Below are 71,535 nucleotides of genomic sequence, written 5' to 3'. Positions count from 1 at the left end.
TGATATTCATGTATCCGTACTCAGTCAACATGTATGCTTGTTAACGTAGGCTATTAAAAGTCTTATCAGCAAAGTGGTTTGTGTGTCGTTAATGTCCGTTCACTGCCGTTCGAGGGCCACCCTACACCGCACGGGGAGTGGGGATCACCTGCATCTCGCTGCACTGCCTTCTGCTTCTCACCACGCAGTCCCGCAGCCCGATGACCAGAACCCCCCCCCCTCCCCCAGGCTACGGCGAATCGGGGCGACTGCCCCGGACCCCGCGCTTTGGGGGAAGCCCCGCGCTTCGACGTCACGGTGTCAGATGCAATACTTCCCCCGTTTTAGGGGGCCCACACAGTTGGGCTTGTTTGTTTTTGTTGAACTTCTTTCGCACTGTACTTAGCTAACGGTGCCAATTATTGGTGCGGGGGGAAGGACAACAAACTAAACACAAACATCGGTTCTAAAGAAATTCGTTTTCAAGGTTGTTTTTGTTACGTATATAAGTACTGTAGATTTGCCCCAGGCTCCGCACCCCCCCCCCATGGACCACCCTGTCTACGACAACCTGCCTGTGGCTGGTGGCCACACTTTTCTCGCACTACCAATGATGAGGCATGCTGGGCTTTCTGAGATCGGATGACACCGGACACGTTGCGTGTGAGTCGTCCGTGCGCTATATTGTCATGGGTAGGGATAAAAGTGCAACATGAACATGTTCGCTTATGCCACTGCTGCCGGAAAGATTATTTTTAAGGACTATAGGTACTAAATCGTGACTGCAGGAATTCATATTCTTTGAGTCTTTCGGTAAAGCCACGTAGAAAGAAAAATAATAAAAAAATAATAACGATATTGTTATTTCTATTATATTTCAATCTACGTGGCTTTACCGAAAGACCCAAAGCATACTACAGGTACTGTTATTTGGTCTACTCTTCCACGCTGGTCAGACGAGATCTCGGAAGAGGTGGGAAGCACTCACACTTTACCCCACCACGAGCGAGATAACGGCAGCCTGAACCTAATTTAAACTGCCGGGTTAACAGCGGGGATTACTTTTTTAAACATGCCATTGTCCCAGCTGCCGCACAGGGAGATCGAACCGGCGACCTCTTATGAGTGCCGTGTCCTTGTCGGTATTCAAGTCCCTCCCACGCCGCCTCGGTCATTTGAGTTGTTGCGACCATAATTCACAACGCTGGTCATGTGTGTTGATGTTGGAAAGGAGACCGGGGTGGTGGTGGTGGGCGAAGTGGTGATGTAGAGGGGGGCTCGTGGGTGTGGTGGTTGGTGGTGGGGAGAGGTTGTGGTTTGTGGTGGGGAGGGTGAAGGTGGGGAGGGGTTTGGTGGTGGGGGGGAGGAGTTGGTGGTGGGGTGGTTATCGTGGTGGTCGAGGGGCCTCGCCCGTCCGCGCGATTCCCCTCACACTCCGCACGCGGCTCTGACGAACGCGCGTCTCGCCAAACGACACGACGCCATGGCCGTGACGGTAAGAGTGCATTAGTCCGTGGGTCACATTCCTCCACCGACTCAACGTGTGTTATGCCTCCACTATACACAATGTACGGGGGAGCCGTGGCGCGCTGTGGAGCTCAGTGCAAGTTCATTGTTTTGTTTAACCAGCCGATGATTCTCGAGTGCATGGTGCGCTGAGATAAACATCAGGACTAGGGAGACAAAGGCGGCCGGGCGCGGAAGCACACACAGACACGCACTCCTTTGGTAGATGTAACGTTATGAGCTGCCCCTACTGTTAGCGAGCACCTACGAAGGCCAGAACGGCACACGAGGGGGTGTGGGTGGCCAGCACTCAACCGCCCGCCTGTCTCCCGAGTGGCGATGTTTACACGACGCATTTAAAGCTGAGTCGACCTAGGGGAGGCCCAGGACAGCCGAAGATATTCGCCACTGTTATTGGTCGCGAGCGGGAATCGAAATCGGATTGCCGGGTTCTTTTTTTCACAGATGTCCCTACTGGGCACATGTGAAAAAAAAGCTTCATAGCTCATAGGACTCCTCCAACGTAAATACATATTCTGATTCTAAATTAAGATTTAAAGTTTTCGTGACTGCAGAGATTCATCTTCTTGGTTCTTTCGGTAAAGTTACATAGAAGGGAAATAATACAAATAAAACATAATAAAATACAATTCTCACGACGTTTCGGCCACAACGCAAACAGCCGTCCTCAGGTGAAGAACAGGTCTGTCGGAAAGACATTCAGACGCTGTCTTTCCGACAGACCTGTTCTTCACATGAGGACGGCTGCTTGCGTTGTGGCCGAAACGTCGTGAGAATTGTATTTTATTTTGTTTCATTTTTACTATTTTATTATTCTGATTCTGTACAGCGCGGTGCGCTAACCACTGTGCCACCGCTCCCCACATACGCTCACGCACGAACCCATACGCGCGCCCGCACACGCAGCGAGTCGCTCTTCACGCCTTGGTCGCGAGCGTCCTCGTGGCGTTCTCCAGCGGCGCTTGCTACCATCGACTTCCCAAGACTTACGTCGACACGCGTGGCCTGGGTGAGTTCACGGCACTGCCACGGACGGGCTGAGCACCTCTGACAGTTCATCGTCATCATTCCAGGCTCATCGTCGTCATCATCACTTCCACCGAATCCATTAACCAATAAATTGAAACTTGAGTCACTACCTATGAGATCTTCACTCAAAACTGCTCTAGAGGAGTTGTACACCCCTAGCTGCCAGTGCTATTCAGTGGCCTAAAATAAAAAGTGTCGCTCCGGATGATCGCTGCAAAGTATGACCTGTGTTTTGACTTAGTGTGCTGATCTTAAAGGTGCATTGAAAAATTATAATACTCCGATTGATGCTCCTGCTGTTGTGGAGTGACTCATGCAGCCAGCTATGGCTGCAGGGTTTTGGTAGTACATGTTGTTTATGTCATTTATTGTGAAAATTCCATCACAGTTCCTATGATCACTGTTTCATTGCTTTCATGGCTTTATTTTGGTGATTTTGAAAAGTGTCTTGGTTTAGCCATGTTTGTTTGTTGTAGTACAGAGTTAGACTGATGGCCTTAATCTAAGTTGTCTTGTGGTTGTTGTTGTTGTTGTTTGACTTGCATCCCACTGGGATTTTTGCACACAGCGTTGGTGTACGGTGCTTTTTTGCAATATTTTGCTGTCTTTCTTGGATTTTCTGTCTGCACTTAGTCACATATTCAATTTAAGATGGTTTTTTTTCATGTTTTTGTTTTTTGTTTGTTGCGGTTGCACCCGATTCAAGAGCCGAATGGCTCACAGGGCTATACCTAATAAATGAACTTGAACTTGAACACCACTGCCAGTAAATAGTCAATTTATCACCAATTTGATGACGACCATTATTATGAGTATTATTATCATCGTTCAATCTTGATTTGAAAACGGCAGTTTTTTTTCTGTCTGTGGTTGTTCCACCTGTTGACGGTTGCTTTGCGTTGCGATCGAAACGTCGTGATCTATTATTTTTCTATCTACGTGAATTCAGCGAAAGAACCAAGGAGTATTATCATCGTTCTTCTCACCACTTCTCAATATCGACCCTTCTCGACTTTAACGGGCATAATCCGGTCAATTTCGGGTCGCTTGCAATTCATGGACCTTTGGGAAGCTGCATTGACTTCTGATTACCGAACGAAAACATTACAAGGCCGCGCTCATTACACACAAAGTGCTTGCCACAAATGAACCACAAGACCTTGCTGATCTCGTCAAGGAAAATAAACCATCATCACGCAAACTCCGGTCATCCTCGCTGCGGCTTTTGGCTAAACGTCGAACAAAAATGGTCACCGCATCGCGCGCTTTCTGATGCGCTTCTGCAACCGTATGGAACGCTCTTGGCAGTCCCGGTACGCGTGTCGAGTGGCTGCTTGGACGAGTTTGACGCACTCCGCGAGGACGGCGAGAGGTGGAGAACCAGCGACTGCATGGATTGTTCCTGCTCTGGCGACGAGGTGCGCTGCTGCGACGCGTGAGTAAGGGGCTGAAGGGGGCAGCCCTGCATTTGCTCGATCGGCGATTTTGCGGAGTGTGCATTAGCACGTAACAAATAAGAGCGACGCCAAAGTGATGCCTACGGAAAGAACAGACAATGTCAGAACAACACGTTGGAGGCAGTGACGGATTATCCTCGTGGCAAAAGTAGCAAATGCTACGGGCCCCGCACTTTCAAGGGCCCTGCGCTAAATGCTTTCAAACTATCAATTTACGGTTGAGTGATTCTGCACTTGCTCTATTACTATAGTACTATACTGCCTTCAACTTTCTATGAACGACTGGGTGTTTAAGGTTAGCGATGTGTCGTATTATCTGGCTGTATAGCAAATTAAAAAATACAATTACTTGACGATGCAAGTAAAAAATGTGTGTTTTAATATTTACGTGTTTTCTTTTATTTATTTAGGGCCCCTTTATAACATATGCTACAGGCCCCGCACTAGCTTCATCCGGCACTGGTTGGAGGTACTGGCAAAAATTGTGCGCAATCTAAAATTTGTTTAGTTTTTTAGGGTCCTCACCGCCAGGGGTGCTTATTGGCGACCATAGCATCGGCGTGCGGTGGATGTTGGGTTTAACAAGGAAGGACAGGGGGGTGAGAAATGAAGAAGTGAGAGGAAGACTCAAGGTGGTAGAAATCACAGAGAAGATGGGAGAGAGAGAGAGAGACATAAGGTCGGTGTGGTTCGGTCATGTTGAGAGACGACAGGACAATGATGTGGGTCACAAGGTGCAAGTGATGCGATTAGAAGGACAGAGATGAAGAGGAAGGCAGAAGCAGAGGTGTGGGGTAGGGGGCGATGTGGTGCGATCGGTGGCCCGAGGGGCAGAACGAGAGATGGCGCAGGGCAGCGTGGAGAAGGTTGGCAAGCACAGCGGACACCCCCACGTGAGTGGAACAGACGCGTGGAAGAAGAAGAAGAAGAGTCGGAGTGCATCCCCCGTGTCATCGGCGTGTGTGTGTGTGTACCGAGGAACCATGTGACGGACAAACACTGTGATTCAGGCAGTTAACCCGAAACCATCCCCGTGCGTGTCCTGCGTACGGGGACGAGTGGCGAATTCCCAAATGTAACTCGGGAAACTTTTTGCAACGTCCCGACATCATCAAACACACCCCCCCCCCTCCTCTTGAGAAAGCCACGCTTGGCAGTGCGCACTCCTCGCCGTGTCTTTCCTGAAATGCGCGACTCTCCCCCTGGGCGGCTGTCACAGCCGGTGAAGCAGCAAACCGCGAGAGCACCCAGACCCCTTCCCACCACCCCGAAGAGGGTGCAACACTCAAAATCTCCGCACAGATAACATTCAGAAATCGATTTTTGTTATCCTTTTTCTTGATCACGCCGCACCTAACCTCCTGTGTGGATTTCTTCCCGCAGTGCGTTCCGGCCCTTAATGGGCTTCCCTTCGAGCTGTGAGCCGATCCTCGACAGGAAGGAATGCGTCTACAAGGTGGTGAGGAAGAAGAACCATGAAGTGAAATGTCCCCTCTCGGGGCCTCAGGCGGCAGTGGGGAAGTGAACACTGAGCCCGTCAGCCAGCCAGCCCTCCACAATCCTCACCACCACCAACACCCAATAACCACGCGCCATCACAACCACACACCCACCTGCCTCCCAACCACCAACACCCACATACCATACTCGACTACCATTGACTATTCACCATAACCATAGCACATCACACAACAATACCACACCATCAACACCACACACCATCGCCAGATACCACCAGCTTATCACATGTTGCCATCACCATCACAGTCACCCTACCAAGTGTTAGGCGGTGCCTCCCTTGGCGCCCACCTCGCCCGCAATCGCCGTGTCCTAGAATGACCACGGCGCCAGATCTGACGATAATATATTGAGGTCCTTAATTTGAATTCATGTTTCAGCCACCTGTAATTAAAGCTGGGTTCTGAAATGTAACCGGCAATGAGTTCCTCGTGACTGAAATATTTGATTTTTCCCCAACAAATTTGTATTACTTCAGCTCTAAAAAACTAAACATTTACATTTGTATAGCCTTGTGATGAACGCGCTTTGCAGAAAATTACAAGGGTGTACTGCCCAACAAACAGTCATCCATATCATTGAGGTCTGCCCTTTAGAAGGTGGAATTCAAAGAGGCCGAGTTTCATCTCGATGATGTGACGGTTGAGTGGCGAGGAGATGTTGCCTCCCTCGCCTGGCACACAGGAGGTTGTGCGTTCGATCCCGGATCCCTATTGTATATCTGGAGTCTGCATATTCTCGCTCCCCGTATTGGTCGCGAGGATTGTTCTCCGGGTTCCTCCGGTTGTGTCCCTCCTCGATGGTGGTGTCTGTACGGCAACCACCTCCTGCTTGTGTGGGTGGGAGCAGTCCCACAGATGATCAGTCGGTTACAAGTTCTATGTCGCCCCCAACCTCCTGAATTCGGAACGATTCATTAAGTGGAAGTTGGAAAGGGAGCATGAGGAGTAAGAGAGGTTCATGCTCGATTATATCTTAGGTTTATTCCGCTAGTTTTTATTGTTTTTGTTGTTGCTACTCGATCGCTTGTGTGTTTATCACGTGCCACGCTTCACAATCACATTGCATGTGCAGTACGTCCGGAGTTTCAGAAGTAGGCACCGCTCCAGGTGCTGTGGTCGAAATGTAGGGTTTTACTCTGGAAGTTTAGAATATCTGAAGTTGATTTAATATGTAATCGGATGTTCTTCAGCCACGATCGATCCACTGCTGGATGAAGGCCTTCCAAGCAGCCACCATCTCAGCATTTCAGTACTTTATATTACATCGTATTTGCTTTAGTGATCTTACATCGTACTAATTAGTAAAATACATACAACACCATTCATGTGTTTGGCTTTGTTTCTTCTTCTGAAAACTTGTTCCAGTTCTCATAATAAAGAATGTAGCTTCATAATCCAACGTTGTGCAGCCAGTCTCTGTCTCCACCGCCAAGAATACAGCAGAAAACCCCTTCCCAGCGCGGGTTTCCTCCCCCCACCCCCCCCCCCCAAAAAAAAAAATCGGCGGATTTGGATTCCGGTAAATTTCGCCGATCGTGCCCCTTGCGATTCGACCATCCACGTCTGAGCGCGAGATCCACGCCGCTCGCCGTCACGTGCACTGCCCGCGAGCTGCCACCGTCTCCCGCGCGGCTCATCGCGGGACCCAGTGTCGTTGCCGGCACCCAGCGACGTTTTTTCTCTTCTCACTTCACCAGTGCCCTCTTTGGTTGATTTTGCAATGGCCCCGCTCGAAACATAATCTCAAGTGGTCGTGAATGTAGTGAAGATAAGCAGAAGATCGAACCCACGAACCTCTTGTGTGCCGGGCGAGGTAGTTAACATCATTCCACCGCGACGTTTTAAAAAAGAAAAATCAGGATCTCCCACTTTCCAGTCCTCGGGACCCACCACGCCCCGTCTCTCTGTATTTACTCCTCCCCATTGAAATCAAACTTCATTCGTTCCACGCTGCACGCACCCGATGAGTATTATGAAACACGACCCACGCGATGCGCTAAGCAATTAATGCTGTCTGCGTAAAGAGTGACGATTCAAATGAAGATTGAGATCTCGGTATGGTCGCGCGTGTGTGCACGAGCCACAGACATCGACAATTGCTTGGCACGTCACGTGGGACGTGTTTAACAATCATCCGGTGCGTGTAGCTTGCGAACGAGTTAATGGGAGGAGTAAATTGGCAAAGGCAGAACGAACGGAGCCGTGGTGCGTCGCGAGGAGTGATGTTTGGGAAGCCCTGAGCCCGACGCCAATGCTTGTTTATGTATGTGCACACATGAGTGGGGAAATCATGTATAGACATGCCATGTGTAAGACATCGTGACGCACCACACGAGATCACGGGAGATACACGCGTGAGCGGACTAAATGTATGCACACAATTGAGGATGAGTGGTCACATTACGCAGCCCGCAGGCGACTCAATCCACGCTTAAGAGGCCCCTGCTGCAGTGCACTGACGCTGGCTAACACGGAATGTTCTCAGACGCAAAGCGTCCAATTAATCACATTTAAGTGTTTAACGACGTCAACCCAGCTCACATCTGAAAGCAGTTATGCAGCCTTTGTTTTTATACAATTCACGACCACCACCACCGCCGCCATCTCCGCCACCTCTAACTACTAACCGCTATTCCTTCACTAGCACCAATACCAACAATCCGCCACTAAGTGACGGCGACGTCACCACGGTGCCTGTGCCAGGCCAGGTGCACTTTGAGGCCACGTGATGTGTTGAAGGCTCGCTGACAGGAGGAGGTCTCGAGACAAACCCAGGTGACATGGGTTGGCTGACTGAGATGACCGGTAGATGCACCAGCTGTACCCGCTACTGTGCCAACTTGCTGCAGGTTTTCAAGCCTTTGTCAATCCACTGAACTGCGACCAGGGATCGAACATCTGATGAGCAGGGATCCTAATGCATGGCGCTACACCAGCGCGCCCACCGCTCGCCCCATTCAAGGTACATTGACCGTAAAATATTAAATCCGCTAATTTGCATGCATACATGTGTCAATGTTAAACTTCTTTCGGACCATGCGGAGACAACCGTGCTAATCGGAGATGCGAGGGAAGGACAACAAACTAAACACAAAAAATGAGTTTTCAAAAAAGTAGTTTTTAATTTAGATTTAAAAGTGCATAGCTTCGGTGGCTTCATAATACCGGAAGGGAGAGCGTTCCAGACGGCCGCAGAAGCGCATTTGAAAGCGCGCGAAGCGGTGACCGTTTTTGTTCAATGGCTAGTCAACAGCCGCCGCTGCTGCTGCGATGATGACCGGATGTCGCGTGATGGTTTCTGCTCCATAACGAGGTCAGCAAGGTATTTTGCTTCAATTGTGGCAAGCGCTTTGTGTATAATGAGCGCGACCTCTGTAGTAGCCTACAGAGGGTCTAGTTGCGTGGGCGATTACGGGAAAGCTGAATTGCTCATTTTTTTGAAAAAATTGTCCGGCCAAGAATATTAATAATATTATTTTAGATAAATATTTCATCACTTGGAATGCACAATAAGACCCAGAGGAAACGTAACGGGAAACGTGTCATAATTCTAAACACATGTTGTTGGTTGTAAGATTTGATCTTGACACTCAAGGGCCCATATATTTGGCCTCCACTGTTACCGTATTTTTTGGTTCATAAGATGCCCTTGCAAAGTAAGACGCACCCGAAATATGTGCTCAGTGTTAATTAAGTTAAACATATTTGTCACCCACGGATTCATTTCTAAGTCGATATTTTCTGGAACGCTGCTCGGCTGGCTTGGAGCATGGAGTATCGGTGTAATATTGGTTAATATTTTACTTTCATGAAAATTAAGTGTTTCAGGAAAATTGCACCTCACGGCTGCAAGCGAGAAGCCAACCAGGCGGTTAGCCGGCGCCAACAATTTTCCAAGCGCTGCATTCCTCTATCAAGATATTTTAAGCCAATTACTGAGCGTTTATATATGTATGTGGGAAGAAACCGGAACACCCAGCGAAAACCCACACGTGCGAGGGGGAAACACTCTATCCCACATAGAAGGGACAGAGATGACAGTCCGCACTTTGCTGTACCGCTTCTCCTTGGCAAGCAAATGTATGGCTCCTCATAAATGTCCACGGGAAGGGAGTTTCGCAACTTCTGTATGTGAGCCACTAACCCTCACCCCCTGGATTCGAGGTCACGTGCATAGCCGCCACCAACGTCAGAAATATGCCACTCGCGTTATCTATCCAGATGAGAAAAAGTTAATAATAAGTTACTTCTATCCATAACCAACAATATTGTAACCTACTTTCCTACTTTCCTATCATCGCATGAATATGCTTAGAAGCAATATTAATATTTTAAAATAATATTGATGTCACAATCATTCTCGGAAAGGCGTTCTGGCTGAATTTAAGCACTGAAAAGACACGCATCAGATATAAGATCAATCCTCAACTTTATCTTTAAAATAAATTTGGCCAGAATTATAAGAATACGGTATCGTCTATTGTATACTGCAGTTTTCCACGCCATTTGTCAATGTCCATGTTTCTGAACCATGTGTCAGAACAGGGGATGTGCAGCATTGGGGAGTAACGTTTTACAAAGTTTACCAGTACAGCTCCGTGAACAAAATCTAAACAAAGTCGTTAGTAATACTGCCCTAACAATACAAAAAAACATAATAACACGATAGACGACGTTTCAGGCAATGGCCCTTCTTTATAACAGAGAGATACCCAGTGAGCTTGCCCACGAGGAGTACGGAGCGCTGCAGGCGCTGTCTACGTGATGCTGCTTGGACAGCTGATAAACAACCTCTCTTGGACGTGTTTTCGGGTTGAACCACGTGGTATCGGAGCGAAACGTCGGGCATTATGACGAATAACACGCGACACAACCCGAGGACCTATCGGAGAGCTGCACAGCACAATCGCGAAAACCTGACAGCGCAGCTTATAAAGCAGCGGTCCTAAACGCGTGGAACGAAACCTCAAAAACCTTTCAGCGAGGGTTCAGGCTGCGGCATGGATACCGTGCAGGAGAAGTGTCGATGGGGGCGATGAGAACAGCGCCACGTGGCGGCGAAGACTAATACACAATGCAGACTAATACACAACGCAGACTAATACACAACGCAGACTAATACACAATAAAGATTAATACACAACGCAGACTAATACATAACGAAGACTAATACACAATAAAGACTAATACACAACGCAGACTAATACACAACGCAGACTAATACACAATAAAGATTAATACACAACGCAGACTAATACATAACGAAGCCTAATACACAATAAAGACTAATACACAACGCAGACTAATACATAACGAAGCCTAATACACAATAAAGACGAATACACAACGCAGACTAATACACAACGCAGACTAATACACAACGCAGACTAATACACAATAAAGATTAATACACAACGCAGACTAATACATAACGAAGCCTAATACACAATAAAGACTAATACACAACGCAGACTAATACACAACGCAGACTAATACACAACGCAGACTAATACACAACGCAGACTAATACACAATAAAGATTAATACACAACGCAGACTAATACATAACGAAGCCTAATACACAACGCAGACTAATACACAACGCAGACTAATACACAACGCAGACTAATACACAACGCAGACTAATACACAACGCAGACTAATACACAACGCAGACTAATATACAACGCAGACTAATACACAACGCAGACTAATACACAACGTAAGCATGCCTCTCTAGCATCGCGTTCAAAACACCCCCCCCCCATCATCATCGCCATCGTGCTGCCGTCAAACCCAACAATGGTTTCAAGGGCGTGGAGGCCCTCGCACTGATGATGTGTCATCATGGTCAAAAATTGGTGAAGAACACTGCTCTGGGTGATTGGCAGGTCTGTGTGGTGGGGTAGAGCGTGGGCATTCGCACCTCTTCCAAGATGTCTTTGCCAGCGTGGAAAAACAGGCAAAATTAACTGGATATCTCCCTCTTGTGGATGGCCCTTCCTTTGAGCGAACAATTACGAGGGATCTATTGGCAATTGTGTTCTTAATAGTTCATACTCTTAGTTCTTTCGGTAAAGTCACGTAGGTAAAAAATGAAATTAATAAAAAATAAACAATAAAAATCACGACGTTTCGGAGGCAACACAAGCTTCCGTCTTGAGGTGAAACTGAAGCTTGTGTTGCCCCCGAAACGTCGTGATTTTTATTGTTTTATTTATTTATTAATTTTAATTTCATTTTTTACCTACGTGACTTTACCGAAAGAACTAAGAGTATGAATCCTTGCAGTCACAAAAACTTCAAATCTAGAATTCTTAATAGTTGTCATAATTTTTATTCTTATTTTGTTTTCATTTCAGCAAAAAATACATTTTAGAACTGCTTTTTGTGTTTAGTTCGTCGTCCTTCCACAGCACCTCCGAATTGTACGGGTGGCTATGTACGGTGCGAAAGAACGTTCAACATACATGCGTACAGAGATGGTTAGCGAATTGACTACAGCCAGAGGATTTATTTTGCTATCGAACAATGATGGATTATTCTGCGTTTGGGTAAAACACATTTAAACAAATCTCCACACATAAATTCGCCAACTTTCCATCCATGTCATTAATAAAGAAATATCCGTTGACATTTTCACTCGTGCGTGTTGATACATTTGATGTCTATGCGATTATGATGTATTGTTAATGCAAACACAACGTAAATTGTAACATTGTTTGTCTATATCAGTAAACTAACTTATAGGCCATCTGATATCGGTTCATTAATTTACACGATTTCGTACGCCCGTTCCGTATACGTGACAACATTTAGAAAATAATCGTGGAATACACGAAGGCTGCTAATATGTGTATGTAAACATATGTTCTCGCAATCTGGGAGGTCACAATAATAGTTTATACAAACCTAAGATAAAAAAAACTGTAAAAATATGTTTTATAGAATCATATTATGTGTGTCTGCAGTATATGGGTAGGTTCAAAAAGATGATTCCCCCTTAAATCAGGCACATTTGTAAGCAAGGCTGTCTTGTGTGTATGCACTGGTAAGGATTCCCAATCTGTTTCACTAAATATTGTTTAGAGATTTGTAACAATGTTAAAATCAAGTTGATGTTCTGCATATGCGTGCAGATAATTCTACTGCTAGCCGGTGGACTGGCATACGAAATGGTAAATAATAATAATAATAAAAACGTCATTTCTAGAACACATTTGTCAAATAATAACAATGTCATTTCATATATGCAGGAAAGCTTGAGTCTCACGAGTTAATTATTTACAGACGGTTCTGCGACATTGTTATGAGTTTTTCCGCCAATTACTTAAATTATATTTTGCAAACGAAGACAAACCCCACCACGCATCCTAGAGGCTTACACCCTCGAGCTCTACACAGACAGATTTAATAATCCCCTGCTGTGCTCCCCTAATATGATACAATTATCGTTTATGCAGCATCTCAAGGCAACTACGGAAAGCGGGCGAAACAACAGCTGAGAATCATCCGCAAAAATGAAATCTGAACAGCGTCATCCATAAGCGCCGACCAAAGAGTGTACGTTGTAGATTTAATGGTCCAATTGCGACATTTTTAAAACAACAGCATCAGAGTTCATTCGGTCCACTCGACTATTTTGCAAGCTGTTTGTGTCAATGCTGAGCGCTTGCTTCCGCCAGCCACATGCATGGATGTTGTCTCACATCCATGCATGTGGCTGTCTCTTCTGAAAAAGAGCTACGTATAGCTCAGTGCGCCTTTGCTGGTCAAATTAAAATAAAAAGCTGAGTTTTAGTTTAGTAGCCACACTTCGCCACACGGGGTCTGCTGATCCAATGACTGTGCTGGACCCATATCCTGTGGGTCTTTCGGTAAAGTCACGTAGATACTACGTCAAGAATATGAATTACTGCAGCCACGAAAGCTTTAAGTCAAGATTGTGCTGTGCCCATTTAAACTTCTGGGCGGAAAGAGGCAGTGAGGGGTGGCGGGAGTGGTGTGGGGGGGTAAGTTTAGACACTGCATGGACTGCGGAGAGGGGAGCGACTCTTGCAGAGGTCGCAAACGGGTTTTGATTCCTTACCCGTACCCGGCCGCACCAGGGTCAAAAACGGGTACCCGTACCCTACCCGATACCCGGCTACCCGTACCCGGCCGGGTACGGGTAGGGGAAGGGTATCAGGTACCCGATTGCGACCTCTGGGATGAAGCCATGTTGCAGGCGCGGGTGGGTTGATTCTAGGAACTTGAATTGTGAGAAGAGACAAGACGTTGGGAAATGAGTGACAAACGGTTACTCACCAGTGACTCACGGTCTACCCGTACCCGGCCGCACCAGGATCGCAAACGGGTACCCGTACAACGTGCCACGGGTACGGGTAGCCGGGTATCGGGTAGGGTACGGGTATCAGGTACCCGGTTGCGACCTCTGCGCTCTTGCCACGATGGGCAGAGCGCCGGGCGGACAGAGCCACTGCGAGGACGCAACAGCTGTGACGCGTGTGCGTGGACTGCGAACCTCAACATTTGGCCGCGTGAGCAGATTTACGCCGCCCGCATGAGGCTTCTAAAGGGGCCCTCAGACGTAGTTCTGGGTGACATCAGGGCTCAGGCCCCCTCCGCCGGACCGGTTCCCGGAAATGTGATGAAGTTGAAACTGCTCTCTACAACGTGCCACGGGATAGCAGCCAGGTTGTAACCATTCAATGGATCTTCATAATATGTTTTTGTGGGTTAGATCGCGTAAATATAAATGTGTCGTTAAACCCGCCACCACCCGACACAGCCAATTGGTAAGGTTTGTCACCTAAACAGGACGTGGCCAATTCGTCACTAGTACAGCACACCGGTTGTGTGTTGGAGAGCAAACCCACAACATGTACAATCTGAGTACGACGTGTGGCCAATAATTACAGCTAGCTGCATCAGGCGGGCAGCCAGATTTGTGGATCTTTATCATGGATCTTGATTTTACGTTGCAATGTCGCCTTGGCCTGGTGCACATTTACAACGGAAAGGGATCGGTACAGGGGACACGGAGTAAACAGGGAATGTAAAACAGAAGCCCGTCACGACCTCTCAGCGACGAACACCAACTGAGAAGAGTCAATCGCAACAGCGCCCAACGGATAGCAAAATAAAGGTATTATGGTGCGTGTGAAATACATTCAATAATTGAAAAGCAAAGAGATAATTACACGACTCCAGGAAGTGACCCCGAAGCTTGCCATAACATAAGGGACCGTGGTGATTTACAGCCAACGTGAGTTGAGCGTGGACAATTAGACCCAAGCCGAAACATAACATGTAAAAAAGATTGTTTAAAAAAAAATGTTTGATAGAATATAGTATTGTCAGCAGTATGACATACGTATACCAAGTTTGCAGTCGATACCACATTGGGAAATGGGTTAAAATTGAGTTACAAGATTTGAGGATATGACAACAACAACAGACAGAGTGAGTTAAATAAAAGCGTGTAATAATAATAAAAAGCCACGTTTTGTTGTTATATTTCTCAGCGTACAAAATTGACCGCGTGCAAGTCCAGAACATACCAGGAGCGGTAAATCTAAATCACCGAACCGGGAGAATGATTTTTTTTTCGTCCAACGACAACACGATTGCAAGAGCATAAATGCAAAATAATTCACGGAAAAGACGAAAGGGAGAGCGCTGTCACATGTGTCGGCATCTATGAGTCACGTGCGCGGTGTCTGACTTAATCTACAGCAGCCAGTTGCTGTGTTCACTCGGACCCGACTCGTGTGTGTGCTCGGGGTTGTAAACAAGGCGCGCGGGGCAAAGATTGAAAAATTACGTTCGATGTTAGGAGGGCAACAACATCACAAGCCGTCAACTGGGGACCTCAAAAAACCCCGACATCTCTCTCTCTCGCTCCCTCCTCCTCCTCCCACACACACTCTCCATTTCCTTTGGCGCCCTACGCAAGGAGCGGAGGGGGAGGGGAGCGATGGGAGTGCCGAAGGAATTGGTCAGGGTGCCAGATCGGAAAGCCAGCCCGTCCAGGTGTGAGCGGCCAACCCCCCCCCCCACGTCTTTCCCGTATTTGTGTTTGAGAGAGAAAAGGGAATTGAATTGTAAACTTGGCTGTCTCCTATTTTGTAGAAAAAATAATAAAGTGCGGATATCCTTGGTCACCTCGATTGTGTGCGTGAAGATTCATCGGCGTTGTCACCCTCTCTCTCTCTCTGCTTGGGGTTTCGACTCTCGGGACGAGTTGGCGAGTGACGAAGAGTTTTGTTTTCCATCTTCGCTTTGGCTTGCGAAATAAATCAAATCAAAGGTGGCCGGGTGGCTCACAGGTTCAGATGCCAGATCGCCAGGCGGTGCCGGGTTTTCCTCGTAGCAAGAGTAGCTACACATGTAGTGGCTACACATGTAGTAGCTACACATGTAGTAGCTACACATGTAGTAGCTACTACTACTGTAGCATCTGGCATCTGTGTAGCTACTACACATGTAGTAGCTACACATGTTGTAGCTACTACACGTGTAGCTACTACACATGTAGTGGCTACACATGTAGTGTAGTTATTATCATTGCACTTGTTATAGAGCAAAGCCTCACTGAGTCTCAAGACACCTTTTCAGGAGGTTCCTGCCACGTTTTCGCAGGAGGGGGCGATATTGCTGCTGCTGCTGCTGTGATTCCGGTGGAGTTGTTTATAGGTAGAGTACTTTTCACCATTGGGATGCTATTTGGTCAATACCAGTTATACCACCGACGAGCACGCTAGGCTACCTCTTGTGCGAAAGAGGTTCAACAGAAAGACATACGTAGCGATGGGAGAAAACCCGAGAGCCCAGAGGGAACCAATGCAGAACAGGGGGAGAAAGTACAAACTCCGCACACAGATTGGCACTCGGGTCAGAAATCGAACTCTAAACTTCTTAACGCGAGGCACACGTGTTACCACTGTGCCACCCTGATACCCTCGAGTTGATGATATTAGCATCATCACCAATGACTGCACACGCAAAAAAAAACCCATCATATTACATTTTAGTTTTCGCTCACGTTGATGTGTTCCAGATCTGATAGTTAGAAATGTGAGTTTGATTGACAGGCGACAAACACTGTTCGCATGGCCTGTGAAAGGTGTGCTGCTAGCATGGATCAAGAGGATTAATTGAAGGGACTTTCAGTCGTACAGTAGTACTCAAACATCATTTATCCCGGACCTTTCTCCCTGCGAGAGTTCCGAGTGAAAATGTCTTCACGTCGTGGAACGCCGCTGATAATTTGGAACGCAACCTGCAAAACAGGAAACACGATTGCAACTGCCGTGTCCGGTACCTTCACCCCCTTCCGTGTCTGTCCATACCATGCAGCGGGAGCGCGTTGACAAGGCTTAAAGTCACAAGCCGTGTTGACAAATGTGACTTGTGACTGCTATCCTGACCCTTTATGCCTTGTTGTGGTGCTGGACTGTTGGTGTTTTGCTGCCTTGCCCAAGCTTGCATTTAACGTTCAAAAAAATCGGGAGGAATGCATTTACTTATGCAATCTGTGCTGAATTACTTTATCTATATTTACCTATTTTAGTGGCTTGCATACCTATTTCTTTATTTAGCAACTCCTCTCGGTTTTTTTGTCTTGTTTGTTTTTGTTGCTCGCTGACCCCATACCCCGACTGAACGTCTGTGAAAATGTGCTCCATAGCTCATCGGATTCCTCCAGGATTCATATAGATTCTTAAGCATTTGTGTTTATAGATGACTCCCAAACCACCGCTACAGGTCACGGCACAGGTCAAAAAAGGTCTCGGGTTCAGCGATGGGTGGCGCCACTGTTTGAGTCGGGGGGGGGGGGGGCGGGTGGTGGGTGAGGGGGGGGCTCACTTTGATGTCTTGTAGACTGGGATCTGACGTGAGATGGAGATGCGGCCCTGCAATTGCTTCCGCGAGCCACCGCAGGCTGGAGGGCCGGAGGGCCTGTGGTGGCTCGAGGTGATATCGGCCTGCCCTTCCATGCTGGCCAGACGCGTCTGAAGATGTTGGTGTACCCACCTCGCGTGCTATGCAGGTGGTGGCGAGATGGTAACTCCCTCGCCTGGTATACAGGAGGTCGTGGGTACGAACCCGACCCTGACGCCTGCTGTATATTTGGAGTTCGCGTGTTCTCTTTCTCTCTCTCTCTCCCCGTGGTCACGTGGATTTTTCTCCGGGTCCTCCTTCACATCCTTCACATTTAGAAACATGCACTTAGAGTATTTGGCTGCTATACATTTCCACATGATGAGCCACTTTGTTGAACTGTCATTTGCGGCCTGCTGGCTTCTGAAAAAGAGCTACGCAGCTCAGTGGGCCTTACCTGGTGAAATAAAAAAAAATGGTTTTGGCTTAGTACCCACACTTCACCACTCGGGACCTGCTGGTCTACTAACTCTGCTGTATCCATTTAAACTGCTGGGTGGAAAGAGGCAGTGAGGGGTGGGAGGTTTCACAAACTTGCCCTCCATTGTTTCAGCTGGCGCGCCAGGTGATGGATGCTTGCGTGGTGTGACGGACAGCACACTGGATTGACAATCCAGCCTCGGCCGAAGCTGAGAGAACTCTGAAAACAATCGTTGCCTGCTACGTGTAGGTGCTGTGGCCGACTGCCTTGTATGATAAGCGAGGGATGCACGTTTGATAACACGCCGGTTTTCAGATTACACAGAGGTTTTTGTTTAATCCACCACTCCTTGCCTACAGCGTTTTCGCTGAGCAATGCTGTTTTATTTACATGTGATAGATTACACTTTATCAGTAACCAGGAGGGGTTAGTGATAAACGTCATCAGCCATGATCTGTCTACTGCTGGATGAAGGCCCCCCTCGAGCCGTCACGATTTCTCACGATCCTTGGCAGACGTCTCCTTAGACGCGTTCCATTCATACTCTTGTAAACTTGTTACTGTTCCAGTTAGGGCAATTAGCTGTTACCCTATCCACAGTTTTTTTTTCACCGGTCTGCCAAGTTGGGGTTCAGATGAAATGTTTTGGAGCAATGACGCGTCGCCCATCACAGTTGTTTGCTTTTTTAACTAAAACAATTTCAAATCTCGCGTAACAAATCAAATGCTCGGCAATTGAGAATAATCTCAAAGGAGATCTTTTGTTTTCCCACCCAATGAAAACAGATTTGAAAAAAACACCCGTTTTCCCTTAATGTAAAAAAATAACAAATCTTATTCAGATTGTATTTTGTGTGACCACACTGCGCTTGCCAGCATTGCAACAAAAACATCTTATTATCTGGATTAAAATCATGTGCACATTTATTATCCTCCACACAGTAATGTTCCGAAACACAAAGCATAAACATAGTGCATTGGTGATAGACATTTGTTTGTTTACATTTACTGAGCCCAGGCCCAACGACCTAACACGCAAAGCGGCCAACAACAACAGCACCACCATGGATGTTGTCATTCATTCATTCACCAGGTATAGTCAGCAACAACAGCACCGTCAATGTTCCGATGGGCACGAGTTAAACACAGCTACCTCGCGCGCCATCCTCGAGGCTGCTGCCTCACGATCTTCCATTAACATGCTCATCTCTCACATTAACACGCTCATCTCTCGCATTAACACGCTCATCTCTCGCATTAACACGCTCATCTCTCGCATTAACACGCTCATCTCTCGCATTAACACGCTCATCTCTCGCATTAACACGCTCATCTCTCGCATTAACACGCTCATCTCTCGCATTAACACGCTCATCTCTCACATTAACACGCTCATCTCTCGCATTAACACGCTCATCTCTCGCATTAACACGCTCATCTCTCGCATTAACACGCTCATCTCTCGCATTAACACGCTCATCTCTCGCATTAACACGCTCATCTCTCGCATTAACACGCTCATCTCTCGCATTAACACGCTCATCTCTCGCATTAACACGCCCATCTCTCGCATTAACATGCTCATCTCTCGCATTAACACGCTCTTCACGCATTAACACGCTCATCTCTCACATTAAAACGCTCATCTCTCACATTAACACGCTCATCTCTCACATTAACACGCTCATCTCTCACATTAACACGCTCATCTCTCGCATTAACACGCTCATCTCTCGCATTAACACGCTCATCTCTCGCATTAACATGCTAATCTCTCACATTAACACGCTAATTTCTCACATTAACATGCTAATCTCTCACATTAACATGCTAATTTCTCACATTAACACGCTAATTTCTCACATTAACATGCTAATCTCTCACATTAACACGCTAATTTCTCACATTAACATGCTAATCTCTCACATTAACACGCAAATTTCTCACATTAACATGTTACTCTCTCACATTAACATAGCCACCTTGGCGCACTCGCCGTGGAGGATGCTCAGCGATCTTGCATTGACATGCTAATGTTTGCCTGCAGCCCTGTGATTGGTGGAAAGCCCAACACCGCCGCCGCGGTCGCTTCCCACCACCTGCATTGGCTGCTGACAGTTGGGCTCCGCCCATTTCAAACCTTGATAAGCAGTTGCCTTTAGAAGCTAGCGCCCCTTTTCCTGATGACGACCGCTTGTGTTGTGATCGAAACGTCGTAGTTTTTTTTTATATTCTTGGTTCTTTCGGTAAAGTCACGTAGAAGGGAAACAATCAAATAGTTTTTGGTTCATCTTCTTGGTTCTTTCGGTAAAGTCACGTAGAAGGGAAGTAATAAAATAATAAAAATAAAACATAATAAAACAATTTTCACGACGTTTCGGCCACAACGCAAGCAGCCGTCCTCAGGCTGCTTGCGTTGTGGCCGAAACGTCGTGAAAATTGTTTTAAAATTGTTTTATTATGTTTAATTTTTATTATTTTATTACTTCCCTTCTACGTGACTTTACCGAAAGAACCAAGAAGATGAATCCCTGCAGTCACGAAAGCTTTAAATCGAAATCTAGTTTTTGGTTATTTTCTTTGAACCAATTTACGTGACTTTACCGAAAGACCCAGAGAAAATGAATTCCTGCAGTCACGAAAGCTTTAAGTCAAGAGTTAAACACGTTCATTGAATTGAGCAAGGTTATTATTGTAGGCGCGTGGGGTTTAAAGGAAGCGTTTGTAGGGAATTCCGAAGTGCAGGAGTGCGAGGGAAGACGCAGACAGAGACGTGGTGGGTGACGACTTGCAGCGTGTGGAAGAATCAATGTCCAACGTCCGTGGGAGCAGTAACCGTGGCAGTAGCGACAGAAGAGTGCCAGGGAGGCGACTGACTGCACGTGAACGACAGACTGGAGTGTCTTCTTGGTTCTTTCGGTAAAGTCACGTAGAATAGAAATAATAAAAATAAAACATAATAAAATAAAATAATAAAATAATAACATAAAATAATAAAATAATATTATATAATAAAATAATATAATAATAAAATAAAATACTAATATAATATACTAATATAATATAATTCTCACGCTGGAGTGATGTGAGAATGTTGGAGAAGTGCACAATGCACTGTGACCCCGCGACCCGAGATCGATTCACAGCCACAAAAGTATCGCCCTGGAATGGTGAAGTATGGTCAAACAACCCCCCATGACCAACACAGTGTGCGGAGGCTTTCATTCAGCGTTGAATTGACAAATGGCTGCACATTATTATTTGTATTTACGTACGCATAGTGTGTGTTTATATAGCGATGGTCTGTGTTTACAAAGAGATGCATGTCTTGTTGAAAGCCTGTAATCGTGTTGTCAAATCACAACCATATGTGACTTGCGAACGCACAATGTATCGCGAAGAGGCTGGGCAATCGGTGCCTTCTTGTTCGATCTACGTGACTTTACCGAAAGACCCGTAGAACACGGAGAGGTCACCGTTTAATATTCGCGATCGCAGCCTGAATAGTTCTAGTTCAAGTTCATTTATTAGGTATAGCCCTGTGAGCCATTCGGCTCTTGAATCGGGTGCAACCGCAACAAACAAAAAACAAAAACATAAACAAAAAAACATCTTTAAGTGAATATGTGACTAAGTGCAAACAGCAAATCCAAGAAAAGACAGCAAAATATTGCAGAAAAAAACACCGTACACCAACGCTGTGCAAAAATCCCATTACAGTGATCTCCACATTGCGAGTATAAAACAGCCGACGCGCGGCATCTGCGTTCGCTCTGCGGCTGTGCGACACGTCGCCGTCGTAGAGAACGCCATCGATCGCACCGACGGGTCGAGAATGAACGAGAGCGAGTGAGTGAATGAAATGAAGACCTCGTGAGTCACCTGCTCTGATCGCCGACTCACCTTCGAGCTGCCACGCCGAAGGGGGGGGGGGGGGGCAGGGGGGGGCCCTGCCCGGCGAGTTTCCGTAGCGCGCGCCTGGTCTCCGTGTGGGGGGCAACCCCCCCCCCTCTCCACAACTGGGGGGCCAGGGGTCGCGATCACAGCAGGCTGTGTGTGGTCACGGCTCCTCCTGGCCGGGTTGGACGCTGCTGATGGAGCGGATGTCGCCTGGCTGTGCAAGACGAGCACACGCGATACTCGTGACCACAATAACGATCGTAAATGAGTCAATAATAATCATAATAATGGAATATATTTATCCTGCAAAGTCTTTCAGTCAGCAGTCGATTCATCATGGCTGATGATGATCAATCTTACTGAGGCTCAAGACTATTTTTCATTCCAGAAGGATCCAACATTCGGATCGTTTTGTCCAGCTTCATCAGAAATTAAAGTTTGGCTTCATACTGGGAGGAAACCGAAGATCCTAGAGAAACCCCAGCCGCAAAATTCGAGGGGAATGCCACTCAGAGGTTCGCGCGAAGACATCCAAAGCACGACGCAAACTCTGTGGTTGAAACATATATGTGGACTAAGCACAAACACTTTATCGAAGTGATTGCACGAAAGAATGAAACACAATAATTGATAAAAAAAAAGTATGACGTCGTCGAAACTTATGGCCACCTTTGATTCCCGCTCACGGCCAACACCAGTGACGATCGTTTGATCCGGTCCCGCGCCTCCCCTATGTCTACTCAGCCTCAAATGAATACTTGGTGTGGTGTGTAAACATCGCCAATAGAGAGACAACGGCGGCCGAGCGTAGTGTTGGCCACCCACCCTCTGGTGTCCCGTGGCGGCCTTCATAGGTGCTCGTGAACGCACTTGCCCCAACAGTCTGCCGAGGCTATACGGGAGATCTTTGTCTTTGTTTTTTTGCGTGTTTTTATTTCATGCCAACACTGGTGTCGCGTGGCCATCACGTTGCGTTCTCACACGATGTGAATGATGGAAACATCTAAACGTCTGAATGTTTAAATATAAAATCTGAAATTGGCCTTACAGATCCTGAAACCCGAAATGTTTTAAGACCAAAGTTCACTCCGAGGACGCGGATAAGCGTCTGATTCTGATGCTAACAATGCATGTGCATGCATTTTGTATTTCGTGATCATTTGCTAATTTGTTCGACGGGGTGTGTGTGTGTTAGTCTGCCGTGGGAATTAACATGTCTGCAGAGCTGAGATAGAAATAGTTTTAGCCCGTATCGTGTTGTTAACGCCTTAGAGCTAAGGTGGAGAGCGTTTATGTATTCGCTGTGTCCATGCGTTCCACGGTCTACCCATTACAAGAGGAGGCACGATAAATCATGGGAAGATGTTCCAAATGTGAACGAAACTTTCGCGTGAACTTTTGTTGCCATTAAAAACCTACGATCTTAAAACTGCTATCAAATTGATCAAACTGTTGCGAAAAAGCTCGGCTGGCTTAAACAGAGCTATACAATTCTATACGATTTGCAATCATGCAAATTAAAAACGCGTGTTGCAAAAGAATTCGTGATTTTTTTGTTTAAATCGGAATACATTCAGGCCGGATTGGGATTGCACGGCGAGGTGTGAGTGCCACGTGACCCCAACCTTTGCGTTCATTGCCTCGTGTGAGTATATGGGCTTCTATGCGCAAGACCACAACACTCATGAAGTGTATTATCTTGTTCGTAATGACATTAAATTAAAATCAGGTTTTTCCCCCGTATTAACGCGACTGCGAATATGTACGCGACGTTCAATGGTGAAAGTATAAGAAACAAATGTGTCCATTATGTAACAACAAACACATGTCCATGCTTGTGTCGTGAAAATTAACGATTTAAGAAGACATGAAAGATAAAATTATCGTGAAATGTGCACACCCAGCCTTCCTACTGTGGCGCACGTGTTAACAATTAACGTCCCAGTGTGGTTTCATTTCACATTTTCGCTGTGGTAGTGGGAATGTGTAAGATTTTGGAAGCCAAGGTGTGTGTGTTCTGTGTGCGTTTCGTGAGTGTGTGTGTGTGGGGAGCGGTGGCGCAGTGGTTAGCGCTGCGCTACAAATCTGGAGACAAGAGTTCAATTCCCGATCGCGGCCAACACCAGTGACGATTATCTGAATCGGTCTTGGGTTTCCCCTAGGTCGATTCAGTCGCAAAGAAGCACCTGGTGGGGTGTGTAGACATTGCCACTAGGGAGACAAAGGCGGCCACGCGTGTGGCTGGCCACTCTCCCCGTGTGCCGTGCCGGCCTTCACAGCCGCTCGCTAACAGCACTTGCCCCAACAGTCTGTAAAGGCTCTCCGGGGGATATTTGTCTTTGGGTGTTTATCGTCCATTTCCGGACGATGATGTATTGCTGTCGATGCCGAACTACGCAGACAGCGTCCTGCGGATCCCAGAGCGCGACTCGCACACTCGCCCTGGTGTGTGTGGACGAGGGAGCCGATGCCTTGCATTCACAACCACAGCTATTTCACGCACAAGACAAAGGTCCCCCGTGTAGCCTGTTGGAGCGTTAAGTCACAGAACCTGACAGCTTTGTGAGGCCTTCATCGAGCAGTGGATTAACCATGGAGGATGAAGCTTTTACATTGTTTTCAAGCTGGTTCTGCATTGCTATCTATTTTTTTCTGAAGCAGATGTGTTTACTACGTTGAACTTTTTTCGCACCGTACGTTGCCAACCGTGATAAATAATCGGAGGTGTGGGGGAAGGACAAATAAATTAAACACCAAAAGCAACGCTAAAGAAATGCGTTTTCAATCTAGATTTAAACAACAAGAAAAACAACTCGCATGACGGGCACACTGTGAGAGAGAGGGGAGGTGGGCGGGGGCTTCAATCCAGCAGTGGTATGACAGGGGGCTTGCGACCGTGTTCGACGTTTAAAAATCAAGCCGACACGAGCACGGGGCTGTGTTTCCCGCGTTCGCGAGCGTTACGGGTTTTCGTGCCCGTCGGGTGACACCGGGAACTTTGGCAAAGGGATACATCTCAGAAAGTTGGGAGAGGGTTGGAAATTTTCGTTAAATAAATATCTGAAATAAATAAAGAAACCCTCTTTCCCGTAAACCGAGAGAAATGTGAACGACTGTGCAGATTTTGAGATTCGCAGGAAGGAGTGAGTAACAGCAGACTCTCTGCAGTCGTCGCCTTTGTCTTGTTTTCATGCCGTGAAGTTGGACCGAGGCCATGCGAACGCGCGGGACACGCTAGAGTTATTGTTGTTGTTGTGCTGCTGCTGCTGCTGCTGCTAGAGTTATTATTATTATTGCTGTGCTGCTGCTGCTTCTAACAGAACAATCGCCAGTCCGAGGTCCCTGTGCATCGCGAAAACCTCCCCGATGGTACGCACGCCTTCAATATTTGTCCCATTGCGGAGAGGAATATGAGTAGCAATATAAATCAGCAGACGATAGCTCGCCTTTATATATCAGTCCCTCCAGATAAAAAATGATATGTAAATATGTATTTACACTTCATCATTGCTCCTTTGAGAGGATGGATCCATTCAAAATATTTACCGTCAATAAATATGAACAAAGCCTTAAGTTATGCAGAGATTGCTGGAATTGTACTGAATTATGCTTATCTTACGCATTCCGAGAAGGTCGAACGGTTATTGAGAAATCATCTCAACACAGCTCAAATGAATGACAGATTAGCAACTTGTCCAAATGTTTGCGAGAGTCGGTGGCGGAGTGACTCAGGCGTCAGAAACAGAATTGTGGTTGCGACCTTAAGTTTCAGCCGCCTCTGATTTACGCTGGATGCTCTACTGCAGTGAGCTGATGGACTCGGCCCGGATACGAATGACTGCACAAAAAAAACAAACGTAACGTTAAATACATTTTAATTCGATTTGTCTCCATTTATAAATTGATCGCTATGCATTGAGCATTTATCTGTAGTCCGGTTTGTTAAAACTTACCTCCCAACCACCCCCCCCCCCCCCCCCTGCTAATGTGTGGGGAAAAGGCCACCCAAACATATCTCAGAAAGCTGTTCTGTCATGTCTGCTTCTGCGGGCCGTTCTGCAACAGGCAAGCGCCGTTCTGCGAGGATTCAGAAAGAAAAATGTCTCACCCCGGTTTCCAACAGGAGACTTGGATGACGTCCGTTTGGAAACAACATCGAGATGTCGACGCACAGCAACAACGTAAATCTCACGTGGAGGTGATCAAGCCGAATAGCCGCGTCAGGAACAGCAGGGTCGTGCATCGCCGTGATGTCCCCTTCTTATTATTTGTGGATCGGACATTGCGTCGTTATACGTTACACGGCCTGTTCTGGATGACCACAGTCGCGCACGGGAGAGTTTTCGTTATCTATTTGTGTATCAGGTATCCGCATCTGCCACGGTTTGTGCGCATGCGGATTAGGGCGGACCATGCGCTTCGTGGAAGATCAAACCCAGAGATCTTCTGCGTTGGGTCTTTCACAATGTTGGCGTGGCAGTGCGTACGTAGGTATGTGGAACTTTTTTCACGCCGTACGTAGCGAACCGCGCTAATCGGAGGTGCGGGCAGCTCGAAGCCGGCAAGACGATCGGTAGAGGTTCGGCGACGGGCAACTGGTTCTCGATGTCTGGGCTCGAGACCGTTCCTCACTCACACGCTGGTACCGCTGTCGAGTCCGAGTTGTGGCAAGTTGCTCCACACGCAACACGCGCGGTGATGTCTCGATGACGAGCGGGCTCGTGGAGGGTCGAGCGTGTCACAGGTGGCTACGCCTGTGCGTCACAGTGTGCGTCACAGTGTGCGTCACAGTGTGCGTCACAGTGTGTGTCACAGTGTGTGTGTCACAGTGTGTGTGAGAGTGTGTGGGAGAGTGTGTGTGAGAGTGTGTGTCACAGTGTGAGTCACATTGTGTGTGAGAGTGTGTGTCACAGTGTGTGTCACAGTGTGTGTCACAGTGTGTGTCACAGTGTGTGAGAGAGTGTGTGTGAGAGTGTGTGTCACAGTGTGAGTCACAGTGTGTGTGAGAGTGTGTGTGAGAGTGTGTGTCACAGTATGTGTGAGAGTGTGTGTGAGAGTGTGTGTCACGGTGTGTGTGAGAGTGTGTGTCACAGTGTGTGTCACATTGTGTGTCACTGTGTGTGTCACAGTGTGTGTCACAGTGTGTGTCACAGGTAGCTACACCTGTGCGTCACAGTGTGCGTCATAGTGTGTGTCACAGTGTGTCACAGGTGGATACACGTGTGACAACCTGACACGCGCGGTTGTTGCCCATCCGAACAACATCCAGGCTCGCCCCCTGCTTAGCCTTTGAGGTCTGACAAGATCATGCTCGTTCCGGCTGGTTTGGTCACGGGTGCACGCAGACCATGTGCAGTTTGCCAGTGCTTAGTTTCTGAACCTGTTTTCAATTGCACATAAGTGCGCACGATAAAATATTCACACGCAATAAATAAATTGATTAATTTGATTAAAAATGCTGAGTGTTATTGCTCCGTTCTCATGTTTGAAGTTGGAACCAAACTTCTGGGCTTTATTATGTTGGCTTAGAAGTACGTGTCCCAGTGCCAGTTACTTTGGCTGTATTATTCATCCCGCTGGGATTGCTGAACCCCAGGGGATGGGAGGCTAAATCTGTCTCAGCGTGGGGGCGAGGTGTGGGGGGGCAGTGGGAGGTGGTCTGGGGTTGGGGGATGGATGGGGGTGATCTAGAACCAACCGAGGCGTTTGAACGCCAGGCAAATAATTTACTGCCTCCCGTCTCTCCTGCCAGAGAAGTGGACATTTCCGCACTCAACCGTTTGGTTATAAAAGCCAGCAAGGAGGCAGCGTTCTTCACACAGCAGACACCGCGCGACCGTGAATCGAAGCGCCCTCTCCTGCAGACAACCACCACTTTTCACCGTGAGCTAAGTCCGTGCTGCCCGAGGATTTGGAATCAAGATGAGAGCGCTACTTTTCATCGGCTTCCTTGTCTGCTGCCTGGCAGCATTTGACCTTTCCCAAGGTACCCATACAGACTCGAGCGTTTAATAATTTATTCATGTGAAAATGTTACGAAGTCTTCTGTTCGGAGCGGTGGTGCAGAAGTTTAGCGCACTGCACTGTGAACCTGGCTACCCGAGTTCGATTTCTGGCCACGGTCAGCATCAAGGGGCATATGACATATGATACATGTGAGACATGTGTTATATGGGACACGTGATACATGTATAGCATAAGGGAGGCATTCATCCAGAGGTGAATTGATCAAAGTATTTGAATAATTAAAAATGTGATCCAAATACTTTCCCGTTAGAAACCGGATTGTTGTAAAATTTGAATGCAATCATTCATCTCTGTTCCTCACATGACTCACTGATTTTGCGATGTTTGTATTTAGTAAATAATTACAAGGATTATTTGACATATTTAAAAAACAAACATTCGTGATATGTACATTTGATGTGTGCACTTTATTGTTTTTTTACAATGCCTATATTTCATTGCCATATTTTCTTTGTATGCATGTACGAATGGTGAACGTCTTTCGCATCGTACGTAGCTAACCGTGATAATCGCAGGTGTATGGCATGGGCCCTGGTGCAAGACATGACATGGGGGCCCTTTGTCCAACCGTCTTAGTAAGATGCCTGGGCCCCTCCAGTCCGTGGGGCTCACGCAGTTGCACCGCCTGCACACTCGACATCGACGCCACTGCTCTGCGTGTCTGCCTCTGTAACTCAAGTCCCCTTTGAGAAATAGTCTCTGTCTCATTGAGTTCTCAACTCGTTAACTAATCCATCAAATGATGACGATGATGCGCGTGGTGATGTGCTGAGTCTAGCGGCACTGGTTTGTGTATTCCTGGCTTTGTGGTGTTGTTGGTGAAGGTTCTACTGCCGCCCTTGGCGTGGTGTGGATTTAATCGGTACGCAGGATGATCCGATTACCACCACCAAACCAGAATAAGTGGGACAGATTCTACGCTCTTAGATTACGTTTGACGACTGTTAAACAGGACCTCGTGTAGTCGCAACCACACTCCGTTCTCACAGTTATTGCATCTGCAATCGAACCCGGGGCACAGCATTTGCGATACTGTTTGTAAATCGTGTCTTTTTTCTTCCCGTTGCTGTGGTGCACGCTCATGTCTAATATCATTGGAATAGGCGCGGTGTGTATGTGTGTTTGCGTGGGGAGCGGTAGCGTAGCTGTTGGCGTGCTGCGCTATGAACCCAGAGACCCGAGTTCGATTCACGCTCACGGCCAGAAACACCAGTGACGATGATTTGAACCGGTCCTGGACCTCCCCTAGGCTGACTCAGCATAAAATGAGTACCTGGTGCAGTGTGTAAACATCGCCACGGAAGGGATAAAGCCGGTCTGGCGTGGTGCTGACAACAGCACTTGCCCCAAAAGTCTGTTGAGGCTGTGCGAAGAACCTTTGTCTTTTGTCACAGTGAATCTACCACCTTCATTCTCTGGTCCTCTGTAAAATATGGGGCCATTGCTTTCACAAGATTCAATCGCATTTTGAAAATAAAGTGAGTGAGGCATTAGCAATCAGTTGTGCATCTATAGATGGAGCTCCTGGTACTGTACTTACCCAAGTAACCCCCCCCTCCACACCGCAAGAGACAATCGTATCAGTGAGATCCCGCACGAGTATAGATTAAGGTTGATAGTTGACCGACCCATCAACATTTAGCCCGGTTTCAATTTGAGCTCAGAAAAGAGACTCTCAGTGCGAAGTGGGGGTCAAGATTGCAGACTCTCAGCTCACAGCGGCGAATACATCCTACCTCTCTGTCTCTAAGTGAAAGACCTAAGTTTAAAATCACTTGAGAGCCCTCTGAGACAAATGGATATTTCTCAGGAGGCTGCTGTAGTGCCGTTAGCTGTGCATCTTGCACGTGAGTGAGTTGCAGCTGTGGTGGTGGTGGTGGTGTTGGAGGAGGAGGAGTGATTAATGATGAATATGATGAACAGCAGGATAAATATATTGATGATAAAGAGGAGGAATTGTTGATGATGTCGATAATGACGACGACAACGGTGATGAACGCTACGTTGAAGAGGGAGTACTCGGTCTAAGTCAGCAGACTCTCGTTCTGTTTAGAGACATTGTCCTAGTTGTGGGGTCATACAGGTCAGTCCGTGTGCAGCATCACGATCCTTCCACGAAGCTGATGGTCCACCCGAAGCCGCATCCACTGCACAAACCGTGGCAGATGCGGATACCTGATGCACACATGAAAAATAAAAAATTATCCAGCAGTGTGCGACTGTGGTCATCCAAAACAGACGTTACAACGTGTAACGACGCAATGCCCCGATCCACAAATACGAAGGAGACATCGTCAGAGCGATAGTACACTCCACTACTGCCCCTAACCCGGTCGTCTGGCTTGACCACTTGAATGTGAAATTGTAGCTGTCGCTCTGCATCAACATCATCAGCCGTACGAAAGAACATCACGATCCATGGGTAAATATCAGAGATGGCGCTCTCAGACATTGATGTGTGGTGGCATCTGGATGATTTCGGTGGTCCGCAATCGTTGCGTTTACAACCAAAACCCTGACCGTAAATCTACACTGGACTCTTTTTTATTTTCTTTCTGAACAAAAATAGATAACAATACAGAACCAACTTGAAACAATGTAAAAACTTAATCGGCCATGGTTGATCCATTGCTGGATGAAGGCCTCCTATGGCCGTCAGGTTCTGTGACTTTACGATCAATCTCGCTCCTGCACGTGAGCGGACTAATTCGTTCCATCTCGTCCATGGTAGACATTTCCCTCCGATTAGCACGGTTTCGCTACATAAGGTGGCGAGATGTTAGCTACTACGCCTGGTATACAGGAGGTCGTGGGTTAGATCCCAACCCTGACATCTTCATAGTTGGAGTTTGTGTGGCTCTCTGCCCGCGGTCGCGTGGATTTTTCCCCGTGTCCTCCGCTTTTAGAATGATGTGTTTAGAGCATTTGGCTGCTTTAAATTTCCACACGATAAGCCACTTCGTTGAGCCATCATTTGTGGCCAGGTCGCGTCTGAAAAGAGCTATATAACTCCGTGGGCCTTACCTGGTAAAATAAAAAAAAGTCTGCAGTTTCACATTCCCTGCGTGTCTTCTTGCCTCGATCTGTCACTCGGCCGATCATCTCGGCCACTCGGTCATCGTCCCGTCCAGCGACGCGTCCTGCCCAGGCTCGCTTACCGTTCTTCACGGTCACAATGATGTGTGTCCGACTTGCGTACATTCTATAGTCCACGTGTCCCTCATTCTTAGCTTGGAATGAGGACACTTGCTCATTATGAGCCCAGGGAGGAATGTTGGTATATCGTAGGAATAGTGATCGTGAGATTCTACCCACGACCCTGTCTCGTTTTTCTGACCGTTTCTCCTCCCTGCATGCACCACTCTCTCTCTCGCTCTCTCCTGCAGGAATCACCATCGCCATGCAGTCACGCTGCCCGTGTCGCCACTCGCGCAACGTGCAGCCCAGCACCATCAAGAAGCTTGACATCTTCAAGCAGGTCAACTGCCCCATCCAAGTCATGTAAGCGACGACGATCCTCTTCTACGCATGCGCACGATGGCAGCAGCTACACGTTGCCTAAACGCCAGTGTCGAGGTCTGCTGGTCACGAACGAGAGGGCTTCAGGAGTGATCTCGTGTAGTTTTGCTGTGGCTCCGCCATCGCAGGAGCGCAGACTGCAGTCGGTTTGCTGCGTGGTCCATCGTTCGGGTTGCAGCCCCAGAGCCGCACGGTCTGTGCCTCGTGCCTTCACGTTTCCACTCGTGAGGTGACGACTCGGTCGGTTTGGTGCAAACGAGGCGACACGTCGCAGTTGACGGGCAACTCCGGGTTCTCCGGGGCAATGTTGTGAGAGAGAGACAAACTCACAATCGCCGTGCTTAAGTGGTAACTGATTCATCTTCTTGGTTCTTTCGGTAAAGTCACGTAGAAGGGAAATAATAAAATCATAAAAATAAAACCTAATAAAATCATTCTCACGACGTTTCGGCCACAACGCAAGCAGCCGTCCTCAGGTGACTTTACCGAAAGAACCAAGAAGATGAATCCCTGCAGTCACGAAAGCTTTAAATCGAAATGGTAACTGATTGTCACGCGACCGTGCTGATTGGCTGTGTCGGGTAGAGGTAGGTTTTATCACACATTTACGCGATTTAATGCAAAAAAGAATACGTTACCATGAATATTGGTCGCGAAATCATACGTGTTTAATACAGGAAGACTTTAATTTGAGTATATTGCATTGTCTCCCAACTCCGAATGGAAATCCAATGTGTGCTCGTGTGTAGAGTTAACGGTGTTCAACTCTTGACATTCCCAATATTCCTCTGTGTAGTCACAATTAAAATAATTTCAGGAAAAGCCACGGACGTGCGTGGACTCCGTGAGGAGCCTTTGGAGGTTAACAGCTGATGGGCAGCTATGAGAGCAAAACCATTGACATGTTTGCAAGTAATCGTGTTTTTTTCTCTAGTTCGTGTCTGAATTGATCCTTTGATCCTTTGATCAATTCAGCCAATTTCTGCATTGCAGGTTCATCATGGTTCCATTCGCATTGTATTCTGTTTATGAGCTATCGTACCATTACAGACAGACAGACGGGCACCGCTAATGTATAAACACTTGCAACCTTATATACACGTGACTCTTTTGCCAGTATCAAGATATTAAGATGTAACTACTCTTAGTTTTTTTCGGTAAAGTCACGTAGGTAAAAAAAATAAAATGTAAATTAATAAAAGTAATAATAGAAATAAAATAATAAAATAAAACATTTACTTTATTTTATTTCTATTATTACTTTTATTAATTTAAATTTTATTTTTTTACCTACGTCACTTTACCGAAAAAACCTAGGAGTATGAATCCTTGCAGTCACGAAAGCTTCAAATCTAGAATTAAGATGTAACTATTTAACCAGAGCTATTAATTAGTTGGTGTTTGCATTGCCCTTGTACTGTTTGCCTTTTGGAAGCCTTTGATCTCGCACTGGTGGGGGTGAGACAAAGCAATGAAAGAGGCTGTCTCTGGTGCAGGCTAATCAGCTTCAAGGACAATGCTTACACGGCCAAAGCATATTTGTCTGCATGTTTTACCACAAATCTGTGTGGTTAATGCAGACTTGATGCCTTGTAATACTGTAGGTGTCTATTTGGTGTTTGTACACCGTAACACCTCCTGTATTCACGGCAGAAACGGTAAAAATTATTTCTTTAATTATTCACTTTCAACCTCAGGAGGAAAGTGTCCCCCCCCCCCCTTATCCCCCTAAATAAATAAACACTTCCTTAAAGCTGTAGAGCAGACAGACAGGATAAATATCTCACGAACAAATGTGTAACCCCCGGTGCAGTTTCACGCTGACCCTTGCCACAAAAGGAACGGTCGGGTCGCTTGCTCTCGAGGTCATAGGTCACGGGGTCACGCCGAGCCGCCCGTGAGTTCGTGGCAGGGCACCGCAGCTCAAGGCCCTCCCGCCTCCTCACTCTGACCCGGTCGGCCGCTTGGCTGCTTCCACGTCATCCTGTGCCAGTGAAACTCCAGCCCAAGCACACACCGGCCACTCATTGCAGATTTACTGCTGTTAACGTGTAAATGACACGAAACTAAAGCGTCCGCTCGTGACGGGCCCCAGGACATTCAGAATCAGAATCAGTATTCATACTGGAGGAATCCGATGAGCTATAAAGCTCATTTGTCACAGACGTCCACTGCTTGGATGTTCGACCACCGTGCATACAGGGTGTCATAGATAGAGGCTGTTGCGGGGCCACGTGGCAGGCCTGTGCAGAACGACGCACTGTTGTTGTGCTCCCCCCGTCCATGCCGCAAGCGTTCACCAACGCGCACCGACCATCCGTTGTCCAGACGACGCCTCTCATGCAGTGCACGTCGAGGGCGCCAGGGCGGTGAAGGACGCGGTCCAAGCTGCCAACGCGCTGCGCGTGCGCTACGTGTGACGACGTCGCGTTCACTCACTCCCTGCTGCCTCCTTGTTTTGTTCCCCCCGCCCGCCCCCCCCCACCAACTTCACCCTGCTGCTCTCCTCCCCCGACCGACCGCCCGCCCGCCCGCCTGCAGCGCCGTGCTGAAGAAGACGGGGGAGCGCGTGTGCGTGAACCCCAAGATGCGCTGGCTGCGACAAGTCACTCAACAGATGCGACGCTAGGGGCGGGCAGAGGCGGGATCTCGCTCCTGAGTCTGAACCCGTCGGAGTACCCCCCAACCCCCCGCCCACCCCCTCCTCCCCCCACCTCTCTGAGCTTTCAAAACTTCCCGGATTGCTTCTCCCCAACCACTTGCGTCCGCTTACCCTCGGGCTCGCCACAAAAAAATGTCCGCGTGCTCTCTCGTACGCGGTGGCGCGGCTACGGAGTGTGCAGGTGGAGCAACTGAGCCGGGTGGGGCCCAGGCACCGGGTTACAAAGGGGGGCTGTGTGGGGGGGGGGGGGGTACTTTAGAAGGGGCCCCCATTTCATCCCCTTGACCGGGGCCCATGCCCACGGTGCTACTACACGACCGCCCTTGCAGCCACTAAACCGGGGTCCTCTTGCACCTCGCGTTCTTCCGTGCTCCCAGACATTCTCCGCCTCGTGCCTGTGAACCGGCGGGGTCAGAGGCAAGGGCTGGAGGATCGCACAGATTCGTGAAACCCCCAAACCCATTGGGCTGTCAGTTGGTCAGGAGGTGGCAGTACAACGAGCGGGTTTGTCAATCCACTTCCTGTTGCAGAGCTGTGAGTGTTAACCCTTTCATATACAAGGTGGGCCTTTCTCGCAGAACTCCAGTTCCCTCCCACACAAAGCCAAAACAGCTGTCCATGGAAATGGCCAACCATTCCAGTGTAGGACCCTCTTAAAAACGGAGCCTTGAAACTCGGTGATACTTTCGTTGATAGGTAAATAAATAGCATTGTTATTATCATCATCATTGTATATGTAATGATCTCTCTCTCTCTCTCTCGATGCTAAGAGCAATCTTTCCCTCTCCACCGCACGGCAAGCAACGACAGATATCCCCCAATAGCCGTGCAGGCTGTGTTCTTTGCCACAATAGCTCAACGCACAATCGCTTCTCCCGTAACACCCACGTGTGTACGGCGAACGTCTTTCGAAACGTCCGTAGCCAACCGCACAAATCGAAGGCGCTCAGAGGCTGCCTGAACGACGACCCCCCCTCCATCCTTCAGCTCGCCTCTGCGCGCCGTTGAAAGGCTCCACATAGCGCGTGGCGGCCCAGACTGCTGCAGGGGTGGCCTTTGATGGCGTTTGCCTCGTTCGATCACCCCCCCCCCCTACACACGATCCCCCGATTATATCGGCGCTGCGTGGTTGTTGCCGCGTGATTTCTTTCACGAGAGGCGAGCTCTGTGTCTGACATGAGCCAATGGAATTAAATTCTGACAGATTCCTCGAAGGTCTTCGCGGATTCCCCGTGGCTTCACTCACCCGCGTGGCACACTCGGTGCCGCACTCGTGTACATTTCTCCCAACTCCTCCACGTCTTGCGTGCTTATTTTTTAGTTGCTAATTCCTTCCCCTTGTCAGTGCCGCGGCAGGGAGTATCTGTTGGGGACTCTCACGGGGAGCAGTGCATATCACCCCGTGCGTGTCAAGAGAACGTCCCGTTCAAGGAGATAACGCAGAACTCCTCCTGCGATCCGTTCAAGTGGCTTCTTCTCCACCCACGGGGTGATTCGCCTTGCCGCACTCACCACTGCAGTGGAATGTTGGTTTCTTGACAGTTAGACCCCGTCTTTGTGTTAATTGCTAGAGGTGGAATTTAGCTGAAGTAAGTGGACAAAACACACGGATAAAATATAGTAGGGCTTTTTTGTTTGTGCGGTTATTAGGAACCGCGATGATCCTTGCTAACTTGGTTTAAACACGGGCAGCCGAAATCTGTATTCGAACCCAGGGTCTCAACAGTGCCGACTCAGCGCTTCGTGCTCTGAGCCGGCACTGCTGAGAACCTGGGTTCGACACCCGACCACCTCGACGCTTTCTATTTGTGTCACTATCCTGCGCGGTGTTCAGCGCAAATTAACATCACTTGCAGCGAGCTTAGCCGCGTATCACCTAGGAGTAAAGCCGATCAGCTTCATCATCCAGGTTCGCATTTTGCCGAACGTTCTCGTGACGTCCGTGGGAAGGTTTTCGCCGCTGTGCCGTACGGCTGCCCGATCGCGCTGTGCCGCGTGCTGTTCGGTCGGCACCGCGTCCTGAAATGGGCTCCCGGCGCGTGCAGCGTGGCGTCGGCCAACACGCGGGCGCAACCCAGCACGAACGCGAAACCGATGTTCGGTGCGGTTCATGCGGTTCATCGAGATCAGGACGTGGCTCTGTTGTCGTCGGTTCCCGTCGGTTGGCTTTGACAGATGGACACCGCGTCCGCTCTGCAGTGCCTCAACTTCCCCATCCATCCTCGTTGTTTTCATTGGGGATGAAAGTAAAAGATGCATCTTGGCGTGTGGCAGGGGGCAGGGCATTGGGGGGGGGGGGGGGCGTGTGGTGGGGTGGCGGCGGGGGGTTCAGAGAGGGGTGGTGGGTGGGTGGGGTGGGCGGATGCAGAACGTGGACCTCTTGTCAGAAAAACAACATGAAGATTTACGAAGGCGGCGAAAAGAAGAGGCGGACGATGTTTGTGTTTGCAACCGCCGCGGGGTGCGACCTGCACACGCCGGCGGTGGCCAAGCGGAGCTGCTGGCGTTCGTCACGTCCAGCGAGGCTGCACGGCGCTTCCCCTCGTAACGATTCCAACTCCCAGCGCGGCAGCGGAACTGTTGGGGAAATCTTCTTCTTGGTTCTTTCGGTAAAGTCACGTAGAAGAACAGGTCTATCCAGAAGACAGAGTCATTCAGACTCTGTCTTCTCGATAGACCTGTTCTTCACCTGAGGACGGCTGCTTGCGTTGTGGCCGAAACGTCGTGAGAATTATTTTATTATGTTTTATTTTTATTATTTTATTATTTCCATTCTACGTGACTTTACCGAAAGAACCAAGAAGATGAATCCCTGCAGTCACGAAAACTTTACATCGAAATGTTGGGGAAGGTTTCTTACCGCTACTGTCCACCCAGCAGCAATCAATGGCCGAATCACAGTTAATAATTATATTTTTTATATGTAGTTTCATTTATGCCAATTGCATTCCAAAACGCTGTACTTTCATTTGAGATTTATATGGGCCAATTGTATATTCGTTAGTCCACGATGATAGGCATATCATCACGTGTGGCGGGGTAAAGTTGTGGGGTGCTCCCGACCTCGGCCGAGACGTCTCGCCGGCGTTCGGGGAGTATAGGCTACACAAAACCCATCCAGCATTGGCGAGCAATTCCAGGGCTGCAACCTTTGACCTTTACAACATCAGCGCAGCCCAACGGGAAAATGGATTATGAAGGATACGTCTAAGTAAAAATAAAGGCTGATGCACTTTTCCGGTCATTATAAAAGTCACAATAACGTTGTTATTTTCGGTTGCTTATTAACCATATGCCATACATCACGATGGGGGCAATCAATAAGGTCAAACGAAGCTGAAGCAGCAGCATTCGTGTGTATTTAACTTTTCTAACTTCTCCGCCACTGGCAATAAATTAAATCACGTAAATTCCTCAATCAATCTACTGATAAATTAAGCCCCCCCTACCATGCTGTGCTGGTTATGAAGATGTTTCTGGCCAGACATCACCACTCTGGCCAGTCCGGGTTGGTGAAGGAGCGGTTCACTCACGACTGAGGTTAGCCACGGCCGGGAGTTGAACTCTGCATGCCGGTTTTAGATCGCAGTACGCGAACCATTGCACCAGCGCTTCACATATATACACACGCACGTGTATTCGTATGTGTGTTGAATTTCTTTCGCACCGTATGTAGCCAACCGTGCTAATCGGTGGTGTGGCGGAGAGACAACAAACTAAACACAACAAAGTGACTTTACCGAAAAAACTTGCAGTCACGAAAGCTTCAAATCTAGAAATAAACACAACATGCAGTTGTCAACAAATTAGTTTTCAATGTAGATGGTTTAAAAGTGCATTGCTCCAGTGGCTTCCGAATATCAGAAGGAAAGACAAAAAACATTCTCGGGTTCCCATACCGGCCACGACGCAGTCATCGGCGAAAATAAAATGTCAGCAGAAATGGCCAGATATATTTTAAGACATTGTTGCCTTCGGGCAAAATGTGCAAGCCCCAACCTCTGGCGATCTGCTCCGTGCCGTGTGAACGTCCCTATAGTTGAATGTACTTGCAGCTGACCAATATCATTCGTAAATATGATTCCACTGAACTGGTGATGCTGGTGCTGCTGCTCATGGTGTGATTATAAAAAAATACTAGCTTTTGCAATGGAACAGATACGGAGTGAACATGGAACGCTGAGTCAACGCTGGGCCGAATGGTTCCAATCACATGCCAACGTCGACCCAACGTTGGAATGTTTGCTGGATAATGTCTTTAGCAATGTGCTTATATCAAATCACTCTTTTAACACGTTCCTCAAATATATATTTTTGTCACCTATATATATTGGAAAATATATATTTCATATTTTAAAATGAAAATTTAAATACTCTACGATACACACTAAGCTACGATTCACTGACACTTTGTCAACAATGTACGGACAAAATAAAGTACAGTTAACCAAAGCAACTTGAACACATCATTACATTGACACATTTTAATTGTTCTTGGAAGGAAGTTTTCAAGCTCGTTTAGAGAAATGTGTGTTTGTGTGTCGATATATACTCAAAGTCGTTGTCGACAGTACTGGTCTACTACGCTACGACACATTTGCCATTGCGTCGCTATGCAAAAACAAACTCATGAAATTAGCTATGAAAGGCGCGACTTAAACCGTAATGAAAATCCACACGTGTCAAATTTGGAATGATTCTTCGCTGAAGAAATCGACCGCGATTTGAAGGCATTCTCACGTACCATTAAAGAGAGCGTCGTCAACTGCAAATCGGCATCAAACCTTCTCCTCCACTTTCGTGGGGTACCGCAGAGATACATCCACTGAATTTTCGAAAGGCAACAAAATGTATCAATCCACGGCCTGTGAATGCCTTTGGTGGAGCGTCCTTCATTGCCAGGGCCCCTGGGCGACTGAAGGCCACTGGTGGCCTTTCGTGCGGCCCCTGACGTGCGGCCCCCCGACAAATACACAACACGTGACAACGCCCCCCCCCTCCTCCCAATATCACCGTGCTGCTGTCAAACCCCCCAATGGGTTCACACCGGCGATGTCTTATTGGCAAACGTGGCCCTCGTCTGCAAATGTGTAAAGAACACTGACCTGGTGTCACCACTCAATGGCCTCGATGGGCGATCAGAAGGGTGACCTTGCGATCCACGGTTCGGTTTGCTCCACAGTCGCAGGTGAAACTGTCCCTTTATCCTCCTGGCTGAGCTACGTTCATATGAGCAAGGCTGAGACAGTTATTTTTTAAATAACAAAAAACGCACACATTTTTCCGATGTTGACAAAGCGTTGATTTTGAGATGCAAACACTTTCACAAGTTCCGCATGTACGTCCGGTTGCAAGCCTTTTATTTAATTGAATTCGGAGCTAAGCAGTCGATGGGCTGGAGCAGAAATCGGTACCTCCTAAGGTCGCAATCACATCGTTAGTCACACCGATTCATGACTACGGCCGATACAGAGTGAATTACTCGATAACCCCATGCACTCGTTTTAAATAGTTATCGCGCAATTCACCGTGTCATGCCACCTCACCCAGATGGTACCGACAAAGTAAAGCATCTGGTCTGGGGCTCATGGCCCGAAGCTGTTTTTACACTGTTACTAAAAAAGAAAAACTCTGGCAGATCCCCTGTGCATATTCGGATGTAGATTACCGCATCCATCACAGTCATAATTGTAATTGTCGACACAGTTATACTTCTAAACACGTCACTGTTTTGTATTATCTGAGCCATATGAATATATTCCGAATGAATGTATTGGTAAGTTATATTAAGGTCATTATCTTTGAAATGCAGTATACATGTAAACACGGTATCATTTCTGTATGAAAAATAATAAAGGTAATTTTTAATGTTTGCGTTAGACGTCACCATTGATGATGAAAAGCACCTGGGTGCTCCGATGGGTTTAGGGTTGTTACCGTGTCGTGTTGTTCGGCGTGATGTCTGACGTTTTGTTCCACGTGCTGGGAGCTTCTTCAGGAACTGCATTAGTTCCGTTCCTGAATAAGCTCCCAGCACGTGCAGCAAAACGTCGGATATCGTTCCGAAAAACAACATGCGGTAACAACCCGAAACCCCATCAGAGAGCTACACAGCGCAACCGCGAACATGTGCACCGTGTAATCTGGGTGCTGTAATTCTTGCATGTCGCTGATTAATCTGGGTGCGGTGGGCCACACGTGTGATCCAGCATGTTGAAGACAAGGGTTGGTGGCTCACACTGAAATGTGTTCATGAAGATGGCAGCACAGAAATTGCATCCGTGCACCTACCCTTCCAGAGTTATCTCCTCGTGTGTGTGGTGGGGTTTGTCCAAGCCCTCTGGCTGCCTACCACAAGAAGCGAGACACTCCGCAAAATGAAATTGGCCAATCATCACAACGCAGGACCCTCCTGAATAACAGTGCAGAGACTCACTGAGACTCTCCTGGATAAATACAACGGCAATTGTATTATTTGTCGTCATCATTATTGTTGCAATATCACTGTAAAGTTTAATGAAATTGCAAAGGGAAGTTCCACGAGCCATATTCACTGGATGGTATCGGCACTGGACCGTACACAATCGTTAGACAAGAACTGCATTCAAACTTAAAGTAATTTTTGTTGGTTAGATCGCGTAAATATAAATGCGTCGTTAAACCCACCTCCACCCGACATCAGCCAACCAGTAAGGTTTTTAACGTAAACAAAACATGCCAATTCGTTACAGGTACAGCAGTGTGGTGGAGAGTAAACCCACTACAACATTTACAATTCGAGTACTAGGAGTTTACTTTCCAACACTCCGGTGTTGGACTCATTAATTGGCACGTTTGGTTAACGTGACAAACCTTACTAATTGGCTGTGTCAGGTGGAGGCAGGTTTAACGACACATTTATATTTATCCGCTCTAACCCAAAACAACTTTAGAATGGATAATATTGGTCGCGAAAGCCTACCCGTTAAACTGCATTCATTGCAACATTTAGCTTTTCGTCGGCGTTAATGTCGGGGTTACCACGTGTCTGGGTTTGGCCCAGACAACCTGTGAAATTGACGCCTGTGATCGGGTCATAGTAACTGATTCGTGCCGAGATGTGGTGGCATTTTGCTGAACTTTATCACAATTTTCTGCACAGTTTCGACAGATCTAGGCTTATTGAGACGTATATGTGGGTTTGGTCTACGGCGGAAAATTTGGCAAACCCAAGGTTTGCGTTTCATGGCAAGGATGAGGATTAAAGGGGCGAGTCTGGGTTAGAGTTAGGACTGGGACTTGGGGTAGGACTGGGGGTTAGGCACTGGTGTAGTGTGAATGTAATGGACCCTGGTACAATGAATTAATTGGGGCCCAATTCAGACCTGTGGTATTCGGTGCATTTGTACGGCCTGTCCACTTGATGGCTACGCCACTGGACCTGGGGTTCTGGGTAGGGTGACAGTTATTGTTAGGGGTAAGGATATCGTGGTGTTAGAGTTGGGGGAGGGGGAGGTTGATTCTTACGCTTGTGATTAGTGGTTGAGTGGGGTTGAAAGTTAGGTCTAGGGTTGTGTGAAACTAAAGGTTGTGATTAGGGTTCTGTAAGGAAAAAGGTTAATATTAGGGCGTATTATTGGTGGTAGTGTGGTGTTGAAGGTTAGAGTTAGGATTAGGTGAGGTTAAAGGTTAGGGTTTGAGTTATAATTAGTGGTAAAGTGAGATTTCCATTCAGGTTATTATAATGAGTGCTCGTGTGAGGGTTCTGGTTAATGTAGAGTTTGAATCAGTGGCAGGGTTGAGTCAACAGTGAGGGTTAGGGTGATGTATGTACTGTATGTTAAACTTCTTTCGCACCGTACGTAGCAAACCACTCTAATCGTAGGTGTGACGTGGTAGGTTCGGGTTCGTGTCGGTTGCACCTCCTAGGAGCTGCGCATGTGGTGAGTGTCGGTGCCAGAGCCGCCGCAAGCCGGAGCGAGTTTAAACATTCTTACACAAACAACGCGCGCAATACACACAACCCATTCGTCTCGACAGTTAGTTAAGTGACAGCACGAAAGGTGATGTGTATAACAAACAAAATAAATTATCGCCTTCCCGCCCACGACACAATTCAGGACATTTACTGCTTGTGCGCTTTTGGGCTGAGTGGTCAAATTTCCTGATCTCGTCCAAGAACATAAAGCACGCAAACTCCGATCATCCTCGCAGCGGATTTTGGCTCGCCATCTAAGATGACCACTGCATCGGGAGCTTTCAGCAGAGCTTCTGTGGCCGTCTGGAACGCTCTTCCTTCTAATATATTCGGAAGCCACTGGAGCTATGCACTTTCAAATTACCTCAATTAAAACGAATTTCTTTAGAACTGCTTTTTGTGTTTAATTTGTTGTCCTTCTCTCCGCAACTCCAATTAGCACGGTTGGTTACGTACGGTGCGAAAGAAGGTCAACTTACATACAACAGGCGATTTTTTTTCATGTTTCGTTTCGTGACGGAATTGTATTACCTTTTTTGGGAGAGCGGTGGCGTGGTGGTTAGCGACGTGTGTTAGGAATACAGCGACCGGAGTACGATTCCAACCCACGTCTAATGTCAGTGGTGAGGGATACGTGAACCAGTCCTACGCCAATCCACAGTGACCAGCGTGGTGAAGTATGGTTCAACAACTCCCCATAACCAAACTACATGGAAAGGCCTTCATGTGGCAGTGGATTTGACAAATGGCTGCGCATTATTAAATACTTTAATCCCTCTGACGCTACACCCTGGGTTTTTCCAGGTCTTGTAGGGCTGCCTATTTACTTTGGCACTTGCTGGGTTTATGAAAATGTCATAAATCACAGGAAAACAATACAGGAATATGAAACTATTTTGTTGAGAAAGAAGTTCAACATACACACGTACCACGCCCGGACTCATTTGTATCCCTCGTGGCAAAGTTTACACACCGCACCAGGTACTCATTTGACACTGAGTCGACCGAGGGGAGGGCCCACGACCGATTTAGATAATCGTTATGACTTGTGTTGGCCGTGAGCGGTTAATCGGAACTCGGGTCGCCAGATTCGCAGCACAGCATGCTAACCACTGCGCCACCGCTCCCCACGCAAAATAACAAACACGCTCACAAAACACACACTGACATCATAAAGCATGGTCGTTGCGTTTCACTACGAATGCTCACAGCGCCACCAAGCCAGCTTCCTGCTCAAGTGGCCTGCCTACAGCTTGCATACACACAGCCCTTTTGTCAATCCACTTGTGGAAGATATTTGTCGATACTTCTCCACGCTGATCTGTACATGTTGGCGAAGGCGGGCAGCATAGATAGGAAGAGGGTCCTCTCGATTTTCAAATGAAATGAAAAATCTAAAAGTCGGGCCGAGATATGACAATTTGGACGTCACTGTGGCAATGGTCTCGCAGTGACACGTGGCATCAGCAGCAGCGTTAAGACATTGATGTGAATTTCCTACTCATTTGGATACGAGCCAGAAATCCTAAAAACACTTGACTTTGTCCTTATAAATTCCAATGAATGTTGACATCTGAAATGCATCCCTACCCCGCCATTGTACTGGGAGGATTCAGGCCTCTTCTTGCAAGAGCCAGAATTGAAAAAAAAATATCCTCGTTGGCAGTTTGGCGTCGGTGAAATATTCCTCAATAACAACTCAACAACAACTCAGGACCGATTCGACAGAGACACCGCAGCCCGTACCCAGACCCCTCCATCCCACGCTGCTCCCAAGTCGACGGAATTTAGTTTTCGTTCATCATTTTGCAACAAAAAAACCGAACAAAAAAGTCAACACATTCGTCAATAATTAGTTGATAGTTTGACCAATTGCCTTCTCTGCAGCTTGGAGAGAAGCCAGACTGAGACTGGTTGAATAATCGTTAGAGACCGCACTATATCCACGATGGGGCTTGTTCTGAAGTCTGCATCGTTTCGATGAAACAGCCATCGTGCAATGCAGTATACTCTTAATACGTGTAAATAGTATATCACTCCATGGCGCTCTAAAGGCCACATTGAGAGACAGTTGGAAATACCACGCCTGCAGTTTAGACATCAACGCAGAGGGAAGGCAGTTTTCACAAGGGCCCCTCTTGAAAGCCAGCAACCACCACCATCTCACCTCCTCCTCCACCGCATCTTTGCCGGGTTCACTAGGAGTCAATGCCTGGCAAAAAAAGCAGCTGCTGATGTCCTCTGCGTGCGAATAAACACCGCTCCTGCCATCCGGGTTATGGCACCAGGCCCCGTGTTTGCCTGGCACACCCGGGGGGGGGGGGGGGCAGGGCTCACAATCCTCGCTTCTGTCGCTCGCGTGGACCGGATGGGGCCAAATTTGTCCACCGAGTCTCATGCGAAGAGGACAATGCCACTCGCATGCCATCGCCACAGCCTGTGCTGAACTCTTTGCTGAAGAGATTAACAATTGTGTTTTCAGGCTCCGGTGATAAGCCACGCCGTCTTTTTTTTTGTCGTTGTAATGCGCTTCAACTCGGGTTAAATGGCAAGGAGCAGCGTCACCTCTGTCCCTCCGCGTCTTTTTTTTTGGTCTGTCCTGAACATGGGGGGTCACGGAAATTTTCGTGAAGATGAACCGATATAAATCACGTGCGTAGTTTTAAGGACTCCACCCTATTGGAAATCAGGCAACGTGATCAAAGTGTTGCTCGAAAGACGGCGATAAAAGGAAAAGTGTTGAAAGGGGAGAGTCTTTTCCGCCGAGGCGATGACGTCACACCACACCCCCGTGCTCGACTTACAATGTGACGTCATCGCGACGTCACACATCTCGCCCCTTGTGACGCCATCTTATTTTGTGAAGGCGAGTGAGTGGTGGTGTCGTGCGTATGTATGTTTGTTGAACTTCTTTCGCACTGAACGTAGCCACCTCTCCCCTGCATCCCCTCAACAACCCACAATGGTGAAGTATGGTCAAAACAACCCCCAGACCCCATTTGGCAAAGGACTGTGAATTGCATAATACACGTAATAAAGCCAGAAAACGTCAATTACATTTTCATAATTAATTACTTTTGTGTTGGATCGTGTAGGTATAATGCCAATGTGCATCGATAAACCCGCCAACGGCCAGCAGAGCCAATCAAATCAAGATGCCACGTCACGTGCAAATGCGCCAATTGAGTTGTTTTGGAGGAACTCGTAGGATTGTTCAAAAGCAAGCAAGAATTTTGACAATTTTAAACTCGACGTTTCGCTGGAGATTACATCCAGCATCGACCACTGTTCACAGAAGCTCTGCTTTCGTGTCAACGCCCGGTGACGCTCGATGTGATCTCCAGTGAATCGTCGAGTCAAACGTTGTGAAAAGTGTGCTCGATTTTCAACTTTCATCCTTCTCCTTCGGTTTGCTGAACAACCAAAACACATTGGGTTGCTCGGTCAATGGCCAGGGTCAACGGCGGCGTGGTGTATTCCGCAAATATGGCAGACTGTGAGGGCGGGCACAAGCCGGCGTGAGTAGGTTAAACGTTGAGTTTTATAAGGGCACCACGGAGTGACCAGCCCCTCCCCACCCAGCCCCACCCCTCCCACCCCTCCCACCCCCACCCAGCCCCACCCTCCCCACCCAGCCCCTCCCCACCCTCCCCTCTCCATCCAGCCCGACCCCTCCCATTTTTGGTTGCACGACGGACGGACGGACACAATAACCCCCTGTGGGCTGGTGGAACCAGGTGGTTCCTACCAGTATAAGGTGTGCATGCTGAACATTATAAGTCACGTATCTAATCGAATTCTGTAAGCTTTGCCCGTATGAATTACATTACAAATGGCTCGAGGTATAATGTTTATTCGTGACATATTATAGACACACACACACACAACAACAATAATAATAATACTACCGTATCGATGGGCACACAAAGACAAGTGAAACGTTACACCCTACTGCTGTTTCCAATTTCGAAACAGAATTTAACGCATCTCCCAGTCCTGCCAAGCAAACAGTCCGGTCTTCGGCATTCAATACGCAGAAACTTTATTATTTCGCAACAACTTCTAAATTACACAAATTGTATTATTGATAAAATTCATATTGCCAGTTGATTGTGAGAGCATGAGAGGCAGAATCGCACCATGAGCGCAAATAGCCCGTTGTGAATCCAATTGTTGCACCACTGCTAATGCAGCATCACCCAATTATAAATATTATATATTCGAAGACAGCAATGCTCGCATCATTGCTTTAGACAGCCTTTTAGCGCACCATCTCCCCATGGAGGACCGCACAATGAACTGAATCATTCCCCTTTTTAAATCACTTAATCTGCAAACTTTCATCAACGGTCTGCTGCTCACTAGACACTGAGCCTTGAGTGGCTTGCCAATTTTTCACCGAACACTCCTCAACTGCTGCTGGAAATTACACTGGTCAACAAAAAAACTTTTTTTTTTGACCTGGACTTTTGCAGCTGTTTTAGACTAATTTCAGGGTGCTGATTCCAAATTTGATCTCAGATTTGCTCTATCACATCTCATTTTTATGCTATCGGCATATCCCATTTTCATTGATTTTACCAGAAATTAACTCTGTCACTTAAGTTGTTGCGAGTCAGTGACTGCTTTAGTGTTAAAATATGGTGCTGTATTTTTAGGAAAGTGTGTTTATAATATCATTTTATGTAGATATCCACATTTATTTACAATTTTTCTTCTCCAGTTTCTATTGAAAATGCAATATTTATTATCTCAAAAACCTGACATGATAGACAAAAACTGATGGCAGATTTGGAATCAGCATCCCAAAATTACTTCAAGGACAGTGCACATTATCAGAGTTATGTTCTTTTGTTTGTATTATGACTGCAGGTATTGCGGTCTATGCAAACATGACTCCTTGTAAAAAGGTGTCAGTTTTGTTGCCAGATAGAAGGGTAAAGAACCAATTATCATATTTTTACTGGCAAATGAGGTTCCCATAGTGTAGATGCTTGCCCCGAGCTCTCATACTCTGATGGTGCATTGTCTTTGAGTTGTGCGCCTTTTGGTGTCATCTGGTCCAACCCATGTGAGACTAGGCTCAAGGAAAGCTGTCTCGGGTGTGGACCAATCAACTTCAAGGACAGTGCACATTATCAGAGTTATGTTCTTTTGTTTGTATTATGACTGCAGGTATTGCGGTCTATGCAAACATGACTCCTTGTAAAAAGGTGTCAGTTTTGTTGCCAGATAGAAGGGTAAAAAAAACTATTATCATATTTTTACTGGCAAATGAGGTTCCCATAGTACATTAAAACCGTTGGAATACCTTATGCCAGAAAAAGTGTGTTGACCAGTGTTATTCACTCAGCGGGCATCTGGGACTGCTGGATCGAAAGTGTCACATCATTATGATTTTAATATTTTTTTTATTAGTAATGCACCGGATCCTCGTATGCCTGTTCATTCGTTAAGTTACTCATCCATGTCTTCATCGCATGAGGCTACCCGCTGCCCCTCGCTACACCTTTGTGCTGGCGAGAGAAGATCTGACAGCGGCGCGAGACAACGCGAAAGAGCCCTGCGCTGAGGATCTGGCTGTCTGCTGCTGTTGCTGCGGCTGCTGTGGCTGCTGCTGCTGCTGCATCTCAGGCTGAGCGTGGTCCGTAGCGTCGTCCGTGGCGCCGGGCCGGGCTCGCGATGCGCACATCGCGGAGAAGCCCACAAAGGTGGGACACACGGGGAGGTAGCGCAGCGCGCGCACGCGGCGCACTGCGGCCATGCCCACGGGGAAGTCGTAGGCGTCGATCTCGGCGCTGGAGCCGCTCGCCGCGTGAGCCCCGGCCTTCCACTGCAACAGGCCACGCTCCTCCTGCGTGCCTTGGGAGGGGCGGCAGGAGAGATTCATTCATTTCCGAGGTTACCGTCCCATTCGTCGTGTTCGTTCGCTGGCTCGCTCGTTCGCTCGTTCGTTCGCATAAGCCGTCACGTGATCTCCGGTCATCCTCGCAGCTGCAGTGGTGGCTTTTGGCTGGCCTTTGAACGAAGACGGTCACCGCGTCACGCGCTTTCAGATGCACTAACTACGGCCGTCTGGAACACTCTTCCGTCTGATATTAGGAAACCACTGGAGATATGCACCGCTAAATCATCTAGATTGAGAACTCATTTCTCTAGAACTGCGTTTTATGTTTCGTTTGTTGTCCTTCCCCGCACCTCCAATTAGCATGCAAACGTTGTTCATTCATTGATTACTTTTGTTCACGTATTATTTGATTCGTTTGTATATTCACACAACAAATGAGTGAATGCTAGACGGGGGATCGTTGACCTTTGCCGTTGTATACGCACACGGATAGACGCACGCCACGGAGAATGCACGCGCGCGTGCATCCAACACACCTGACCGCGCACCTGGGATCGTGTTGTCCAGAACGAATGCGACGCAGCCGCCCACGAACATCTCCGTGGTGAGCAGCACCGTGAGCACCTGGTCCAGCTCCACCACACCTGTGCGGGTGGGGTAGGGGGTAGGGTAGGGGCCCCACGTAGGTAAACATCGGCGTTCGTCTTTGCTGCACGCGTGTTCTCGCCGTCTCGAGCAGGTGGGTGGGTGGCCAGGTTCGGACGAATGGGTCGTGACTTCAGTGTAACCGTAGCGTGTTTAAAGGAAGGTGGTCCTCGGCCTGGTTTCAATTTCACTGAGGCTCATCGGTGAGGCGCGGTCTCATAGTTAAATGCCACGGGATGCCGCATGTGTCCAACAACATCTGGCCACGCACGCACACAAAGACAAAGATCCCCCGTAAAGCCTTAACAGACTGTTGGCGCAAGCAACACACACCCGCTCACGGCCAATACCATTGACGATTATCTGAAGCGGTCCTGGGTCTCCCCGAGGTCGACTCATGCCCAAACGAGTACCTAGTGTGGTGTGTATATATCGCCACTGGGGAGACAAAGGCGGTCGGGAGTGGTGTTGGCCACCCACCCCCCCCCCCCCTCGTGTGCCGTGCCGACCTTCACAGGTGCTACCCGCTAACAGCACTTGCCCCAACAGTCTGCTAAGGCTTTACGGGGAGTCTTTGTCTTTGTGGGCGAGCGTGCGTCACGGCTGGGATGTGGACTCACCGCTCTGCACCGGGTGCTGCTCCACGTAGCTGGGCAGCGTGAGCCCGAAGAACATGGAGAAGCCCAGCACGAAGAGATTGCGCGAAGAGTTCATGTCCACGAACTGCAGGTTGGACAGCCCCACGGCTGTGATCATGCCTGGTGGGGGGGGGGGGCACGGGGTCACGGGGTCACGTGAGGTGTGTGACTTTATCACCAATGTCATTACGATAGTGCATGGGGCAGAATCATCTGAAGGTGTCCACTGCACATTTCGTTATTTATCTCCACTTTGCCCTGTCTTGTGCCAATGTTCGCAAGCAGTTGCCCGCATCTTTCTGGCACCAATCTCTTACGTCTTAGTCAAGCCCATTCGCTGGTTGGTCTGTGCGCCTCAGAGCGAATTCAAATTCGTTCACTATATCCTAAATTAGTTAATTTTTCTAAAGATGAAGGGCGCAAACTTTTGTGTCCCCGAACGACAAGCGCCGCAGTCGTGTGCTCGTGGCCATAAAACCAAAACTATCGACCTCGTAGTAAACCACTGTACCGTAGTCTGCGCTCATTTTAATGGAGGACGAGCAAAAGTGCATGAACTCCCCGCACCTCCGATGAGCACGGTTAGCTACAGTGCGTACGGTGCGAAAGAAGTTCAACATACATACAGCTCTCTCGTGAAGCCCTCTCGTCGTGTCTAGCACACCGCGACATTGCCACTTAGCTCCTGAGGCATATTGCCACGCGCAGGGATAGAATTAATATCCTGCACACGGGGATACGTTTTGTTTTTGTTTTAACGAACGTGTCCATTTTTATTTGACCTATCAGCTCCGTTGTATTAAAGCGATTTACATTTTAATAATTATAATGATAACCACAACTTTCCGGTGACTTGAAACCCTGGAGTCTCAGAGGGATCTGGGGGTGACGACATGAAGGCGGTGGCTGGGGAGCGGGGGGGGCGCATTTCGGGAGACTGCGTGCCTGGCCAGGTTTGGATGTCAAATCAGCAAAACATCAATGCGCGGGTGTCAAACGCAGGAGCCGGGGCACGGGTGCGCGTGCGTCTTTGTCCCAATGAATGGAACGCCTGCAGTTGTGCCAGCAGCTGAAATGTTTCAAATAAAAAAATAAAGAACGAAGAACAAAACGAGAGCGGACGCAATTAAAGGAAACAAACTGTCAAGTTCTACGGCCATCCTCAAAACACGTCCCGGGTATTGCGTAAGCCGTGAGAAATGTCACTCGCATGATGGATGGCCTCGGCCTCTCTCGCCGTGCGAGTGCGAGGGGGTGGGGGCGCGATTCGCTCGCCGCTTCTACCGGGCGCCGCGGTGAGCACGCAACAAAGCAACCCCACGGCTACGTCCACCACCACCACCACGGCTAAGTCCACCACCACGGCTAAGTCCACCACCACCAACCCCACGGCTAAACCCACCACCACCACCACGGCGAAGTCCACCACCACTAACCCCACGGCTAAGTCCACCACCACCAAGCCCATCGCTAAGTCCACAACCACCAACCCCACGGCTAAGTCCACCACCACCAACCCCACAACTAAGTCCATCAACACCACCATCACGGCTAAGTCCACCACCACCAACCCAACGGCGAAGTCCACCACCACCAACCCCACAACTAAGTCCACCACCACCAACCCCACGGCTAAATCCACCACCACCACCACGGCGAAGTCCACCACCACTAACCCCACGGCTAAGTCCACCACCACCAAGCCCATCGCTAAGTCCACCACCACCAACCCCACGGCTAAGTCCACCACCACCAACCCAACGGCGAAGTCCACCACCACCAACCCCACAACTAAGTCCACCACCACCAACCCCACGGCTAAGTCCACCACCACTGCACTACTGCTCCCCACATATACACAGAGATGAAGATGATCCGTATAGGCTTAACAGAGTGTTGGGGCAAGTGCTGTTAGCGAGTAGCACTTGTGAAAGCTGGCTCTGCACACGGGTTGGTTGGCCAGAACGACGCCCAACCGCTTTTGTCTCCCCAGGGCTGATATTTACACAGCATACCGGGTACTCATTTAAGGCTGAGTCGACCTAGGGTCGGCCAGGTCCGGTTCAGATATTCGTCACCGATTTTGGCCCATGAGAGGGAATGTGAATCGGGTCACCGGGTTCGTAGCGCAGTGCGCTAACCACTACGCCACCGCTCCCCATCAACAACACACATTGCACCCACACACGGCTGCGTACACACATATACACACGACGGAGAGCACGCAACGTGTTGAGGCCCGTATACACATGGCACAACTTCACAATGGCATCTCTGTTGCCCTCCACGCATTCCTATAGAGCCCGCGCTGCGCGCCCAACGTTGGGGCTGCTTTGGGTCACCCAGTCACCTCTTAAGGGCCCCAAGGGCCAGTTTCCGTGCTCACTCAAACAAATCCAGCCAAGTGGCATCACAGCCCCGACAAAATACCCCCCCCCCCCCTCCAAGCCACAAGTGCAACCAATACATCACCGAATCTGAGTTAGCGCAGACCTATGCAGCGCACGAGCGAGTGATTTTTTTCGCGTTTTCGCCTTTGAACAGTCGCTGCTGAATGTATGCCTTAACGTGATGAGTGGTGGTGGTGGTGGTTTGTTGTGAAACAAAGCAGCCTCACAGGCCGCCTGCCCTGCGTGTTTCTCCCGCTGTAGGAGTTACTGGTGATCGGCCGAATGTGTCCACTTGGCGCGATCATAATACCGATGATGATTGTGGTGATGACAACGGCGTTGATGTTTGATGGTCAGAGAATGGTGATACGGCTATGACTCCGATCGTGGGGCACGTGCTGTTGGTGAGCACCTACGAAGGCCGCGTGAGGCGCACGAGGTGGTGAGCGGCCGGCACCACGTCCGGCCGCCGTCATTTCGCCAATGCTGATGTTTTACGCACTGTGCAAGGTATTGATTTGAGGTTGGGTCGACCTAGGGGAGGTCCAGGCACTATTCAGATATTCGCCACTGACGCTGGCCACGGGCGGGCATCAAACTCGGTTCTACTGGTTCGTCGTGCGGTGCGCTAACCACTACACTACCGCTTCCCATTACTTTCCCACCCTCCCCCCACACTACTCACACGCGCATTGTGTAAAAGGTAATCGTTGTGCCGTGGTGGATCAGCGAGGATGCCATGGCAAGGGGTCAAGCAGGTGACCCCTGATATGCGTGTGTAAATCTCCACACCTGCGCAGGTACACGGAGAGGAGAGGGGGGCAGCGGGAATGGGGGGGGGGGGGCTCCCCTTTTCTCGTAGGGATCCAGGAGGGAGGCGCGGACGTGCGGTTCTCCCACGACGCGCCCGGCTCTCAACAAAAGCCGCAGGCGCGCGCCAGTCACGCAGGTGCCCCGCCACTAAAATCGTCACTGAGGATGAGGTCATGGACGACGACGATGATGATGGTGATGATGGACTGTGGGCCGTGTGTTGGTGTTAAGGTGTGTTTAATTGGTGTCCATCTGGTACAGATACAATGGGAGGCTGATCGATGCCAGGGTGCTGTCAGGGAATGGCTCCCTATTGGTCAACCACGTTATGTATGCCGACGACCTGGTAATTGCAGCTCACTCAGAGGAGGAGTTGGAGGTGCTGCTGCTGAAACTAGAGTATGCCACTAGGAGGTGGGGCCTTACCATCAGCCCCACCAAAACGAAGCACCTGCCTGGGTATTTTTGTACCATCGGGCACTCCATCGCTAAACGGTGATGGGGCAGTTGTGGAGAGATTGGAGAGTTTTCCAAACCTGGGCAGTGTGCTTATGACCGGCTCCGGTCTAACAGCAGAGGTCTCACTCCGAATCAGTCGAGCGGCATTATCTTTTTGTCGGTTGCGAAACGCTGTGTGGAAGCTACCTGGTCTGTCGCTCCGCACGAAGCTTCGTGTCTTCTCGGCCACAGTCATTCCCTCCCTTCTCTACGCTTGCAAAACGTGGACCCCCCTAATGGAACATCTTCGCTGGTTAGAAACATTTTGGCTGGCCTGCCTACGATCAATCCTGGGTTTAACCAGGCTGGATAGTATGAGGAGCTCACAAATCCTCGAAAAATCTGGACAAAGTCCCATCGGTGAGCACCTCCGGCAGGCAAGGCTGCGTTGGCTGGGCCATGTAGCCCGCATGCCCAAACAGCTTTTGTTCGGCCGGATCGAGGGCGCTAAACGGGCGCGGCACGGGCTAGAGAAGAGATGGAGTGACGTGGTACAGGAGGATGTGGAGCTGAGTGGACTTGCCGATGACTGGTACCAGCGGTGTCAAGATCGGCCTATGTGGAGGAGGCTCGTGAAGGACGCTACTGGGCAGTTGGAGGCAGTCGCCCTCCAACAACAACAGAGGCCGGAGGAGCGACGCTCATAACAACGTGCGGAGTGCCGGGTGGCTAAAGCACAGCAAGTTGTCACAGTAGGGGGCACAGGTGGTGCATCAGCCAGTCATCTCGGTCATCTCAGTTAGTCGACCCGTGGCACCTGGGTCTGCCCCGTGACCTCCTGCCAGCGGGCGTTCGACACTTCACGTGGCCTCGAGGTGCACATGGCCTTACACAAGCGTCGTGGTGACGTCACCGACACTTAGTGGCGAATGGCGGTTATTGTTGTTGTAATTGGTGCCTGTGCAAGGTGTGTGTAATTGGGGTTGGTGCAAGGTGTGTGTAATTGGTGTTGGTGCAAGGTGTGTGTAATTGGTGTTGGTGCAAGGTGTGTGTAATTGGTGTTGGTGCAAGGTGTGTGTAATTGGTGTTGGTGCAAGGTGTGTGTAATTGGTGTTGTGCAAGGTGTGTGTAATTGGTGTCGGTGCAAGGTGTATGTAATTGGTGTTGGTGCCAGGTGTGTGTAATTGGTGTTGGTGCAAGGTGTGTGTAATTGGGGTGCAAGGTGTGTGTAATTGGTGTGGGTGCAAGGTGTGTGTAATTGGTGTTGGTGCAAGGTGTGTGTAATTGGTGTTGTTGCAAGGTGTGTGTAATTGGGGTGGAAGGTCAACGAGTTGTTAGTTCAATGCGCTACGGGCCTGATGATCTGAGCTTGTTGTTGTAACTCGCTAACCCGCTGGACGTGACAAGCCACTTCGTTGAGCTATCATTTGTGGTCAGGTCACTTCTGAAAAAGAACGATATAGCTTACCTGGTTAAATAAAGCGTAGTTTACAGTTTTGTTTTCGTGCCATTACCAGCGGACACCTCGCCATGCTTCTTTGCAACAATTATCGGTCGTTGCACGCGAGATCAAACGAGACGATCATGCCCCGAGTGCGGATACTGTGTCCAGGCGGCCCGGTCAATTAAGGACGGGAGCCAAGTCAATCCAGGCCTTGCGCAACCGACCGTGCACCGGGTCAACGTGGTGGTGGTGCACTGTTGTGATTGCCACGTGAGAATGAATGCGTCTGGTCTACGCTGAACAAAAAGCAGAACCGTGTTCTTGTCTGAGTCATTGATAAACATTGAGGGTTCAGGGGCCGACTCGAGATGCCTCGAGTGTTCTCAGGGGTCAGAGAGTCTGAGCCGGCACCCGCTGAGGGTTGTAAATCTTGGTTTCTGCTGCCATTGGTTAAACCGGGCTCTCAAGTGTCGTGAGTTGTTGGTGTCAGCCCATTGAACGATGAATGGACCCAGACTAACCTGTTAGAACGAATTCACTGTTTGACTGAATTGGGCAAACAAATTCCAGCTCTTGAGCTTGAACAAGTGTCACCGTGTGGCTGTCATGTGACGCACATCTCTGCTGCAGAGAATGCGGGAATGCGAATTCGAACCTCGGACTCTCAACGACACCGGCTCAGCGTCCCAGATGCTGCCATCATGAACCCCCTACCTTCCCACCCCCCCCCCTCCCCGAGCCGCTCGCCCCTTACCGAAGAGGGTGCAGAAGAGCGCGCCGAGGATGGGGTCGGGCAGCGAGGCGAAGAGCGCCGTGAACTTGCCCACGGTGCCCAGCAGCAGCATGATGCCTGCCCCGTACTGAACGACGCGTCGGCTGCCGACCTGTGGACAGCGACACGGCCACGGCGGAGCAGCGCGGAGTGAGACAAGGCCGTCCGCTCCGTTCGCTTTCTCGTGGCCACGGGCGCAGAGTACGGTGAACTGGCCGTGGTTCTTCACTCATTTTTAGAGGGGAGGGGGAGGAGGGGGGGTGGAGGCACTTTTCCCCGAAAAAACATCATCAGAGGGCCGACACACATTTGAAACCGTTGGGGGTTTGACAGCAGCACGATGATGATGATGATGGGTTTCTTTTTATCCCATTTGTGTATTGTCAGGGGCTGCACAAAAGGCCACTGTCCTGTTTGTTATGTTCTGTACTTTCAGGTCATTCACCCGATTCTGCCGTTACATTCTCAACATCCTCCGCATGGACCACGTCTCTAAAATGCCAGCGGAAGATTCCCGTCTCGTTGGAATGTTCGAGTCTAGCTGTCTCAGACCGATCCTTAGAGGGGGATGGGGGCGGGGAGCAAGCATCACGTGCATTGTCGCCGGACTGTTTGTGATGATGTGCACACAAGGCCAGGCTTTGAAGAACGTTGAAATAAGTTGGCTTTTACAAAACGATATTCATGGTGACATGTTCCACCCCTCGTTTGTACCCCCCCCCCCCCCACTGAGCGAATGTGACAAATGAGTGTACTTTTTAAGTGATGCCCAGCAGTCAAGGCAATTTATTGGATGTTTAAATGAACTGCGTCAACGCATGAGATGTGACCTGGGAATACTTGATAACTCACTTAGAATTGTTTATATATATAATAACCCATGCCAGCTCCATTGGATCATTCCATTGTAAGGTCATCAAAGGTGGTGGTGGCTTGGGGAAGGTCTTAATCCAGCAGTGGATTGACCACGACCGACTACGATGGATTTCGTTTGAACACTTTGCAGTCCACGTTTGATTGCACACGGTCTTTGTTTCATTCCGTCGTCTCCCCACGGACAGCTGCACAATGAAGACAACACATTCACGAAACATTCACGAAACATTCACTCTTTTTTCCTCCACTTAAATCTGCCTACTTTGAACAAACGTCTACATTATGGAGGGGGGGAAACTCCCACACGTTCGCCAGTAACGCTGCTGCCTTCAAAGGAAACGCATAAAATAGGAAACGTTTCGGGCAATGGCCCTTCTCCATAGCACGTGAAGATATATCGTCTGAAACGCCATCTGTTATATCTTTAAAGGCCACAGTGTTATCGACGAATGTGTGTTTGCATTGTTAACTTGTGCTTGTGCACCACTGCCAACGCAGCAGCATCACCACCAAATACTTAAATTTCGATATAAAGCTTTCGTGACTGCAGGGATTCATCTTCTTGGTTATTTCGGTAAAGTCACGTAGAAGGGAAGTAATAAAATAATAAAAATAAAACATAATAAAATAAAATAATTCTCACGAATTTTAAAACATAATAAAATAATTCTCACGAATTATTTTTTTTTATTATGTTTTATTTGTATTATTTTGTCTGTCGAGGCTGCTTGCCTTGTGGCCGAAACGTCGTGAGAATTATTTTATTATGTTTTATTTTTATTATTTTATTACTTCCCTTCTACGTGACTTTACCGAAAGAACCAAGAACACCAAATACTTGTTTTCCCACTTTCTCGACGTTGAGATCTGTGGGCTATCATCAAGCTTTTTTTGTGTCCGGGCCAACCTCCTCAAATGACCTCCTAGTTTTGCGACGTCGCATGGACCAGACCGCTCTTGAATGTGGTGAATTCACGCACGGGCCGCTCACGCCCTCTGACGGGCAGAGTTAAGATCGGAGTTGATGTTCGGAGCTGGGAGGGAGGCTCGGGTAGAGAGTTAGGGCTCGAGTTAGAGGCTTGGGTTAGGATTAAGTGAGGCTGAGTGGGATTAGGGTAAGAGCTTGGGTTTGGCTACGCTTAGGGGTTAGAGGTAGAGTTTAGGATTAGGATTGAGAGTTAGGATTTAAGCTGAGTGTTTTGAGTTCAGGGTTATGATTAAAGATTATAGTTCAGGGATAGAGTTCAGAGATTGAGTTCAGGGTTTAGGTTAACGGTTAGAGTTGATGGATTGATTCAAGGTTAGGGTTTATGGTGTGAGTCGGGGCTTGTATTGTGGGCTTGAGTTCAGGGTTTTGGGTTAGAGTTCAGGTTGAGGGTCTATGGTGGACCCTGGTCCTACCTTGGTGATTCCCAGGACGCCGATATTTGGACTAGAAGACGTGGATCCGTTCCCAGTACCGAATAATCCGGCGATGATGCACGACAATCCTTCCATGAAGATCCCTCTGCCCACACACACACACACACGTCGCTTTGTCAGATGTCCACTCACAGCAGCAAGACACGACAAGCCGTTGTGCCAGGCTAGGTGCCGTGTGGTGTGCACATCACTGCCTGGCAGTGGCGGAAGATGCCACGCGTGGCTTCTGAAATCAATCTGGATTCCATGCCATGATGCTGAGAGCACAAAACTGGGAAGAGAGATTGTTTTAAAATAGTATTAATATCTTATTTAAAATAATGTGTGCCTGGAGCTTCCTGGCTGACTGCTGGCTGGGCTTCTCTCCACCCCAATCGTAAACCCGATTGTTAGTGGCTTCGGACCGTCGCCACCAAAACTAGCTGGGTAACTGGCAACATGGGATTATGCGTGTAACAAATGAGCATTGAATGGAGTTGAAACTGTGGACGAAGAAGTTGGGAGACATTTGATGGATATCAACGCCCAAGAGGTGTGAGGAACAACTACAGAGAGATCAGACTGCCGGGTTCATCTACAACTGCTCTATTAGTAAGTGCAATTATTCCCCCAGAATATCCTTTAAATCCTAGCGAATATAGCAAAAAAACATCAGAATACGTATCATCTTGGAATATCATTACTACACGAAAAGCAGATTACCTTCAGTACTCCAAGTACAGGAGGATTTAACACGTAGGCTTTCGCGACCAATATCATCCATAATACGGGGGGGGGGGGGGGTTGGACTACGCGATCTTTTTTACAGGAGGATTGAGACAAGGGCACGACCAACATAATGGTGGCGAAAGGTCAACGACCTCGCCTGGTATGCAGGAGGCAGTGGGTTCCATACCCCGACCCAAACGCCTCTCCCCGTGATCACGTGGACTTTTCTCCGGGTTCTCCGGTTTTTCTCTCCACGTTTAGAATCAACATCACCCCACGTTTAGAGGATTTTAATTTGGCTGCAGCTCTCAATTTCCACGTGACGTTAAACCACTTGGTTAAGCTTTCATTTGATGGCCAGGTTGCTTCTGGAAAAAACAGCTACATAGCTCAAGTGGGTCTTACCTGGTCAAATAAAACATATTTGTTTATATATATATATTTTATAGATTAACTTTAGTTCTCCGATGAGAGGAGGATCGTGACAACAGCATCCACAACACGACAGCCGTCTCTTTCAGGGAGCTTCAAAAAATTGTTAACACTTCGTTTTACATGCGACTATTGTTTTTAGTTAAAAAAGAACGAATACATTGTAACTTGATAACAAATGTAAATGTTAATAGCGTCAAAAATTCAAAGAGTCTCTCCACTTGTTCGCCATCATTGTCAACGCGTGCCTGGAATCTTCTCCAAGGGGTCCCCAGAGCTCGGAGGAGACACATTTCTTCGTGGCATTGTTGCAAATTTCTCAGAAGCGTTCAACATTTTGTTTGAAGCACCCTGTAGTATTCCGCAGCGGAGCCACCCACGTGGTTCCCGTGCTCGCCGTACCTGTTGATCGCGTGCACCGGTGGGGCCGGAGCCCCGCAGAGACGGGCGCACGCGTAGTAGTCGCCGATGGACTCGATGATGCCCGCCAGCACCGCGCTGAACATCCCCACCACGCCGGCCACCGTCACCACGGGCAAGCCCCACTGGCCTGCGCGCACCGCGGGAGATGCGTGTGTGTGCGTGTGCGTGCGTGTGTGTATGCGCGCGTGCGTGTGTGCGTGTGTGTGCGTGTGTGCGTGTGCGCGCGCGCGTGTGTGTGCGTGTGTGTGCGCGTGTGTGTGTGCGCGTGTGTGTCCGTGTGTGTGTGTGTGTGCGTATGTGTGTCCGTGTGTGCGCGTGTGTGTGTCCGTGTGTGTGTGCGTGTGTGTGTGTGCGTATGTGTGTGCGTGTGTGCGCGTGTGTGTGTGCGTGCGTGCGTGTGTGTGCGTGTGTGTGCGCGTGTGTGTGTGCGTGTGCGTGTGTGCGTGTGTGTGCGTGTGCGCGTTCGGGGAGGTGGGGGTTAATCGGTGAGCGGTAGCGCAGTAGATTTTGCACTGCGCTACGAATCTTCTTTGATCCACACATTCCATCCCCCTTCGCGGCTAACATCACACCCCCCCTCCCCCGGGCTACCCCAATAGGTCGACTCAGCCTTAGACGTGTACCTGGTGTGGTGTGTGTAAACGTCGGCACTTGGGAGACAAAATGCAGCCGGTTGTGCCGCGCTTACCACACCATCCTCCCATGCACAGCACTTGGCCCAGCAGTCTGCTAAGAGGCTATATGGGAGATCTTTGTCTTTGTTGCGTGTGTGTGTGTGGACGCACATGGGTAGGCGATCCTGAACCAGGGAGCCCTGCTCATGATGTCTCCGCGCGCGTCCGTGCGTGCGTGGAATCCGTACTCCTCTTCCCGCTCCGGGAAGACTCCGCTGAGCGTGAGCACGTAGCAGATGAGCCAGGACAGCACGATGGCCATGATGATCTACACACGGGGCGAGGGGGGGGGACATCTCTGCACGTGGTGGCGATTCCCTGCAGCCGCAAGAGGACGATTGCATTCACCACGGTTGGTGGTGCAAACAGAATTTGACTTTGCCCTTTCCGGCAATCATCCAGGAGGCGTTAAGATGTTCAAACGCCACATAAGACACCTATTGCAAATGCATCAAGTCTGCAATAACCACACATGCTTCTGGTAAAACGTGCATATAAACATGCTTTTATAATAGTCCCATATATATTCACCACGATTCTGAATACAATAAAAACAAAATTTAATTTGAGTCATGACCCTGGCTAGCAGCAATTCAATGAATCACTTGGGTGGGGGGAAGGGTGATTGTGGAGGGAATGGATTTCATTTATGTACAGCCAGTTAACCACCGTGCCACCAGTTGAGCACTGGTGGCACAGTGGTCAGTGCACTGCGCAATGAGCCAAGCCACGCGAGTTCAATCCCCTGCCACGACCAAGCATCACTGCGCGGCTGGCTTGAAATGGGAATTATTGGGGTAAGGCACTACCACTTGATTACAAGGTAAACCTGTCTATAATAGTCTCACGAGGACAAAACCACTGTCATGAAGGCACAACATAGCGAGATGGATGTGTGCCGGCTGAAATCGAGCACTTGCAAGTGATTTTCAAATCGCTCCTGAATCTCACCCCCCCCCCCCCCTTACACTGACCAGCATGGTGAAGTATGGTCAACAAATCCCCCGTAATCCAGCAGCAGCAGCAGCTCCACAACTCACGGGAAACATCTTGAAGATTTGGAAGCGGTTGGTGGAACATCCCTGTCCGCGGCGATACACAGGCACGGGCACGGAGGTGTTGCGCAGGTACTGCGAGAAGAGGATGATGAGCACGATGGCCCTGCAGGTGGGACGACGGCACAGGTGTAGCGGGGGGGGGGGGGTGTGGGGACAGATATCTCAGACATCGATGTATAAACTGGTGTTGGTACTGGACACCTGTGAAAAGGAGCTTCATAGCTCATCGGATTCCTCCAGAATAAATACAGATTCTGATTCTCAATTGCGTTTCAGCCTGTGCCAGACTTGGGCAAGGTTATCGCCCCACTACTTCTTACGAAGGCAATCGGAGAGCACAGACGAAACATACACAGATATTGGTTGACTTATCCAGTAGGTGGCACGTGACTTGGAGCCACAGCCCATGTTAAGTCCCGGCGAGTGCGCTAAGCCGCTGCTGCCGCAGCTGTGGCCGAAGGTGAAACATGAAAGTGATGGGCGCACCTTCGTTTAGCGCGGTTGGGCTACGCATGGCGTGAAACAAGAAGTTCAACATGCATATTTATCAGCGTCAATTCAATGAAAGGGGGGCCGTGGATAGAGTTACTGGACAGCGTGGTCAAGGTAACAGCTCGGAGTATGGTCGGGACTGGTAGTCTAGCGTAGTGGTGGTTACCGGGTAGGGTCTGCTTATCGAGTCGTAGTGCTTGCTTGTGTGGTAAAGGATATGGTCTGGCTGCCGAGTAAAGTGAGAGTTGTGGTTAGGATCTGCTTGGCTCTTGTGTTGACGGTTATGGCTAGCTTCTGTCGGTCGAGCATGATTAAACGTACGCCGAGCATCTGCTTGCTTCGTATTGGATCGAGTTAGGTGGCAGAGATCCGGTCTGACTGGCGAGTGTGCTGAGAATTCTCCCTCCTGCTTTGTGTATCCACCACTCCCCCTCCACACCACCCAACCACCCCATCGTCCCGTGCACTGCGCCCACATGGCCGAGATGCCCCAGTGCCGCCCGGCGCGGTCTCCCGCCGCTTGGAAGACGGAGAGGCCGATGAGCGAGACGGTCGGCGTGACGGTGAGCGGACCGATGTAGCTCAGCATGGCCCCGGGCAGCCCAGCGAGCCCGATGAACACCTCCACCAGGCACGACACGATGATGGAGCCCTGGATCTGAGTGGCGATGATCGCCGTGGCGGTGGTGGCGGTGGTTGTGTGGATGGGGGGGAGTGAGAAGAGATATAACACATGTTACTTATATATCTGTACCCGTGTGTATATGTCTCTCGTGAAGGACGCGGCTGGGCAGTTTGTGGCAATCGCCCTCCAATATCAGCTGAGGGTCAAGGAGCGACGCTCACCACAACGAGCGGAGCGCCGGGCGGCTAAAACACAGCAGGTTGACGCAGTGTGGACAAAAGGTCGTGCATCTGCCAGTCATCTCGTTCAGTCGACCCATTACACCTAGGTCTGTTCCGTGACCTCCTGTCAGCGAACCTTCTACACTTCACGTGGTCTCGAGGTGCACCTAGCTTGGCACAGGCGCCGTGGTAACGTCTCCGCCACTCAGTGGCGAACGGCGACGTGTTGTTGTTGATGTTGTTGTTGATGTTGTTGTTGTGCGCCTCTCGTCACCTCTCTCATGCGTGGGTGCCACGTCTCCGACGTATCCAGAATCCCGTTCGTCCCGTTGGGGTAGATCGTCGCTGCGGACGGCACACGGCAATGCACGGCGCGCCTACCATCAGGAGACCCGGGTGAATTGTCAAGGCTAAGTTGGGGTTACCGGCCTTAAACTACTGAAACGAAACTATGTATATATTTTAATTTCACCAGGTAAGGCCCGACGAGCTATGTCGCTCTTTTTGAGCAGCGACCAGGCCACGAATGATCGCTCCACGAAGGGGCTTTCTCGCGTGCAAATTTACGGAGGGAAAAACCGGGGGACCCGGAGAAAAATCCAGGCCACCACAGATAGGGAGAGAGACTCCAAATATACAGCAGCAGGCGTCAGATTTGTGATCGAACCTACACCAAGCGAGGTAGTTAACATCTCGCCACCATGGCGCCCTAACAGGAGCTCGCTAACAGCACCTGACACTGTCCCCGTGACCAATGGTGATGGTGATACCGCCACCCCTCGCCACGGCTTCCGTCCTTCCACCAGATCCCCAAAAAATACGAATATCGATGCGCGTCCTCCAAAAAGGAAAACCAAACCCTTCTAATGGTGAACAGCAAAACAAGGATGGCAATGTTCATGTGTTGCATATGTTTTCAGATAAACACCTAAAGGGCACGGTGAGCGAGTTCCAAGGGGAAATGAGCGGCACGTTTATGTTGCAATGCGGTAAATTCACTCAAATGGCACGACTGGACTCATTCCTCCCGATGGGGAACCGTCTCCCTCCCTGGGAGCCAACCAGGACCCCCGATGCAGAGGGGTCACGGAGCACGCTCAGAAAACGAAAAGCACGCTCATTGGTCAATCAGTTCTGCCGAGTTCAAGTTTATTTTGTGTAACCAGGCGAAAATGCACGAGAGATAGGGAGTCTCATTTGCAAGAGGGACCTGGGGCATCAGTCTGCCGGTAGGGTGGCGATGATATCTGCTGCTGCTGTGTGCGTAACCCCAATTGAGTTCATTTGCGGTTACATTTTCGAATTTGGAAAATTTGAAACCTGACGCCGCAGAATGACGTCAGGGGGAGAACTTTAACGGCCGCTGTGAAGCAGACGGCGGGGAAGCATCGTCATGGTTCATTCATCCGCGGTTATAATCGGGGCGGCCGCTGGATTTGAACCGTGACGCTCTGTAACGTGCGGCGAACTCGCCACCGCCTTAGATGGTTGCATCGATGAGTAAATATCGTTTGCGAGCCACGCGGTTGGCTACGTGAGGTGCAACAGAAGTTCAACGTCCATACAAACGTGCGGCTGCAGGCTGTATGAAGTGAAACCGCGAGCTGTACCTGGCCCACGGGGGATTTTTGCCTGAGCACTGAATGAGTGGGCGTGGGTGCGTGGGTGCACCCTATGGAACCCACATGCGTCCGGACACTTCCACTTGTCCAGGGCGAGGATGGCACGGGCTGGCACCAGGAAGGCAAAGGCGCTCGCCTGAAACAAGGGCAGCCTTGGAGCAACACGGAGTCGGGGTTAGAGTTGGGGTTGGGGTGAAGGTTACTTTCAGAAGGCATGGGTTACCTATCTCATAGAATACTACATACGGGCACATGTTTGGTAAATTGCATGAATTACCGGGTGCATGCGGATGCGATGGCCATGTTGATGGTAACAGTGATGATGGCGATGGCGACAATGATGGATTTTATGACAGTCACGAGATGCGGTGTGCAGGGTGCGTGAATATTTTGTGGGTCAAGGACCCGGATAGATCCGCGTGAATTTAAACCCCGGTAAAGTCACGTGACTTTACCGAAAGAACTAAGAGTATGAATCCTTGCAGTCACGAAAGCTTCAAATCTAGAATTAATTTAAACCCCAACGATAATTTTACGGGAACTGAACGGATGATCTCTCTCAAGGTGCTGGCTGGAAAAAAAGCGTGTGCGCCCACCTGCACCCGAAGGTGGTCTGCAGGAGCGTGGTGATGCCCACCACGGTGAAGATGGTGCCGATGAGCTGGCTGATGGCCACTTGGTCCTTGCCCACGCACATGGCTTCGGCCAGGAGGAAGGGAACCGCGATGGTTCCGCTGAAGCAGGTGAGGTAGTGCTGTCGTGCAGACATGTGATCGTCGTCATCGTCGTCATCGTCGTTATCGTCGTGATCGTCGTCATCATCGTCATGCTGGATGACCCTCACCTCTTCCAAGACTTCTGGCCAGCATTGGAACAGGAGGACGAATTCCCTCTAGATCGGGTCTCTTGAACTCGTTACAGTGGATGACCTTCTCCCAGCAATGGGATGAGCAAGCAATTGCAAGGCTGCACCTTTACTATTTTGTTTCCTTCCTACTGGACATCTGTGAAAAAGAGCTGCATAGCTCATCGGATTCCCTCAGTCTAAATAAACATTCGGGTGGGACTGATACCCCTGGATACCCCCAGCCGAAAAAGTGACTCCAGCATGACATCATTTAACCAATCAACTTTCGCTGACATTTGATTGCATTCAATGCCGCTGTCTTGCAGGTTGTATGTGTGCTTGCATCATGCCCATTTGCCAAATCAGAAAAAAAATCAACAATGACATTGCCCCCTACTCGTGGTATGATGTTCACATGCAGGCCGGTGCTGCACAGAGACAACTGCCGTCAGGGATGAGTGAGTAAATGGGTGAGTGGTGTCGTGACCTGCAGTGTGGTAAGTGAGTAAGTGGGTGGGTGAGTGGGTGAGTGAGTGGTGATGTGACCTGCAGTGTGGTAAGTGGGTGGGTGAATGAATGGGTGAGTGGTGGTGTGACCTGCAGTGTGGTAAGTGAGTGGGTGAGTGAGTGAATGGGTGAGTGGTGATGTGACCTGCAGTGTGGTGAGTGGGTGAGTGAATGGGTGAGTGGTGTTGTGACCTGCAGTGTGGTGAGTGGGTGGGTGGGTGAGTGAATGGTTGAGTGGTGATGTGACCTGCAGTGTGGTAAGTGGGTGGGTGAGTGAATGGATGAATGTTGGGATTGTCAATCAACCCGCACGCTTTACCTCGTTGAATCCAGGTGTTCTAGAGGGACTGAGACCGGCCACACACTCACCTGGAAGCCCAGGAGGAGACACAGGTACCATGGAGGGACGTCCTCAATCTTGTAGATCATGTCAAAGCTGCTCTGTTGGCTGCGTCCTGCGGTCTCGCACACCCTGCAGGGTCGCTGAGCGACACACCTCCATCATCATCATCATCATCATTCATCAAAATCCAATTTATTTATAGTGAATTTGCATTTAATTCGAGAGATGCTGCAGTGGTGTGTTTGGTCATCGCGCTGGAGTTGCAATCCAGTTGCTTGGCGGTTCGATTCCGTCTCCTGGTGGGAACTACGTTGCACGTGGCTGTCTGTAATCCAGCAAAACGGGGTGAAACCGCCTTCCCGTGGGCATTGAGGAAGTACCGTACCCTGACTCGCCAGGAAAACGCAGTACAGCTAGTGGACTAATCGCCATCTGGTGTCATCTATACGGCGATAGAGTGTTGGTCCCCTCGCACAATGCGTGGATTTTCTCGGGGTGCTCGGGTTTCCACCTCCCGCGTGCATAACAAACACGACTCATCATTAATTTATAAAAAACACCCCAGTGTAGCGACAGGCCCCTTTTGCAAAAAAAAAGAGTCATACGACTCGGCGTTGCTCTCCTGGACACACGAGTAAAGCAGTGATGGGCGTCCCTGGCACGTGATGAGAATAATAACAACGACGACGAACAACACCGCCGGGCAATGACTCACGTCCCGTTCGGCTGGCAACTCCAACTGACTCCCCAAGTCTCCCGCGACTTGCCGTCCTCCATTCACATACGAGTGTTCCTGCGACCCATGCCGACATTGGCGATGCAATGAAAACAACAAGTAGCAGCAGCAGCATGTCTATTGTAGTTACCCACCTAAACTAAAAACGAAACTGTTTCTTTTTTAACCTTACCAGGTAAGACCCACTGAGCTATGTAACTGCTTTTTCAGTAGCGACCACGCCACAAATGATAGCTCAACGAAGTGGCTTATCGCGTGGAAATTGATAGCAGCCAAAGAATTTAAACGCTTGACGTTGATTCTCAATGTGGAGGGAAAACCCCGAGGAATCGGAGAAAAATCCACGCGACCACGAGAAGAGAGACAAACAAGCTCCAAATATACAGCAGGCGTCAAGGTCGAGATCGAACCCACGACCTCCTGCGTACCAGGCGAGGTAGTTAGCATTTCAAGAGATTCTCACCAAGTCCCGCTTTGTCGAAATTTGACCAACTCTCTCCGATAGGACGTTCACCACACAATTAGAACCTCCGATTATCACGGTTGACCACGCACGGCGCGAAGGAAGCTCAACACACGCACATTCATGCAAGAGATGGAGCGATGAAATCATCTCGCGTGCATAAGTGAGATTGGATCTTTGCATCGCGCGACCGTGAGAGATATCGACGGCTTTGGAAACATTCCTTCATCCGGCAGCGGATAATCGTGGCCACTGATGACGACGACGCCAATGATGGTGATGATGATGACGATAACGATGACAAACACGCAATGTTGAATACAGCGAAGGGCCCTTACCTTCAACCCTCCTTCCCCTCTCTCCGGGTCAGGCAGCCCGTTGCTGCTCGCTTGCAGATCCGTCGATGCCATCGCCTCTCCCTCCGTGTCCCGTCGTTGTCTCGAAATCCCGAGCGGAGAGGAATCTGCGACCCCCCCCCCCCTCCATCGTCGATTTGACGTCGCCCTTTGAGCCCCGCTCCTCTCATTCGCGTGCGTCACTCGATCACTCATTAATCGGCGATCTTCGCCGTCTTACAAATCCGTCCAATATCAGCGGCAAACGGAGGGGGGGGTTACACCGAGTTGATAAACGGGCAATGAGTAACTCGAACGATTTGCCGGCAACTCAATAATTGGTGACTAAACGTTTGCGTCGTGAATTTCGTGAATGCCAGAAGCCAGCAAGTTGCAGGATGGGATCAGTGTGCATCTCCTATTCAGGGGGGGGAGCAGATTTCTAATGATTTACACAAGAGAGAGCATCATGCAGGCATCGTGTTTAGTGTTCATACGACAACTGGATGCAGCCGCATCACACGATCACTGCACAAATCCGCGACACACGGAGGCGCACATGTACTGCCTCGTGCAAATCGTACTTGGCTGCGTACGGTGCGAACGAAGTTTAACGTACATGCATCCATATGTGCGTGCATTGTGCTCCGTCAATGAATGTGGGAGGGGAAACCGGAGGGGATAACTCACGCGTGCGAGGTGGGGGAGGGGAGGTCACCACCATCACGTGCACCCAGATGGAACAGATGGAGATTAGTCGAAGCTGGTTGAGCCAGGGTATGGCACCTTCTTGACGCCCACGGATAAAGGAGTTCCGTCAACATGTGTGCACCTCCACCGCCCAGGTGCAAGTTCGTGACCTACTGCTTTGTTGCGTTGAAATGGGCCCCAAAGCTTCAATTGAGTGCTCTTGCCAATAACATGTTGCCACCCAACGGCATGTGTCTAACAAAGCTGTGTAATGGTGAGACTTAGAATGTTGACACCAGTCTAGGGTTTGTTTGCCCTAACGTTACTTGATATTACTTGTCTTGAAAGCCAATTTTGTAGGATGATGGACTTATTTTTATTCACGTGTCAAGGCCAAACGGAGGTCTACTTATCCAGTGTGGACAGGTATCACATCTGCGAGTCTCCGGACCCGATTTCAGAAAGGTGTTGCTCAAAGATGTTTGGCCAGTTTCTTGGTGGAGCGTGCTGTTAAGTGTGTGTGTGGTCGAGTTAGATTCGCGCTCACGGCCGTCATCAGTGACGATGATCTAAAACCGGTCCTGGGCCTCCCCTAGGTCGACTCACCCTTAAATGAGTACCTGGTGCGATGTTTAGAAACGTCGTCACAAGAGAGACAAAGGCGGCCGGGCGTAATGCTGGTCACCCACCCGCTCGTGTGCCATGCGGGTCTTCATAGGTGCTCGCTAACAGCACTTGCTCCAACAGTCTGTTCAGGCTACACGGGGGATTTTTGTCTTTTGGTCGACTCAGCCTGACATGAGCACCTGACGCCGAGTGCAAACATCAGCACTGGAAAGACAAAGGTGTCCGGGCGTGGTTCTGACCACGCCACCCCCTCGGAAGGGGTGCCGCGCCGGCCTTCATGTTCAGGTCCGGATGGATTGTCGCATCGCGCGGTAGTGAGGGATGGCGACACGGCAGTGGTTAGATCATCGCTGATTCTGATGATCGAAGGATCTCGCCGGCTTGTTACATTATCATCAGCTAGCGACATTGCCCGCTACTGTTTAATTGACGTTGGGTAAACATTGGCCTTTAGATTGGGCGCAAAATAAATGTTTACAGGTTAGAGGTTGCCCCAGACACCGTGGGTGAGCAGTGGCTCGGTGCTTAGCACACAACCGCGCTGTGAACCTGGCAACACGAGTCACATTCCTGGCTACGGGTAACGTCGGTGGCGAGCGGTGTCTAAAAGTGTGGTTCGCCTCCCCACCCCCTTGCCCACCGACTGGCACCGACGCGCCTAGGGAAGTATGCTCGAGTAATCTCCGTGACCCACTCGGCATGAGAAGCCCTTAGTACGGGCGATGGATTGACAAAGGTGTTGTTCAATCATTTTAACTTACGGTATTTGAAAGATGTTGCCTTTAGCGCAATCACTAATCTGGGTTTAACGTCCCGTTTACACAATTTCTGTTTCACAATGATGCAGAGTTCCATTGACTGTTTAGAGTCACCATCAGCCATGATCGGTCCACTGCTGGACGACGGCCTTTGCTCACGTAGTCGCCCATCTCTCTCGTGGTCCTGCGGTGTAGCAAGCGGACTCCCGTAGCCGCTACGTCTCCTCGCTGGACGTATTCTCGTGCGCGTTTCTCTCCTTCGGCTTCTACTCCGTCGTTAGCCTCGACCACCGGCCATTGGATTACTGCCCATCTCATTCACTTTTCTAAGCCACCAAAATGATGTGTCGAGTATTTAACTTGAGTGCCTCAAAACAATTCTAGATTTGAAGCTTTCATGACTGCAAGGATTCATACTCTTAGGTTTTTTCGGTAAAGTCACGTAGGTAAAAAAGAATAATACTAATAAAAAAAAATAATAATAAATGAAAATAACGTGACTTTACCGAAAAAACCTAAGAGTATGCTTCAATTTGTTTTACACTAATATGGGACTATCGTTTTTAATTGATAAAGAACGGATACTTCACTGTAACATAACAAATGTGATGTTGATAGCTTAAAAAAGTCAAAGAATCTCCACTTGTTCGCCATAATTGTCAACGCGTGCCTGGAATCTTCTCCAGGTGGTCTCCAGAGCCCAGAGCCGGCACATTAATTGTGGTCTTGTTGCAAATTCTCGGAAGTGTTCACATTTTTTTGAAGCACCCTGTATCTGCAATCAAACACCTCTCCAATCGCATGTGCACATCTTTCGCTCTTGGCTCCATGTTCTTTCTTAATGTCCTTGTTCATGGTCCACGTGTCATGCATGGTATGTGATATTCTTTTGCGTTACGCGCATCGGTATTTGTTTTTTCATTATTCAGTAGAAACATATTTGAGATACTGCACTGACCGTAGTCACACAAGCAGAAATAACACAATCACAACACAGTTGTCAATAACACCGCCCTACAAGTCAAACAAAACATAAAATGCGTGACGTGTTAGGTAATAGCCCTTCAGCCCTTCATAGCTGAGAGATAAAGAGGATCGTTCCCCAAAACGTCACCTATTACATAAATGTTTTGTAGTTTTTTAGAACATTTTATTGACGAATATTTAATTATTAAGTTCAGTTTTTTAAAAGGACTTCGACCTGCTCCCGATATGTCAGCGCTCAAATTCTGCATTAACAGATCAACGACCTATTTGATGTACTGCACCACACAGGCACTGTAACTCATTGTTCTGCAGAGCTGTGCGTCTCGCGTATACTCCCATCTCTTCGTGGTCCACCCACCCATCCTCCACGTGGCGAGCATCGCTCCTGAAACACGTTAGCGCCTCCGAATAGCACGGTTGGCGACGTACGGTGCAAAGGAAATTCAACGTACAATGACAGATTAGATTATATCTTTACGCGATCTAACCCAAAAAAAACTATATTATGGATGATATTGGTCGCGAAAGCCTCCTTACTACGTATTAAAGTGAGAGGTGAGGCGTCAATGATTTCGTAATTTGCTATTCTGCACTTTAGCCGCCAGGTGGCAGTGTTAACCGCGTCTGATCAGACCAATTTAATACAATTGAATAGACCTTCGGTCTTATCGTGAGCATCATTATGGGTACAGCCCTATGTCAATCCACTGATGGGTTGGTCATGGCCTGGCTGTTGAGAAAAGTCAGTGAGGTTTGGGCAGGACACATCATGACCAGAAGCGACGACGACGATGACGATGATGATGACGACGACGATGATGACGATGACGACGATGACGATGATGATGACGACGACGATGACGATGATGATGGCCGATGAAAGAACCTGCTAATATTGTTCATGTTTGGAGTTAATTTCGTGTGACCAGCTGAGAGCTAAAAAGAGACCAGCATAGACAGTCTCGTTTGCAAAGGTGGCCTGCGTCACTAAATTGGCGAAACGAAAACAAATTAAACGAAGTGCGCCGATGAAGACAATTCATCGAAAAATAAAGTTGCTCGTTTGAGAAATCAAAAATGTTGCACCAACACAAATCAATGTAAAATTATGAAATAACTAATTTCCTATAGCTCAAGTCGGCTCGGAAAGAAAATGTTTTGATTATTATAATACAATGAAGTTATGGAAATATCAAAGAGATACGATCGTGTGCATTAGTGCGATGGATCGTGGGATCGCGGGACCTCGAGGTATGGAGACATCGTGGGGAGTCATTGCTCCAGCAGCAGACAAACCATGACTGATGGTGATGCAATGGATGATGATGATGATAATAATAATAATGTCTCCTGCTGATGCTGCTGATGATGATGACGAATTGAATGGATTCTCGTCTCGCCTTGTGTATGGCTGCGCGGGCCACATGATGATGAAAAGGATGATCACGATGATGATGATGTGTGATCATGGAAATGGCTGCTGCTACCGACAATGATGATGGCGATTTAACACGTAGTAGGGGACTTTCGCGACCAATATCATCCATAATAGAGGTTTTTTTTGGGTTAGATCGCATAAATATATAGATGTGTTGTTAAAACCCGCCACCACCCGACACAGCCAACTAGTAAGGGTTGTCATGTTAACAGAACGTGGCCAATTCGTCACGAGTACAGCACACCGGTGTGTTGGAGAGCCAAGTCACAGCATTTACTGAGTACAATGTTTTTCCAGTAATTACAACAAGCTTCATCAG

At 48.8% G+C, this 71,535-nt stretch overlaps 4 protein-coding genes across 6 annotated transcripts in view; 3 read left to right on the top strand and 1 right to left on the bottom strand.

Annotated features, from left to right (window-relative positions):
- Window positions 1-73, top strand: part of LOC144720550 (beta-microseminoprotein-like) — a 5,758-nt gene extending 5,685 nt beyond the window's left edge. The window contains exon 4 of the mRNA XM_078597342.1: window positions 1-73. This exon is cut by the window's left edge and continues 1,437 nt beyond it. The gene's annotated coding sequence lies outside the window, so the exon portion shown is untranslated.
- Window positions 74-1,374: 1,301 nt separating this feature from the next.
- On the top strand, window positions 1,375-6,911 carry LOC144720549 (beta-microseminoprotein-like). The gene is made up of 4 exons (XM_078597341.1): window positions 1,375-1,474; window positions 2,413-2,515; window positions 3,844-3,970; window positions 5,376-6,911. The coding sequence occupies exons 1-4, from the start codon at window positions 1,463-1,465 to the stop codon at window positions 5,515-5,517; spliced, it is 384 nt and encodes a 127-aa protein (XP_078453467.1). The 5' UTR covers window positions 1,375-1,462; the 3' UTR covers window positions 5,518-6,911.
- Window positions 6,912-27,531: 20,620 nt separating this feature from the next.
- LOC144720542 (stromal cell-derived factor 1-like) lies at window positions 27,532-35,874 on the top strand. Its single transcript, XM_078597334.1, has 3 exons — window positions 27,532-27,765; window positions 31,193-31,307; window positions 33,867-35,874. Exons 1-3 carry the CDS (start codon window positions 27,702-27,704, stop codon window positions 33,952-33,954), a joined length of 267 nt encoding a protein of 88 aa, XP_078453460.1. The 5' UTR covers window positions 27,532-27,701; the 3' UTR covers window positions 33,955-35,874.
- Window positions 35,875-47,398: 11,524 nt separating this feature from the next.
- Window positions 47,399-66,876, bottom strand: SLC23A1 (solute carrier family 23 member 1). Of its 3 annotated transcripts, none has more exons than XM_078597331.1 (15): window positions 66,720-66,876; window positions 65,898-65,975; window positions 65,209-65,322; window positions 64,082-64,239; window positions 63,549-63,637; window positions 62,138-62,208; window positions 61,494-61,675; window positions 60,508-60,628; window positions 59,579-59,735; window positions 58,773-58,920; window positions 57,210-57,315; window positions 54,915-55,044; window positions 49,058-49,195; window positions 48,329-48,436; window positions 47,399-47,806 (listed from the first exon to the last, which is right to left on the bottom strand). In XM_078597331.1, exons 1-15 carry the CDS (start codon window positions 66,789-66,791, stop codon window positions 47,448-47,450), a joined length of 2,031 nt encoding a protein of 676 aa, XP_078453457.1. In that variant the 5' UTR covers window positions 66,792-66,876; the 3' UTR covers window positions 47,399-47,447. The 3 variants fall into 3 exon arrangements, with proteins under 3 accessions (XP_078453457.1, XP_078453458.1, XP_078453459.1); XM_078597332.1 differs by having other exon boundaries at window positions 48,341-48,436; XM_078597333.1 differs by having other exon boundaries at window positions 65,209-65,311; window positions 66,720-66,821.
- Window positions 66,877-71,535: the final 4,659 nt, after the last annotated feature.

This window comes from Lampetra planeri, chromosome 9 (assembly GCF_965212315.1).
Source record: "Lampetra planeri chromosome 9, kcLamPlan1.2.h2, whole genome shotgun sequence".
Taxonomy (NCBI): domain Eukaryota; kingdom Metazoa; phylum Chordata; class Hyperoartia; order Petromyzontiformes; family Petromyzontidae; genus Lampetra; species Lampetra planeri.
The sequence above is the reverse complement of the archived record's forward strand: the minus strand, read 5'-3'. Positions and strand labels throughout refer to the sequence as shown.

Coding starts and splice junctions, on each gene's coding strand:
- LOC144720549 (XM_078597341.1), top strand. Junction 2,516..3,843: donor CGTCGACACGCGTGGCCTGG/GTGAGTTCACGG, acceptor CGCTCTTGGCAG/TCCCGGTACGCGTGTCGAGT. Junction 3,971..5,375: donor GAGGTGCGCTGCTGCGACGC/GTGAGTAAGGGG, acceptor TTCTTCCCGCAG/TGCGTTCCGGCCCTTAATGG.
- LOC144720542 (XM_078597334.1), top strand. CDS start 27,702: ATGAGAGCGCTACTTTTCATCGGCTTCCTTGTCTGCTGCCTGGCAGCA. Junction 27,766..31,192: donor AGCATTTGACCTTTCCCAAG/GTACCCATACAG, acceptor TCTCTCCTGCAG/GAATCACCATCGCCATGCAG. Junction 31,308..33,866: donor AACTGCCCCATCCAAGTCAT/GTAAGCGACGAC, acceptor GCCCGCCTGCAG/CGCCGTGCTGAAGAAGACGG.
- SLC23A1 (XM_078597331.1), bottom strand. CDS start 66,791: ATGGCATCGACGGATCTGCAAGCGAGCAGCAACGGGCTGCCTGACCCG. Junction 64,240..65,208: donor GTCTCCTCCTGGGCTTCCAG/GTGAGTGTGTGG, acceptor TCTGCACGACAG/CACTACCTCACCTGCTTCAG. Junction 58,921..59,578: donor GTTCAGGATCGCCTACCCAT/GTGCGTCCACAC, acceptor CGGTGCGCGCAG/GCCAGTGGGGCTTGCCCGTG.